Below are 72,089 nucleotides of genomic sequence, written 5' to 3'. Positions count from 1 at the left end.
ATATATATATATCTTGCAATTGATAATTTGTGCAATATGTGTGTATACACACACACACATATGCCTGCTTCCAAATGCTTTGAAGGTTTGCACTCTCTTTCTCTCTCCCCATAGATAGATCTTTCAATGCAGATCACAATTGTGTAGGCACTTGATCTTTCAGATATTTTAGAGGTGAGCCCACTGGAATTATATTACTTTTTAGTTTTCTTTGATTATTTTAATAGTATTTTGAGAGGGTCTAAGATAGACTCCTTACTTTCCAATATTTCCTGGTTGTAAAATTGAAAAAGTGACCCAAAAACTCAAATAGGGCAAATTATAATATTGGATTTATCACTGGTAACATAGGATTGTAGAGAGTGGGGAGGACCTTCTTTAAAGTCAAAACAGGACCTTCTTTTCTTTGAGGACCACAGCCCATAGAGTGGGGTGGACCCACCTCCTCACTGAGCATCAGAAGGGAAGACGAGACAGAGAAGAGGCCCTGATGGGCTGCAGAAAGTAGGTGCATTTTGTCTGCCCCTGGCATAGTGACTACAAAAGCAAGTTCCACTATGCTTGAGTTCTCGGAAGCCATAAGTAAGAGAAAGGCTATGTACGATCAGCATTGTTTCTGTAGAACTCACTGGTAATATGTGCCAATCATTAGTCACTCCCTTGGGAAAGAACAATTATTAGGATGAAGAAAAAACTGTCCACTTCTTTGTAAGAATGTAGAATTATTGGCACAAGTTTCCTTTTAGGGACCTCAGTAGGAATGCAGTAACATCATCACGCCAACAGTAGTTTGTGGAACCCATTCATCTTCCTACCAGACTCTAGGGGTGAAAGCATCAAGATTCCCAGAATGCAGAGGCAGAAATATAAAAAATGATATGGAATAGGCTCTATTATGAAATTTTCGGGGTGCAGTGGGCTTAAATGGGGTTCCTGGTGCTGGGATCTGCACAAGAGTGCTGTTGTGGAAAATGTTTCTTAAGGATTCTAATGTTCACGTTAGAAATTTGATCCAAACCTATGCAACCTATAAGGTTTCAAAATAACTTGAAATTAAAAGTAAAATTATCAAGTGCAAAGCATGACCTGAGCTATGTGAAAGATTCCTAACCCCTTGCTTACTATTGTTATCTGGAAACCAGCAAGTTCTATAGGTCCTCTGAATCTGGAGTCAGTGTTGAAGCCACATGCAGGCTTGCTATCTTGGAAACTACTGTAAATTGGCAAGGAATGAATGGAAACATAGGTCATCTTTCTCAGCTTCAGATCAGAAATAGTATTATTTAATGGTCGTCTCCTTATTTTCTTAGCGGATTTTATCTTGGGCTACATTATGGCATGCTGATGCCTGTATCCCACCCCTGACACGGACACATATATTTTTACAGTTCTTATGTGATTTGATATAGATTGGCTTCTAGCTTAAATAGAAAAAAAGAATTATAAACATTCCTAATGGTGATAAAGGAAGAAACTTCCTTGGTAAGTACAATTGTATCGGAGGTGCTTGATTCAAAAGGTAAACCTTCCCTGTTTAGGAAGTAACAGGTTATAAAAGGATTGACAGGACTCACGACTTACTGGGTGACAAGCCTGTTACAATTGACTATTTTCTGAAAGTGTCATTCATGCTTGTAGAGGAGATGTTCTATTGGGGCTGTACTCTCTTGTATGTTATGAACAGATACAGAAAGAAGTAGCCGCAATATCTCGGTCTTATATTGTTGACAATAATCTTATTGTATAAGAATATTGAGGCAGGGATGCTGTGAAGGATTTTAATATTTTGACTATAATATAAAACTATCTTTTAAATTGACACACAGATATTTAATAAAGGGAACAGTTTCACACTAATTTTTATGTTGCCATATAGTATTGTCTGTGATATTTATGCTGTTGTGAGTCATCCTTACAGACTCTAGCAAGCTGCTTTGGAGAGTGTGGCTGAGTGTAATTTGATGAGAAAAACAGAAGAACAGAGGATTTTTGATTCGGTTTCTATGTGAAAATAAGTTGAAAGAATATAACACGTAATGTTAGAGATAGAGGAGGACTCAAATCATTTTACTACATTCCCATTGCAGTCTCTAAAAGGAAACTGCTGCCATTAATTCTAGATTCTGAGGAAGAAGCGTCCACTTTTTTCTTCATCCTGTTAATTGTTCCTCCCCAAGAAAGTGACTAATGACTGGCTCACGTTACCAGTGAGACTTCTGTGGAAGCAATGCTGATTGTACCTATCCTCTCTCTTACTTGTGGCTTCCCAGAACTCAAGCATAGTGGAGCTGCTCTAGTAGTCACCACACCAGGGGCAGAAAAACGCACTTCCCCTCTGCGGCCCATCAAAGCCTCTTCTCTGCCTCACCTTCCCTTCTGATACTCAGTGAAGAGGTGGGTCCACCCAATTATTTTAGGGCTTGTGGCCCTAAAAGAGGAGGCCTTGTTTTGGCTTCAGGTCCACCCACTCTCTACCATCTAATGTTCCCATCTAATATAGTGATAAACCTATATTATAGTTTACACCATTTGACTTTTGGGGGTCTATTTTTCAATTTGTTACAGCTAAGAGGGATAGGAAAGGGAAGAATCTGTCTTAGGTCTTCTTCCACAAAATACTACTGAAAGTAACTAAATGAAACCAGAAAATAATTTACTTCCAAATAATATACATGTGTGTATATAAATATATGTGTGTATATATATACACACACACACATAAACTCTATAGATTTATATATATGTGTGTGTGTGTTTATATATTGTGTGTATATTAAGCTAGTTTATTAATTTAGCTTATTAATTGTTTAAATATATGATTATTCACTTTGGGAAATATTTGTTTTACAAACTCTAAAACCGCAAAAGTATCCCTAATATATTTATATTTTTCAAGAGCATAATGATTTTAGTGAAAAAAGCAAGAAAAAAAAAAGCTCCACTTTACAGTTTACATATAATCTAAAGCATATTATTTAGAAACCTGTATCCTTTGCCTCATCTGCAACAACAACAAAGTTATTAGCAAATGCCTTACCAAAGAAGAATTACAGCAAGATTTCACTGAATTGAAAATAATTAAATCCTCATATAAATTCAAAAGTTTATACAACTGGTAGTTTATTTATTTTCATTAATAATAAATAAAGGTTTAAAGTAAGGACCAGACTCTTTACCCCAGCGGTCCATGATTTTATCAATCATTGAGAAATGAGAGGGCAACTTAATAAACTTATCTAGAAAAGTAAATATTATTTAAAATGTTATATTTTTATAAAAAATTCAAAACCATCTACAAATATTTTAAACCTGTTGCTGAATAAATTACCTAATATGTGTTCACCTCAGCAAACAGAAAGGTTGTGTAGTTTTCACAGATAAAACAGTTTACATCTTATAACTGTTAAGTTCAAATCCCTTGTTAGCTGTGTGTCCTCACAGATGAATAACCAGAAGTGACTTAGTTTACTCATCTATAAAATAATACCTACCTCATTGGGTTGCTTGAAGGATTAAACATGACAAGCGTATTTTAATCATTGATATGGTTTGGCTCTGTGTCCCCACCCAAATTTTATGTTGAATTTTAATCCCCAACGTTGGGGGAAGGACCGAGTGAAAGGAAATTGGATCATGTGAGCAGATTTCCTCCTTGCTGTTCTCTTGATAGTGAGTGAGTTCTCACAAGATCTGGTTGTTTAAAAGCGTGTAGCACTTCTGCATTTGCTGTCTGTCTCCTGTCACCATGTGAAGATATGCTTGCTTCCCCTTCACTGTCCATCATGATTATGTTTCCTAAGGCCTTCCAGCCAGGCCTCCTGTACAGCCTGTAGAACTGTGAGTCAATTAAACCTCTTTTCTTTATAAATTACCCAGTCTCCAGAAGTTCTTTATAGCAATGTGTAAATGGACTAATACAATAATTTAATGCAGCACCTGGCACAGAATACACAGCTCTTATTGTTTGTTATTAATATTGCTTTTGTTTCATTCCAAATGATTATGAGTATGCTTAAAAATGTTAGTATCGCCATAATTTGCATTCTTTCTTAAATGTTTATTTCAAATCTAAGCTCAAATCATAATCACCCAATTAAAAATGTAATCATTCAAAAATTATAGACAAAATGGAAAACGGAAAAAAAAAATCAGCTAACCAATTATCTTACTCTTTATATCACCATGTAACCTAACTGACACTTTTCATCAACTTGTCATATTTAAATTTACATGACTAAATTGTATAGTTCTTTTGGCAGCTTATGAGCCAAACCTTTGATATTGCTGTGAGTGTCCAAATCACAAATCTATATATCAGTCCACTTGTGTCTTTATTTTAATCACATGCAGTAGATTTATAATCCCTTTGATGCAAAATAAGCACTTCTCAAAGTCCTAGAAGATCCAAGCAACTGTCTGTTCTGAAAATAATCACATTAGTGTGCTGATGAATAATAAGGGACTTAGGCCAAATTAGAAATATTGTATGGCAGAGACAGAGAGAAAGAAAGAGACCAACCTTATTGAGCCCCAAATCTCTTTCTTCTTCCCCCTCTTCTTAAGAAGAATGTTTATTGTCTTATCACAATGCACTGAGGATACACCAATTTCAATGTGTAGATTTTCCTAACAAAATTCTACCCAATGAGATAATATATATTGTCACCAAGATCTACAACACTATTTCAGTTTCCAAATTTATTCTCAGAAAGCTAAAATTGGCTTTAAAAGGTACTTCATTACCATTTGTAAGGTTCAAACCTTGGAAATATAACATGATGGGTGAGTTTATGAAACTTTTATTTTGGAATTCAGATTCAGTGATAAATGACTACAGTAAGGCCAAACCTAAAATACGACACACTTTCAGGTTCAACCAAAAAAAAAAAAAAACCTTGAAATATAAAAATCCTAAACTAATACAATTTTTTAAACCAAAGCAGACAAGTACTATACAATAATGTTGTTTTTACCTGCTGATCTACTAGGGCTGCAATGAAATATTACCACAGACTGGGTGGTTTAAACTATAGAAATTTATTTTCTCACAGCTCTGGAAGCTAGAAGTCCAAGATCAAGTTGTTAGCAAGTTTGGTTTCTCCTATGTCCTCTCTCCTTGGTTTGCAGATGACAACCTTCTTGCTATGATCTCACATGGCTTTACTCTGCTCTTACACACCCATGATGTCTCATCCTCTTGTTTTAAGGACAATAGTCTTATTGGAATAATGCCCCACCATTAGGAAAAACCAAATTTAACTTTAATTACCACTTGAACGGCCCTAGCTCCAATAATAGTCATATTGGGGGCCAGGGCTTCTGACTTGGGGAGGACACAATTCAGTCCAAAACCATTTCTTTTTTTCAGAGTAAAATGCAGATATATTACCAATAATCTCATTTTATTGTATCCTAATTTTTAAGCTTTAGAATGTCAGTGTTGATTTATACAAATAAGTCAGTAAAAATAATAAGTTCAGGATGTGTTAAGAATTACAAATATAGTTAAGAATGAAGATGTCAAAGCAGAAAATGAAAGTTCTAATTAATCAAGTATTTTTATCAGGTTATATGAAAGAGCCAATGAGTTAATAAAAATGTAAAAACCCATCATGTATTAAAAGTCACAAGATACAAACATAAAATATATAGTTAGTATTATGGTAGTAGATATATCAAGAAAAATGAAAATATTTGACATAAACTAATGCATAGAAATGCCATAATCTACATTCATAGCCTCTCAAAAAGAAAGTATTTCACATGTATGTAAAAATGCTTTTCTTTTTTCTTTACGTTTTTTTGTTTTGAGACGAAGTTTCAGCCTTGTTGCCCACGCTGGAGTGCAACGGTGCCATCTCGGCTCACTGAAACCTCTGCCTCTGAAGTTCAAGTGATTCTCCTGCCTCAGCTCCCCAATTAGCTGGGATTACGGGCATACACCATCATGCCCAGCTAATTTTTGTATTTCTATTAGAGACAGGGTTTCTCCATGTTGGCCAGGCTGATCTCAAACTCCCAACCTCAGGTGATCCACCTGCCTCGGCCTCCCAAAGTGCTGGGATTACAGGCATGAGCCGCTGCGCCCTGACATAAAAATGCTTTTCAAAGCATCCATGAAAGTATATAAAATGGCTTCATAATAACTGATTACATCCATATAACTTATTAATTCAAGTTAATAATATTCAGTCTAATTTAAATCCATTACTAAATGTATAGATTTTTGGCCCTTACTAGTTATTTTACAATAAATGATCTCTAAAATACAAGTAACAAGTTGCAGTTTGTGACTCCTGCAGATTTGCGCGCGCACACACACACACACACACACACACACACACAAGATAATATTTGACAACACTATAAACAATAAAATCAATTGGAGTTCAAAGACAAAATAAAACACCATGGACTAGACTTGTAAATGGCAATGTTTTAAAATGGTTGAATTTTAGGTTACTGAGGGATGGACTGGAGTATTGTAACACTTTTACAAAAGAAAGGAATTTATTAGAAATGAGAGCAGTGGCATAATTAAAAACAGTTATCTAGTTTATAAGGGGACTAATTATTAGACTAGTGTAATTAGACCAATGTTTCAGAAAGTAAAAATAATCAGGACCTTAAATACCTCATTTCAGAAGCCAAATTTTATCCTGAAGGAATGAATACATTGAAAATTTTAGCAGAAAAGTATCCACAATTACTTCCTTAAGGATTATATATTCATTCCCTCTTTTTCTAGTACCAATAGCCAACTTTTTCTAGGAAAACTACTATTACTGGACTCTTAGACCACTGGTCCAAGGTAAATGTGGGGTTCATCTAATCTTCCAGGATCCTGGTGTGGGCATCAGTCTCAATTAGTGCATTACAACCCCTTGGCCCACAATGAACTCTGGAGGCAGACAAGGTCGATACGCGAAAGTGCAGGGAAATTAATAGAGAATCTCATTCTGCTAGGTTTTCTAAGCTATGAAGATGAAAATTAACAGATTCCTAAGTCAGCGACACAACCTTCTTGAGAATGAGGACGACACAGATCAAAGCATAACTGAGACATGGGAAAAATGGCTTTCAGGTAACAGATTTTTGAGCACCTTGATACATCTGAGCCTGAATACAATTTTGTCACAGTTATATCAATAAATTCTCTTTTGGCTTTATGTCAGTTTTCAGAATGTCTTCTGATTCTTGCAACCAAAAAAGGTCTTATTAACTTACTAATAAAAAGAAAATGTAGGATTTTGTCAAACAAAATCTGTAACTATGGAAAGGGAACACCTTAAGTTACAAAGTGAGTGTTACTCCTGTGATTTACCACTAAAAAGAAAAGCACTTCCTCAGTGTGGTACTTTCCTGAGAGGGAATGAAGGGTGGAGTAGGAAAACCATGGAACAGAGGATTAGTTTAACAGACAGCAGTGGAAAGCAAAATAAATGACTTCAGAAAATTACCACTAAACATGGGGCCTGAGCCATGAGTCCAGGGAAAGTGGTCAGCCATAAATTTGTGGGGGAAACATGTAGTTTACTGTTAAAAATATAGTTTTTAAATGTAGCAAACATAATTAGAATCTAAAAGAAACCAAACAAACAAACATTTTGAATAAATCTAAGTGTTTGGGGAGTAGTTTTTTGCACACAAAATAGGAGCATGACATGTGGTTTAGAGCATGAAAGTGAGATGAAATGACTTCATAAAAATTGATTAAATCTGGAAAACTAGTGTTTTATGTCAAATATTTCTACTATCAATTCTATAAACCAAGTACATAGAACTCACTCTAAGCTCGGCTCTTAAAAGGATACCTTAAATGATAAATTTACATTGAAAAATTATTCTCAACGGAATTTTGAAAAAAAAAATTTGACCACCTAAACAGATTTTACGTATTTAACATGAAATATTTTAACAAGTTATCTTCCACTATGCTGCTGAAAACTTGTATTTTGTCTAGCACTAACCTAAGAAAGTAGTTAAGAACAATCCCATTTGGCCCCCAAAAAAGCATAATTTGTTAAAAGCAACGAGATTGCAAAGGAGAAGCAAACAAATGGAAAGACAAGAATATAAATGCCACCGAATCTCTAGTAGATAATTTGGTGCAATGTCAAAACTAGGCCAAACATATTTATATCTCTTAAACCTCTGGCTTAATTTAATTAGGACCAAAAAGAAAGAAGGATATGAATGGAAAAAATGGAGAAAAGAAGGAAAAACGGGAAGGACGGAAGAAAGGAAAAAACAGGGAGTGAGGAAGAAATGAAGGAAGGGAGGAAATCTCAATCCTTACTTTGGAAAACCAAATATATTTATTTATTTGCAAAACCTCTGAGTGAGGAAGGTGAGCTAAATTAAAAGGTAGTTGCATCTTTAAGGACACTATCCTTTCATCAGGCATAGTAGAAAGGTATTTACTAAACTAAGTTTTTCTCATTGCCTTCCACAGTACCCAATGTCAGAAGTTTCGTAAAAGTATACAAACGTATGAACTGAAGTGGGCTATGGAAACTTTTTGAAGTAAATTTAGCTCCCCTTAGGGCTCAACAAAACCTAAACTTTTTACATACATAATATGTATTTTTATATTTATATATAGATTCAGATGCATACATATAAAGATACATATTATATATGTAAAAATAGCTGTGTAATTATTCATATATACAGTTACATATTATGTATATGCAAATACATATAAATGTTATGTAGAAATACACATTTTATATATGTAAAAGCATAAATTTCTTGATTCATATATATACATATGCATACGTGCACCTATATTACACATGTTCATATACATATACATATATGTATATGTATACATTCATACATACACATAATATGTAGGTATATATGGATAAAAAATAATTATAGTGACTTATTCTGAAGGAAATAGAAACCGAAGATGAAAAACCCCAAATAAGGAAGTGCATCCAAAAATGGATATTCTTTGTAACATGAGAATTTTGAATGACTAAGACAGAGCGTCATGAAATCTTATGTATTGCTGAGGAATAAAGTTAGAATTTTGTTTGTTTTGTTTCCATTTTAACATTTGCTTTGGTTTCTTTTTTTTCCCTGCCAAATAAGGCAATGAGTTGGTGATGCCAGGAACAGGACAGCGAAAAGAAAGAGCCCCCTATTCCAATCCTATGCATTTAGTTTTGAGCAGTCAGGAGATACCAGTATTTTAAAAGAAGCTAAAAAAGTCATATCATTTGGGGTTTTAAAAGACAAAGATTTAGGAGAAAACAGAGCTGCTTTGGACCAAGTCAACGGAATAATTTAGAAGAGTGTTTTCCTTTCTGTTTTTGTGAAGCACATAGCTTGGCTTGAAGTGATTATATAAGAAAATGCACTTCTATGTATGACTTTGAAGCTTTTGTGCTTCAGAAGTTTCCAAAAAGCTGAAACCTACATACAAAAGAAGAATGCTTAGAAGGAAAAGACGCTCCCATGACAGGGATGAGTCATAACTCCCGCTAACAATCGTTTCTAGGAAGAGAAAAGAGGTCAGAGTGAAAGAATAAGGATGACCCTACTTGGTCACACTTTAGACATCATAGAGACTCCCAGGAATAATTAATTGGTCCTTGAGTGAAGACCTTACAAGGATGCAGATGGGGGCCACATAGCGGCAAAACGTGGATATTAGTGGCACAGCCAAAAGCCAGTGAATCTCAGAAAAAGTCTCCTTTTTTAACAGCCCTTAGTTAACAAATCACAGTAAAATGTATAGTTATGCTTTTCATAGGGGAAAAAAAAGTATTGATGGAATCAAATATCTTACACAAAGATTTTAACAAATGACAAACAACTAGAATATACTGGAAAAAACATTTATTTTGGTAACTCTCTCTCTCTCTATATATATATATATATATATATACACACACACACACACACACACACGCATATTATTTATCTATTGTAAATAACTGAAAAGTATAATCCATCCATGCTTGCTTAAATTTAGTCGTCAGTAGATAGAAAGTTTACTTTCCTGACAACTCTGCATTTAGAAAAAATTTGGCTTCATTCAAAACTGCTGACACTCTCTCAAACATCAACAATATATCTTCTGTAGATAGTTATGCCACAGACATAAATATAAATGTAGGCAAAAATAAAATGCCAACTCAGACATGTCTTGAGTTTTTTAGTATTTTTCTGATGTATTTCAATGTATTCATCTTCAGAGTAAATTTTCTTTCCATATTTTAACCTTCACAGTTAAAGTCGGGCTTCCAAAAATATTGGACTTGTGAAACAATTCGCTGTAAGTGTGAATCATTTCTTTATAATTTTTGATTAAACAGGAAATAAAACTTTAGGATTAAAATGGAATTATCCTGCACATTTGACTCCCACGTTCTCTCAACGGCAGCAGTCAACTGAAGACCTTCTTTATGTGTCAAGTCCAGCCAGAAATACAGATAGACAAAGCAGTAAGTAGCCAGGAGCTGTGTGAGCTTCAGAACTATTCTACAAGCACTGTGAAACTGCCCATTCAACAAGCTAGATAGAGTCACTACGGGAAAGTACTGTTGGCATCTTCTTATGTCCCCTTCAGTGTTAGAGCACTAGCCTCTAATATTCCTGATATTGGTTCAAATTTCAGATATCCAGGATAACTTATCTTTAGTTAATAGAAAATTTTTGTTAAAATTAGACATAATCTGGGTTAAAGGCATTTAAATAGCTCTTAAGTAATAAAGATATAGCTGACATTTTGTCTTTACTTTTACTAGATCTATAAAAAAGAAGAGGAAACATACATGGTCTAAGGAAGAAGAAGAAGAAACAAGCTAAAGAGGAAAAACAAAAATGACCATAGGAAGCCAGGCCACAGTAAGAAGAGCCTTTTATTTTTAATAGAGTATCTGTATATTCCAGAAATGTGTATAGTACCCATATGTCCCTTTTCAGATTGTTTTGGAGAAATTATTCCAACTAAATAAAAAAAAAATCAGAAATGGTTCTGTTTGCAGAATACGGAGTGAAAATTTTGGATAAGATGCCTGAGAATAACCAGAACATATGTTTACAAAGGCATTTTGGGATATGTTTGAGTTCATTGAAGAGTTATTATGAGAAATAATAAAAGACTTAAAATCAAGAGAGAAAGGTAACCTAGATCAAAAAACTCAGATTTCAGGGCCAGTTCTCCCAACACAGAACCTGGCAGCTCTAGCAGAGGTGTTTGAAAAGCAGAGCAATGCAGCAGCCAAATGATCCTGAAACTACTTAGATGAAGTAATTCCTCCACTCAAAAATATACAGCGCATTCCCATATCATTTAGAATAAAAACCGCAGTTCTTATAATAGTCCACAAAGTTTCACATAAGGCTGGTGTCTTAGACCTTTCAAGAGATCACAAGGCTAGGAAGATGGGAACTGGATTTGAGGGCGGGCTAAAGAAAGCTAGGATAAAACGTGTAGTCTTTGGGTTGAGACACAAAAGATCTACCCCAAGGAATAAGGAGTGAAAAGTAAGAAATAGGCTGATCCTGGGAATGATTGAAGATCGCTTAAAATTAAATCTTCATGACTAGTGATTACATCTGGGATGCTGGATTTCCTCACTGCCTTAGAGAGAAGTTGAGAATCAAAACAAGTGAGCTTCATTCTCTAGTTCTGGGAGTTGGATAATATATGTGTTAGTTCCATTTACTTCATTCCCTATGTTTCCTTATCTTCTGTATTTGCCTTTCTTTGATGTCTCAGTGTTTCACATAATAGTTTCTAACCTGCTATTTACCCATCCTTAATCTCTGTTGTTTTATTTTTCAGTTTTGAAATTCTAAAATATGAAGTTTTCAGTCCCCTCTCAAACTTCTCAAGCTTGTCATGTATCTTAGACACATATGAATATTTTTATTCTAAATTTTTGAGAACACCATTATCTGGATATATGATATGTTTATCTCTACGTTTTGTTTTGTCTTGATTTTCAAATATTATAAACAAAAAATCATGGAGATAAATTAAGGTATAGGCCTAACATGACCATTATCAAGCCAAAAATTTAATAAGCATTACAAACCACAAGTATGATAAATATAGCCTAGGCACATTATATTAAGACTAATAAAAACTAATGACAAAGAAAATCTTAGAGCCAGACCGACAAAAAAGAAAACAAAACATATATCATTTTAACCTTGTGTAAACCTAATAGTACAGTCTTTCATAAAACAAAACTTTACAGAGCTGAAAGACTAGGAAATTTTAATAGATCTCTCATTTGCTCATAAAGCCAGCAGGCATAAAAATCAGTAAGAATACAGACAACTTGAATAATATGATGAAACAATTAGATCTAATAATCATTGTCTATCACAATAGTCCACTGAAGTAGGTACTAGTATTTATATCCCCTTACATAGATGAGAAAAGTATGGCTTAGATACGTTAATGCACTAGATTGCTCAGCTAGTGAGTAGCAGAACTAAAACACAAACTTAAAGTTCATGCTCTTACATGCTGCACAACCCTGCCTCCCACAGAGACACATGTAAATGCAAGGATGTGGACTTATTTTATAATGCTTCATAATGAAGAAATGTGAGATTGCTTTCTTTTCTAAATACAACTTTGACTTTGGACTCCCTCAGAGTGTGAAAGCAAGATGCTGCTTTGTCAATTCCCACTTGTCCTTGGGATGCCCACATACAAGGTCCTTCACAGAATAGAAGAAAAGATTTTACTTGGGAAAGTAAAAGAATATTTCACTAATACGGCGAGGGTGGTGTCTTAGTCTGATTTCTGCTACTATAACAGAACACTACAGACTAGGTAATTTTTAAAGAAAAGTTCATTTGACTCATGGTTCTGAAATCTGAGAAGTCCAAAGGTATGACAAGGGCTTCTTGCAGGGGTTTTCATTCTGTATCATAACATGGCAGGAAAGCAAAAGAATTAGGGACCATAAGAGCAAGCTGCACTCACTGTTATAATATCCCTCTCTCGCAAAAAAATTAACTCCAATAATAAAGGCATTAATTCACTTATGAGTGTTCCACCCTGGTGACCCTATCACCAATTAAAGACCCAACCTCTTAATCATGTTATATTGGCAATTAAGTTTCCAACACTTGAACTTATGGGGGACACGTTCAAATCATAGTAGATGCATTAAATGTCTATTTTTTTAAAAGATATTGCAGGAACATAGAATTAGCAAACAAAAATCCAGAAGGCAGCAAAACCAGGCAGTGTGGCTAAATCATTAGACCAGGGAGAGGTAAGAAGAAACATACAAAGAAGGAAAAAAAAAGGGAAAAGCCTAGAAATATTAATTGAGGTCATATTGATAACATTTTGAGAAGTTTGAACATTTTTCTATAAACATTGGTTCCAAGATTATTAATAAATTAGGAACCCTTTTTTTTCCCACCAGAAATAATTGTGAGCTTAGTATGCCTGTGTTGTTTGCATAGCATCCTCTCCTTTGGGGAGCTAAGCTTTCCACTTTCCATTTAAAAAACCAAGTGGACTTCATTCCTCCCATCCCCATCTCCTAACCCTAACTCATTTCAATATATATTCCATGAGTAAATAAATAAAACAGACACTTTTCTAGACCTTTTCCTTTTCAATTTTTTTTTTAAGCTGGAGCAGTAGTTAGGAAAGATGCTCTCTTTCTCTTGAATCAGAAGCTATAAGGACAATGTAAGCTGGAACTCTTTGCAACCATATTCCCAACCACATAAAGTCTTCTACCCTAGGCCAGAGAAGTCTGAGAAGCAGAGCTCAAATAAGGTAGGAGAAAGGCCTACATACTAAATTTTAGTGTTTAAGCCTCTAAATTCAGCCATTATGTTGAAGTCCTTTCTTATCTGTATTTGTGACAAAGTTTGGAAAACATATTTCAGACATATTGTTTTTCTGGTGTAAAGACAATATTTGATTTCCTTCCAAATTTCTGACATCCTTAAAATAAAAGTATTATCCTTCCTGGCATCAGTAGTCCATGTTTTGGAATGGAAAAAAAAATGGAAATCTAACAAAATTATAGAGCACAGTTAAATAAAAATGGCTAGCTTTATTTCTAAGGCCAATATGGAACTTAGTAAAGTAATTATGGTCCTTTTATCTAAATTTAGTATTATATGACTTCACTTCTTTCCTCTCATTTTTTGTCAGAAAGATATTTTTATATTTAACTTATTTATTGGCACAGAGCTATAAGTGATGTTTAACATAGTTCTCAATTATCACGTCAAAAAAGAATTGATTTAGTTGAGCTGCATAGACAGTCATTTTAATACAACTATTTCCAGTATGTTAAAAATGGGGAATTTTTTTCAATAAATCTAAAATCTATAGGGATGTGGTTGTAATTCATCCAGACCATTACAAAATCAGTTTTGTGTCAGTGTTTCATCTCCCTGCTATTCTAAGCAATTTTTTAAATTCAAAGTCAACATTTTGTGAAATTATTTATTTTGAGAATCAAGTCATCCCTTGTCAAATGCTTGGTTTCTCGGGAAATGAAATGTTCAGGTTATTTGATTTTGTCATCTTTAATCTTCCAAAGTGGAGCAGATGTTCTCTGGATATAATAGATATGTGTCTAAGTGAATCTTTCCTTTCTAAGTATAAATTTCCAGAAGTATTTGTCTTTATGTGAAAAAAATACTTTTTGCCAGAATTGTTTTTCGTAAGTATGAGGATGAAACTTTGTCAACAAACAGTAATTTGTTTAAACAAGTATTTAAAGTGTTACTGTTGTTATGGTTGATGTTGTATTTGTGATTACTTTGAGCCTATGCCTTTACATAATTATCATTGTATCAAAGAGACGATGTTAATTTTCTTTTTTTTTTTCCCATTTATTTATTTTATTGCATTTTAGGTTTTGGGGTACATGTGAAGAACATGCAAAATTGTTGCATAGGTACACACGTGGCAGTGTGATTTGCTGCCTTCCTCCCCATCACCTACATCTGGCATTTCTCCCCTTGCTATCTCTCCCCAGCTCCCCACCCCCCACCATCCCTCCCCTATTTCCCCCCAACTGACCCCAGTGTGTAGTGCTCCCCTCCCTGTGTCCATGTGTTCTCATTGTTCAACACCCGCCTATGAGTGAGAACATGCGGTGTTTGATCTTCTGCTCTTCTGTAAGTTTGCTGAAAAAGATGGTTTCCAGGTTCATCCATGTCCCTACAAAGGACCCAAACTCATCGTTTCTGATGGCTGCATAATTTTCCATGGTGTATATGTGCCACATTTTCCCTATCCAGAAGCCCTTGAAGACAATAAGCAAGGTGATAAAAGATACAGGATCAAACCTCTGAGGGACCTGTTTGTTCAGCGATACCCATTTTGTCACCAACTGCTATCATTTATCTTTACATTATTCACAATTCCCCTTTCATATTTTGCTCCCTATCTAACGATTACTCCTGTAGGTTGTCAGACATTTTCTGTTTCACTATCATCACTGCCACAGCATCCTCATTGCCTCTTCTCAACTTGGTTCACTCTATACTAAATACCACAGTTAGATTCATCTTTCCCAACTATCGTTTTAATTAAAAAAACTTTGCCACCACACAACATATTTATAAAAGTACAAATTATTGGCTGGACACAGTGGCTCACACTTGTAATCCTAGCAATTTGGGAGGCCAAGGCAGGTGGATCACCTGAGGTCAGGATTTTGAGACCAGCCTTGGAGACCAGCCTGGCCAACATGTGAAACTCCATCTCTACCAAAAATCTGAAAAAAAAAATTAGCTGGGTGTGGTAACATGCGCCTGTAATTTCACCTACTCAGGAGGCTGAGGCAGGAGAATCACTTGAACTGTGGAGGTGGAAGTTGCAGCGAGCTTAGATTTCACCACTGCACTACAGCCTGGGCAACAGAGCAAGACTCTGTCTCAAAAAAATAAAACAAAACAAAACAAAACAAAAAACAAATTTCCTCCTACTCTCTTATTTGAAGACTTCCTCTAAATCATGTCAGTTTGTCACCTCTAAAAGATACATGTCCTTTTCCAGTGCTTTCTTCTTTCTTATTCCCTTCCTTTGCACCCAACTGCTATCATCTCCACATACTGCATATCCAGTTATACTTCAGGGTTTAGGAAATAATAACCTTTTGCAGGACATTTCATCCTATTCTCTCCAGTTTTTATTGGCCATAGCTTTCTCATTACAAACTTTAAAAAAATATTTTATAAATATTTGTGTAAATATCTCTTATTATATGGTAAACTTTAGACTAATTCATTATAATTTTCATGGTACTAACACTTGTGTTCTATAAATATATTGAATTATTGAAACATAAAAAATAGATGATTTTTTAACCTATGCATTAAGCTACTAGGAGAAAATAAGGTTTCTAAGCTAAATGTCACAAGTTAAACCTTAATTAGCTTCAAACTTTTGCTTTCAGTAATTTTCAGAAGGTACATGTGTAATTTATATTTTAAAAATATTATCAGAATGAATAGGTTTGGACAGATGTGCCAGACAAAATTCTTTTCATGGTCATAGACACATTTTTGAATATTTCATTCCATTTATATGTCCTCATTTCAACTATATGACTCAGAAAATTTGTTAAATCTATTTGCTATTTCTTCTTTTAGTTTAGATGTAAATTACCAGATATTTTACAAAGCCCTCAATAGCATTATCCAAATAATATAAAATGGGAAATTTGAGTTTCATATTCAAAATACTGTTGTTTAGACCCCAACTCTATTTTACCTCCTCTCACCTTGGCAATTTAGAATTCCAGGTTTCCATTATCCAAAGCTCCTTTAGTTTACCTCTCACTGCAGACTCTGTCAACTGGCTGCACTTAAGGAACATTGGTAACACTGACAAAAATGGTTTCCAACAGATAATACTAAAGACATGGTTTTTTAAAAATCCTTTTAAAGTCATTACAAAGGCAGCCTTAATCCTTCTGGTGCAAGGTAGGATATAAATGAAGTCATCTTATTTGTTTCCTTATGGAAGGAACATATGCAGATCATTTTCTAATAATTAGGAAAGCATATTACTTATTTATTTTCTCATAAAGGGCTTTATCTTTCTTTGAAATTTGTATTCCTTCCTACAAACAGTAAAATATGATTTGATATCACAATAGCATAAAAATAAAAATACGAATCAGTGCAATGACAAGGACTGTGAAATTCCTAGAGAGCTCCTCGGAGCCCTTGGGAGGCCCAAATTCAATTGATTGAACCCTTTTCCAACCCTTCACCAACTTTTTCTCCCATGAACTAATTACAATGACTGTGCAGCTGCATCCCTACAGAGTAGTCATGTCTAACAAAATGGATCCAGGCTACAATGCAGACAAAATCTTCTTAACTTTCTTCCATGTTACATGCAGAAAATTCTGTCTTCTTAGTCATTTTCTTCAATTAGAAGTAGAAAAGACATTTGCCTTTGGCTTAGGAGAGATTTACTCCAGAGTTCCTGAAGAGGATCATGTGTGAAATGAATATTTTTTAAAAAGACAAAAATTAAATTTGAGGAGTCTTAATAAATTTGATTGATATCTGAGACCTAATATCTTACAATCCAGCTGTCTGACAGGAACCAGTAACTATCCATTTATCTATTCAATAAACATTTATTAAATGCCTAAAATGTTTCAGACAATGTTCAGTGAATAAAGCAGAGGATGGCTCCTGCTGACGTATAATTCAGTATTTAGTGGGAAAGATATTTTCCCATATTAACACACAATCCCTTCTGTTTTCTGGGGCTGTTTCTCACATCGTGGATATTGAACTTTTTTTTTTTTTTTTTTTTTTTTTTTTTTTTTTTTTTTTACTGCTAGATGCCTGAGTTCATTACATATCTCCCACTTTTCTCCTACTCTTACACCTTCTTAATCAGCTTTTGTTGATCCTAACTCCTAAAGCTTCTGCTGTCTGTGCAAACGAATGACAATTGGGAGATTCCATGTACTCACATGAGATTGGTGGTACCTGGCAATAAATTTTAAAGCAATAGATAATCTGTTTTCTGATTACATACACACATTTTACCTTGAGCTCTTGTCAAGGCAGGGCAACATGAGTTTAACATTCAATAGACCTTGTGCCAATAGTTCTGTATTTTTCTTATTTCCTCCTTTTTTTTCTTTTTACTAAAGTCTCATTTATTTTCTATAAATGCCTCAACATTCTTTCCATTTTCCTTTGATTACAGAAGTCTTCTTTTCTCTGCCCTATCAACCACTCTATTTTATATAAAGAGAAGAAATAATTTCCAGATGGAAACTGTGACAGATTATGTTTGGTGCTTGTATGCCAATCACACCACTTTGGTAACTAAATATATCCAAAGCCTATTTCAGCTTTCCTGAAAATTTAAAGCTAAAGAAAATAGACTCAACTCTAAAGTGAGTTTGAGATTAAAAGCCTTCTACCTTGTCAATTATCGTTCCTATATTGCAGGACGAATTCTACAGAAATATACTTGCAACTTTTATTAGGACTATGTGAGATTAAAAAGTGGTGGAGAAGAAAAGTATGTAAACTGTATTGAAGAACTGTCAGCTCTTAGCCCAAGAACTCCCAAAAATATGGAGGGAAGCAGAGCTCACTAGAGGAAAACCTAAGAATGGCACAACTATTTACCAGGAAGTAGTCACTGATTTTTATTACACAATTACTTTATTGATTTGGTGTACCTGTGCATGCCAGGCACTGACAAAATAGAGGTAAAAAGTTCTTAGAGTTTTATGTTCTAGTCTGGAAAACAACTGATAAATGTGTAAACTTATACAAATGCCTATATTCTCTGACCCCAAATTTAAAGTGAATTCAGTTTTTAATTTTTAAATAACCTACAATATGTGTTTCCAGATAAGGACATAAAGAAAATTTTATCAATAAAAGGAGAAGGAGTTAACACTACATATCTTCCCTGTATCTACATTAAATGTTTCATTTAATCTTCCCATCAATAACAAAAATACCTGCTGATAAAAAATTGCCTATTGGTTCTTTGAACTTTATTGAAACTTATGTTAAGACCCAGAACCTGAACAATTTTTATAAACGTTTGTTTTCTATGTTGAGTTTAGCTAAATGTTTTTGTTTAATGATTTGTAGTATTGATAATATTGATAACCTATTTATTATATTATATACTTACAAATATATATTATGTAGAAAAATATATTTTAATGGTTGGTTCTTATAGGATGACCTATCAATGGGAATAATACATAAGAGTTATTAAACATAAAAGTAAATTGGGCCAGGCGCAGTGGCTCACGCCTGTAATCCCAGCACTTTGGGAGGCCAAGGCGGGTGGATCACAAGGTCAAGAGATCGAGACCATCCTGGTCAACATGGTGAAACCCCGTCTCTACTAAAAATACAAAAAATTTGCTGGGCATGGTGGCGCGTGCCTGTAATCCCAGCTACTCAGGAGGCTGAGGCAGGAGAATTGCCTGAACCCAGGAGGCAGAGGTTGCAGTGGGCCGAGACCGCCCCGTTGCACTCCAGCCTGGGTAACAAGAGTGAAACTCTGTCTCAGAAAAAAAAAAAAAAAAAGTAAATTGATCAGAGTCTCTCAGTTTTGTTAATACTTGTTTTGTATATTCTGTGATTATCCAGTAGGTTCACGTAAGTTTAGACTTTTCACATGTGATCTTGGTTAAGTGAATTTATTTCCTTTGTCTCAGTTTCCTCCCCTATACATTTGAGGTATTTGACTCTGCCAGGTGCCCAGGGCTACATCCTATATTCACTTAACATTTTCTATTGGAGGTAGCTGAGGTCATGTAAATTAAGACCCGAAATCCAAATAAATGCAGCCTTATCATGGTTACGAAATCTCAGAGTACACGTCTCTTCTACCTTCAACCCTGTTTCACCAGGACTAATGATCAGAGGTATATATCCTCATAGTCTCTTGCTCTGCTTTTTTTTTTTTTAAATCGGATTCACCCACTGAAGATATGATATTTGAATATTGTGGAAGTGTCTCCAATCTGTTTCCACTCGGCTCAGTTCCTAAGACTTTTTACTCTGTCCTCTTCCTGGGAGACTATTAGTAGACCATCTCTATGTCTCCTGATATTTGGAACTCATCAGCTCAGCTATTAAGGCTATTTACTTTTAATTGTGACATATTTCTATATATATATATATACACACATTCATATATATATAAATATATGAACTTATTTTTTATATTTCCTCAAAACTTCTTGGTGTGTGCTATACAAGGAGAGGTTTTTTTCTGAACAACTAGGCTTCTATTGCCAAAAATGGAAACTATTTTCCTTGGCGTCCTATCTTCTTACTCTTATCTGTTGCACTGTAGAAGTTGATTGATTAAAGTTAATGTAACTATAGCTAAGTAGCAATTTATAAATTAGAATCAAATGTGTTTCATTATAATTTTCATTGTCTTATTTTTTAACAAGTTATAGAATCTTTTCTGTAATATTTTCTTTGAAAATAAAACATGACTATTTGATTTTATTGGTATAGTATTTCCTTGACTTACATATGTTCCATTATAAAGTAAGCCTCTAACCAGATATTGTCGTTGACAAATACTTTTGGTTATGACATAAGTTTCCTAGTCACGTGTGTGTGTGTGTGTGTGTGCATGTGCGTGTACAAAGGACATATGTGGTGTAATGGGGGTGAAGAATTTGAGATTTGTAATCGATGGAATCTCTACATTCATTTACATGTATACATGCAGACACACAAACACACGTGCATGCATATATACATTGATGGTGATAATAATGAAGAAAATGATGGCAGCAACATTAGATGGAAATAATGAAAGTGAAGAAAAAAATTGTATTGCCCATAACACTTTGATAAGTCATTAAAAGAATTTTTCAAATGTCAACAGAACTTCCTAATGGAATAAGTAATAAATGTCCATTCTAGTTATTTGAGTCTTTCAGTAGTCCCATATAACTAAATACCAAAATGACCTCCAATAACTTTCATTAGAATAACTTATAATGAATTATACATTGTACAGTGAAATCCTCCATGTCTTTAAGGTTTGCATATTTAATTTCCTGGATATTTAATATCACCAGATTTGCATATATGTATATATATAGAAATATATGTGTATATTGTATTTAAGTACATATAAATACACATAAATACACATGCATATGCTTTAAAGTATATATTACTCTTTACATACATGTATCTTAATTGTTTTATCATTTCTCTTGTTGCCAGGTCATTGACAATCATTTTATTTTATTGATATGCCAGATCACAATCCTACGTATTTAATTAAGAACAACCAGAAAACCATGATTTTTAGAATTATAAATAAGCCAGAGTAAATAAGGTATTTAGTGAGAAAATGTGAGTTCTTTTTCAAGGGCAGTATCTGAGTTTTATTGCGTGGAATAGGTGAGCATCTCTTTGGTTATATGGACGCCTCTATTACTTAAATTTAGGTCTTGGAAAAATGTATATTGGATAATTTTATTTGACCCAAAAGTTTATTTGAATAGTAGTTTTAAAATCACTGTGTTTTCCTAAGCAGCAAATGGCACACAGGAAAAGAAACAGAACAGCAAAAACCTTTTAATCAGAAAAATGTTCTGTTTACTGATGTTTTCATTGCCAGAAATTAAAATGTCCTTTGAAGTTTAAGATAACAGTTTTACACTGATAGCAGTGGATAATGGAATTGTGTACTCTCATTACCATTGCACAAGCTGATAAATCTTTAGCCAAAATCAACAAAATGACTTTTTGGTCAATTGTTAAATTGTAATGAAGAAAAAATTCTGTAAGAATTGTGTAAGACATTCCTTGGAATGGGGACATTTTCCCATTTTTCATTTCAAGATGTCAAAGCAATTAATCATTATTTTTCCACAGCTGAGACAAGTTTTAATACATTTAAGAGTTTCCTGTAGCAACAATTGATTGAAAAGTACTGAGGATATAAATAAAATGTAATTAATTTGGCAAAAAAAAAATAGCCTGAAAATATTTGGAGATGTGACTTTTACCAGTTTAGAAGAACAGCATAATTCTGGAGAGCAGAATGTTTGCTTATGAATTCCAGGCTCTAACTTCTTACACATTTATATCCAAGAAAATGTCAAGAAGAGAAAGCCCAAGATTTATGTACATTTCATTTTTGATATCACAAATTTTATCCATTTTTATGAGGTATGCCTCATAAAGCTTATCTTTTCATAACATTTTAAGCTCTCAATATAACTTATCCTTAACTCATACAGATAAAATAAAATTATACTTAGAAATATTTCCTCCTTGCCTCACTCCAGAACACTGTGCTGGTGAGAGAGGAAAAGATTTTACAGATTTTCCAGGGATTGTGTTTAAATTCACACTGAAAGAAAACAAACCTATATTCCCTGCAACATTCTTCCAGGACATTCTAATTATTAAGGTATCTTATGCAATGTCACTAATAAATGAGGCTAACTGCTTAAAAGGCTAATTTTTAAACCTTCTCTTATACTAAGATTTAAGGCAATAAATTATACATCTTATTTCAGCTATAAACAAATGTTGAGTGGTACTAACTACATATACTTAAAAATTGCTATTAATACAAATTTTAAAGAAATTTTTCTGAAACAATTAGCTATATTTGATTATTCTGCACCATACCTTACCAGAAAGAAAATAGTAAATATACAAAGGCATTCACCTTAAAATCCTACATTTTATCCCATGAAGTGTTCAACTAATAGAGTTTTGAAAATACTTGATTAGCTGTGATAGTTAATATTGTGTCAACTTGATTGGATTGAAGGATGCAAAGTATTGTTTCTGGTTGTGTCTGTGAGGGTATTGCCAGAGGGGATTAACATTTGAGTCAGTGGACTGGAAGAGGCAGACCCATCCTCAATCTGGGTGGGCACCATTCAATCAGCTGTCAGCGCAGCTGGAAAAAGCAGGCAGAAGAAGGTGGAATGAGATGATTTGCTGAATCTTCTGGCTTTCATCTTTTCCCTGTGCTGGATGCTCCCTGCCCTTGAACATCAGACTCCAGGTTCTTTGGCTTTTGGACTCATGGACTTAAACCCGTAGTTTTTCAAGGGCTCTCAGGCTTTGGGCCACAGACTGGTGGCTGCTTCCCTACTTTTGAGGTTTTGGAACTCAGCCTGAGCCACTCCTGGCTTCCCTGCTCCTCAGCTTGCAGAGGGCCTATCACGAGACTTCACCTTGTGATCCTGTGAGCCAATTCTCCTTAATAAACTCCCTTTCATTTATACATATATCCTAATAGTTATGTCCCTCTAGAGAACCCTGACTAACACACTGACAAACTGCAAATTAACACTAGGACAATTGAGGCAAATATTTAAAGTAGTGTTACTTAAGAAATTCCTCATCTAGTAATTTCAGAGCTTGCAATTTAATCTAGAAGCACTAACTCAAAAACCCACAATTTGCCAGTCTACTATGATTCCATTTTAATTAGGTTAAAGAATAAAGAATCTCATTTTGCATACAGTATTTTTCACATTTTTATTTTTTGCTATATTGTCAATATTTTTATCAGCATGAAATTTTTAGAACAGATTATTAATCTGAGATAATTTTGTTAAAGCGTTTTAATTTCTACAACAAGCCAATTTAGGAAAGAACTATCAGGCCAACATTTTAATTTTTAGATAACTGAGGACTGACATGAGCAAGATTCAGAACGTGATTAAACTAATGCTTTCCTAAGTCACTTATAATACTCTTTTAGCATTTCCAAGTGTGCTCTAAAGCAAAGAATCCAAGAATACAGAAATTGCCCTGAATGTCAAGTAACTAAAACAAGGAGTCCTTTATCACTGAAGGGTGTTAGAGGAGAGAAATAAACAGACTGGATAAATCAGGAACATTCTTGAAGGTGATGAAGCTCTAGGAAAAAAAGGAATCAAATCAAATTAGGTGGACAAGGAGTATTCAGGACCATAATTCTGCATAGAACTCAACAGATGAAGAATTTGATGAGTAGAGCCCTGTGGGTCGGCTGGGTTAATCAAATTCTATCCCAGATCCCAGAATGACACTTTTCCATCTAATATATTCCCTGAGTATATGTCAGTGGCCTTATATTCACTGGTCTTGATAATTAAATAGTATCAAATATATTCCTATGAATTCTACCCTTAAATGAGGTAGAACCAGATAAAGCAGGGGTTCTACTTATTGTTTTTGAAAATTGCTTTTAGTCACAAATTTCACAAGCTCAAATCTACTGTTCTACCAAAATAATTATTATTGTCATCAACTAGAAATATTAATAATTTATTAGGTTCCTTCAAAAAATAAGTATGAAGAATTTAAAAAAGAAAAGATAATTGACTGACTTTGAAGAGGTTACTTTGTTTTATTTCTGAATCAATGTTAAAAATGTTCGCCTTTCATGTGTTTGTTGCCTTCATAAATGTCTATTGGTGAGAAGTGTCTGTTCATAGGCTTTGACCACTTTCTGATGGGGTTGTTTTTTTCTTGTAGATCTGTTCAAGTTCTTTGTAGATTCTGGATATTAGCCCTTTGTCAGGCGGGTAGATTGCAAAAATTTTGTCCCATTCTGTAGGCTTCCTGTTCATTCTAATGATAGTTTCTTTTGCTGTGCAGAAGCTCTTTAATTAGATCCCATTTGTCTATTTTGGCATTTGTTGCCATTGCTCTTGGTGTTTAATCATGAAGTCCTTGCCCATGCCTATGCCCTGAATGGTATTGCCTAGGTCTTCTAGAGTTTTTATGGTTTTCGGTCATTAGAGAAATGCAAATCAAAACCACAATGAGATGCCAGTTCACGCCAGTTAGAATGGTGATCATTAACAAGTCAGGAGAGAACAGATGCTGGAGAGGATGTGGAGAAATAAGGATGGTTTTACACTGTTGGTGGGAGTGTAAATTAGTTTAACCATTGTGGAAAACAGTGTGGCGATTCCTCAAGGATCTAGAACTAGAAATACCATATGACCCAGCAATCCTATTACTGGGTATATACACAAAGGATTATATATAATTATATTATAAAGGCACATGCACACGTGTTTATTGCAGCACCGTTCACAACAGCAAAGATTTGGAACCAACCAAAGTGTCCATCAATGATAGACTGAATAAAAAAATGTGGCACATATACACCATCAAATACTATGCAGCCATAAAAAAGGATGACATGTCCTTTGCGGGATGTAGATGAAGCTGGAAACCATTCTCAGCAAACACAAGAACAGAAATCCAAACACCGCATGTTTTTACTCAAAAGCGGGAGCTGAACAATGAGAACACATGGACACAGGGAGGGGAATGTCGCACATCAGGGCCTGTTTGGGCATGGGGGCTGGGGGAGGGATAGTATTAGGAGAAATAGCTAATGTAGATGACGGGGTGATGGATACAGCAAACCAGCATGACACATATGTAACTATGTAACAAACCTGCACATTCTGCACATGTATCCCAGAACTTAAAGTACATTTAAAAAAATGTTTTCCTAAGTAGGGAGGAAAATAACAGGGGGACTTGGGCATATAAATTGTTCATACATGCACTAATATTAACAAAACATATGAATTACATAAAAATAACAAAATATGAAGCAAACACTCATTTGTAAACCCCTCATACAACAAATATTTAATGAGCATCAACATCAACCATGTGTCAGGCACCATACTGAGCATCAGTGATAGAACAAGAGTAGTTTCAGCCCTCCTCTGTGACTAGAAGCTCAGAGTCTAGTTCTGTGAGACAGAACACATTTCTCATGCAAGTAATTAAAAATTCACGAACTGGCTAAAGCAAAAAATCACTAATGATGTCATACATCGAAAACTTCAAGATATACAGTTAAACCTTTGGTCTTGTGGTCCATCAGTTCATTGCTTTCACCAGCTTTTCCCTTATGCTCCACTACCCTAATGGCACTGGCTTTTGGATCTGATGAGACTTCTTAGCATATTGTTGGATGGCTGTTGCACAGGAATAGCATAAGCTAGCTTTTCTCATTCTCCAGAATCTTTTATTTGAAATCAAAATATTTTTCTTATTTGCATCTAGTTTCTTAAAAGGTGTCCTGTATTAGCACAGGGCAGTTGGGAATGCAAGTGCCTTAATAGGGAAGTGAGATGGAGATGACTGGCTTTAATCTATCATGATTACTCTCCTGGGACTGAGCAAAACATTTTGTTGACAAAATCCTGATTGTCTCAGAAAGGAAGAAAAAAGACAATGTTCATCTCCTACTCTACCTTAATACACTTCTTGAAGAAGAGAAATTTCACATTTTAATGGTAGAAATTCGTGGTGTTCTAAAATGGAGTGTTTCAATGCTTCCAGAAAGTTAAGGAGAATTGGGAAGCTGTAGCCTTATTTTACAATAATATTCATTATTCATTTTTAAAATGCATAAAACTAAGGATATATAAGAAAAAGATCTATCCCCCTTCTCAAAGTTTGAAAAGTACTTCATACAATACATTACACACTTGTGTTAATCTACCAAGCAAACCAATTGCAAAAAAAAAATCCCAAAGCAAGTTCCTCTTGCTTTATCAGGAGTACATTTTCATAGCTGATTAGCAAAAAAAGAGTCAGGCACCATGGCAATATGCAGAACACTCCCTATAAAACAAAAAATCCAAGAGAACAGAATAGAAATAACTGGTATCAAAAGCTATTTCATTTTAATCTGTGTGAATAAGTGGGTTAGCATTTGTCATTAAAAAATATGTATAAGGCCATGTGCAAGCATTCTTTAAGGATTTTCTAAAACTACATTCTAGTATATTACATTAAATGGGAGAATCTAATCATGCTAGGGTAAGAAACAATGCTAACGTCTCAGTAGTTTAGCAAAATAAAACTTTACTTCTCATGCATATGAATTCTGCATTAGGTCCAGGCAACTCTTCAGGGCTTTTGTGCTCTAAATGAATATTCACCATTAAAATCTATTTCAAGCTTATGGCATCTCTATTTGAACTCATGGTGCCCAGATGGTGGTGGCACAGGAAGATAACGTGAAAAAATGACCACCAGCACTTAAACACTTCTTCCCAGGAGTTTACAAACATCCAATTCATTGAAGCAAATCACATGGTTTTGCTTGATTTCAAAAGGTTATGTGCACAAAAAAAAATGGAGAACAGGGGAAAAAAAAAGCATGAAAAACACAAAATCTTCACGAACTTTAGTATTACCTAGAACATTTGATAAAAAATATTGTAAAATCCCATTTCTGAAGTTTCTACAACTTCTTTTTCCATATGACACTATTGAGTTGAACCCAACACATGCCATATTTTGATGTGAAGCTATGCATTAATTTAATTCAGTACACATTAATTGAATACTTTTTAAGGGCCAGCCAGTGGGAAATCATGTAGAGATTAACATCTCTGTAAAGTCTTATTGTCCCGTTTTCCTAAATGTTATTCATCTTTCAAGTTTCTTTTTGGATCCCATATACGTGAAGCACATAATAGCACAATAATAAAAGTACACATTCTGGATTCAGAAAAGCCTAGGTATGAATTCTAGAAGTACTTATTAACTTACTAACTGAATCATCTTTTAAAACCTCTAAATTTGCTGGACTTCAATGTGAAGAATTATGGTATCTACCTCACAATATTGTTCTCAGGATTGAACAACATAAATAGAACCTCAGAGACCATATTTATTTAACGTGTGCTTTCTTTCAGGCACTGTCTAAGAACAATGCTGTAAATACCAACAGTTGTTAGCTACTATTTTTAATATTATTTTTTATGATTTCCACTGCTGCTACTATGAGCCAAAATTGTTTTCTTTTCTCATTGTCAGAATTCCAGAAATTGAAAATATGAAAAAAATAAGCTTGATAGATTCTGTCCTCACTACTTTTGTCATTTATAAACTAAAATATTGTTTCAAGATTAAAATAAAATGTATGAAGCTTTTGTGAGACATCTAAAGTTAACCAGGTGACAAATGTTTGTACGCAAATGTATGGTGGACTTCATCTATACAATAGTAACAGTTTTTTAGATGCTTATTCATAAACTACCTTATGGTTTTCAAATGTGCTCATGTTTGTGGATATTGTCTTTAAAATTTAGATAAAATTACTGAAAGATGAGAATCCTGTTTTGTTTATTATGTATCTTTCAGCACCATATAATAGGTGCACAAATATTTGACTAAGGATTTAGTCTATGTACTAGTCAATAGCAGACTCTTCAGGGCTACTCTGTCAGTATGACCTCCCTACCATCAGTCTGTGCTGGCTTTGTAGGGCTATTCAATATCCTTAAAATCCCTATTTAGTAAAATAATTGATCTAGATAAGAATATTCCTTACAGCATTTCATTGGCTGATTCCAGCCAATTCTAGTTATCAATAAAGGGAGCCCCAAAGGCTGGGGAGAGTTCTGTGCCTCCAGAAATGGGAAGAAGGGGTATAATCTTCATCCTCCCAAGCTCAAAGAGGCCCCTGAACTAAACATGAACTGAAAAAACTTAACAACATCAAAAAAGGATATCAAACTACTTCAGGCTCTTTGTTTCTTGGATCTTGATTCAAATCTCAGAACAGAAGAAAAAAGGATATAGCCAGTGCTATTTGTACACGCTGTAGCCAGGGAAAGGGAAATACTTGTTTTATCCCAACAATCAATGATGATGAAGTGGTCAACTCATGGGGGAAAAGTGAGAGTGCTGTTTAAAAGGCCAAATGAATGTGAGGCACCAAAAACCAGGCAAAGTCTACCTTTGTCTGATGTGCTTTTAGATTTCTTCTTGTATAGCTATCAAACTAAAAGCATGTATAAGAGTTACCATTCTAACATAGTTGTTACTACTTTTAAAATAATTTTCCTATCTTTGCCTTGAACTCTCCAGAACTGCCATTATAGGTAAAATAACTACATTTATTACTATTTCAATATCTCTAGTCTGTCTATAGACTAGAGATATATTCATGTCACATAAATAACATTTTGGCCTTCATACACTAAGTCTGTGAGTAAGCTGTTTCTTGATGATCTGTTCAGACACTAAAATTCACACCGACTTATAATCCCCTGCCATTCATCAGGATTTGAAATGAACACAATACCTTTTCAGTCAACCTTTTCTTAACAGCAAGATCTAACTTCCTAATTTCAGAAGCATTTAAAAATTATACTAAAGGGGATGGAAATTTAAGTATGTGGAGAATGTGTGGATTCATTCAAATACAACAGGAATGTTTTCAAGCATATTTTAAACTTAATAAAGTTCCTATCCAAACTCAATAAAATCATTTATGACTATTAAGCTGAATGCTAACATTATGGCTTCCACAAATAAATCCAGTTCAATTTAGCAAAGAAACCTTACAGCAGGAGGGAAAAGGACTTATTGGGAAAATTTTAAATAGGTCAGTTTTACTGGAAAAATACTGAATAGAATAATCTGCTATTTCCCACTAGGAAAGAGAGCTTATAAATAGCCTAAATGGCTTTATGAAGGATAGAATATTCAGATTAATGTGTCTCCTTATACTTGCCCAAGAACTAGCAAATCTTCAGTATAAACAGACCCAACATAAAACATCTTTTACTGTCTCCGCAAACCACAGGCATGTAACTATTCACACTCGAAGCAGAGTCACTGAGAGCATTATTTCATATTTGTTTTACAACCAAAATGAGCTGTTTTAGTGGGCTTGTTCATAAACATTGTTCCTATTAAACACATACATATACACTTAATATTTGGCAAGGTTAGCTTGTCTAATATATAAATGCAAAGTTAATAAAGAGCAAAGTAACTTTAATTTGTACTTTGTTGTATATTTACTTATCTTTGCAAATTAAATATATCAAAAATTATTTTTGAAGACATAGGATACGGAACATTAACAACTGTTATACTGAATTGTCACCCCAAATCATACCGTGTAGTTAAATTCATTGCTTTTAATTCATTTGTCTCCAAATACTGGTGTAAAATTTATATAGCTATCTAGCAATTCAGATAAATAACGTTTTGACCTTCATACAAAATTACTTACTGAATCAGTGGATGTTTTGACTTTCACACCAATTTCTGGTTCCTGAGATTATTACTCTCTTCTTTCTTTTTTTCAGTAATTCCCCTAGTTATCTCCTCATCACTGGGACCTTCTTTGCCCCATCCTCTGTTCTCTTCTCAGTCTATGTAGATTCTGTGACAGCTCTCATGTTGACCCTATAGAATGGTGACCTTTACACCAGTCATTCTTATTTCCATATCTCAAGAGTCAGCTGCCTTGTAATGTTTCCATTTGGGTACCCCCCCAAACACCTCTGGTCTCCATACATCCACAAAGATGTCCTCATCTGCTTTCTCCACCCCACCCTCATTTGCCAGCAGCATCATCACCCAAACAGGAACTCAACTCATATTTTACCCCTTCCCTTTATTCGCACATTCAATTAATTCATAACAAAGTCCACCCAACTCTATCCTCCTAACATCTTTTGATCTCGTGTTCTACCCCATTTCCTTCCTCAAGACCTCCTTCATTTAGGCATCATTATTGTCACTTTGAATAAAATCAATAAACAGCTCCCCAAAGCCTTTTAAAACCATTTGTGTTACTACAGTTGGCTCACAAGTTTTCCTCAATATACACCCTACATGTACTTCTAGCCTACTTTCCAGAAGCAGCTCACTTCAGCTAATGCACATTGAGTCACTTTCTGATCCTCTACAAAGCAATTCTCTTTTATCTGTCTTCCTTCACTCATGCTGCCCTGTCTTCATGAAAGACCCTTCCCCCATCTTCTTTGCTAGACTAACTCTGACTCCTTCATTAAAAAGCAGGCTTATATTATATTAGATATCCTCCAATTATGCATTTGTCTCTCTTGTCTTACTATAATTTTATGCCTTTGCTCTCATACCTTTGTTTTCAGCCCTTACCACAGCAATTAGTACGTAGTAAATATGTTCTTTTAATGCTAAAAAATGCTACCTAACAAGTATGACTTGAGCAAATTGTTTCACGTAACGGTTTCTTTTCTGGTAAAATAAGGATATTTAATAATATCTGTCTTAAAGTGTCTTTGGGAGAAATAAACTCAGTTAATAGATATAAAGCATTTAGAAGCATACTTGGTACATAATAAATACATATTAAATATTATCAGATAATATTAATATTAAATCATTATTAATGGGTTAATGTTAAATCATTATTATTTCTTTGCTATTCCTATTCCGCCACTTCTGTGGAGTCGTTCACTGAACGTTTAGTGTGTTGTTTTCCTTGCAGCACCTCCAACACTCTATAAGAAAATATTTCTTCCTTACAGCCATACGAAGCAACCTTAGCCTTCAGCAGCATCCCATGCTCTTTTCTAGCACCACTAACCACTTTCAACTTCCCTTCTACTCTCATCATACCATTCATTTGAATAAACACTTCCACACTGTAGTATAGATGCTAAGAAAGCACCTTCTACAGCCAGACAGGTTGGGTCTGAGTTCTGGTTTCTCCATTTTTAACTTGTTAATTTTTAAAAAAGTTATTTAATTCCTCTATGCCACAACTTTGTTTATCGAATAAGGCTGAGAATAGTGTTTACTTCATAAGATCACCTTGGGATTAAATGAATTAGTAGTTTTTACTACTACAAAGTTTACTTAGAATGTTACAGGAGAATAGTATGCTCTTAATAAATCGTAGTAGCAATATATCCATTCAAGTGGCACAGCCCACTCTATTAGGAAACATTATTCATTGTCTTATATACCTTTAGAATATGGTCATTTATGCCAAGTTTTGCTTTCAAAACTACAGCTTCAATAGAATATATACTTTTTGTCAGAACACAAGAACTGCAAGGGATATGAGAAATCTAACTTCCAAGGCCTTGTTTGACAAAGAAATAAGGGCACATATTTATTAGTTAGTTTGTCTTCTTTAACTGAGTTATTTTATAAGCTTCTATGCCAATCCTCAATGTCTGATATCTGAAGAGTGTTGGCAAATTTTATTTTACACAGAGAGAACACTGGCCTCCTGGAACATACCAGACCATCATTGCACAAAGGAAAGTGCTAGCCTTCTGGCGGCCATCAAACAATCACAGGTAATGCTGGCCTTCTACTGGGCACCAGACCAATATAGCACAAAGGGAGAAAGGCCAATAGAGGGAAGTAGTTAAAAGCACAGAGACTGAAGCTGACTTCCTGAGTTCATGTCTAGGGTCTATCACTTCAGAGCCATCTGACCAGGGAAAACTTACCAAGTTCTCTGTGCTCCCATTTCTTCTTCAAACAGGATATTAGAAGGGTGAAACCAATAGCCTGTGGGAGTTAAAATAAATTAATATGAATAATAAATTAATACATATGAAGACTTTGAACAGCACTCTGCATGTAGTAGCAATATACGTTTTCTTTGCTATTATTGCAAACACATACAGCTACGTGAACACTACTAAAATTTATTTGTTATTACTTCAACATCAGCACTGTATATCTTGTACTAAAATTCAAAATACCTCCTACCTTTCTTGAAGAACCATAGGAAACTAGGAATCAATGCCCTTTCTAGTCTAAATAATTTTAAAATAAGTCTTATCATATTCATTCCTTATACAAAAATGAAGATTAGTTTTACGTAGGTAGTTCATTTGCCTTAAAATTCTGTAAGGCAGGAAGTCATCAAGGTAGTAGTACCAGAAATATAATCACCATGAAGATAATATAGCTTAAGTTTCTGAACCCTTCAATTTTACAGGGTCCTCTGAAATATGGGAGAGTTTAAAAATACATTGACTGAGTACCTTCTTTTTTAATTTCGAGAGTTGTATTTTATATTCCTTTTTTAAAAAATAAAATATACCAAATTATGTAAGATGCATATCCCAGAAAGCATGAATTTATTCTTAGATAATATTGACATCACTGGCATATCCATACACACGTGGGATAGGAAAAACTTCTATGGCAGTGATCCCCTTCACATTGGGAATATGAGAAGATTTTCATTTTTTGTTCTGAAGCCACAGCTACCATTTCAAGAAAATTCTTATCCCAGGACCTCAGATGGAACCTCATCACCCTGACATAATCACAAGCCTTGTATTTTGTGCATTGTTTTCCTGCAGCCTGTCAGTTTGGCAGACCAAGTGAAAATGTACTTTAGGACAACTGCATTGTAATTTTTTTGTGCATCCTGCCACCAATAGCCTACTATAGCTGCTACTTAATTATCTTGTTTTCATGAGGATTTTAGAGTCCTCAGATAAGTATTTGTCCTACAGGCATTTTCACAAGGCAGTATTAATCCTGAAGCCAAGAGTTACATTTTACACAAGCATGTGTAGACATACACATACACAGACAATTCACTGCATTTTCCATTGCCTTCCTTTGTATTTTTTGTACTATGTAGAAAAATATTCATCTACCTATTTGTATTACCATTTCTGACACTGACACTACAATCTTTGTACTGTTAATGGCACCCATCATGAAACATTCTATGCATTTGCAATGAAAAGTAAGAATTATTAGTCCACAAGATGTTATGTATTAAATTAGAGCTACACTTGTTTTCTTCTTGCTTGTACCAGGCAGTGGAAAACTCAGAACCAGATGCAGGCTACTATTGCATTATAAAACACTATTCTCTTCTGGTTATTATTACTCGGATACTGTTGGTCACGCCATTGAAACAATCTTGCATCTGCAAAATTTGCTCCAGGGAAACATCAGCAATTACATTACTGTGAAAGGTATTGGAAGATTGTTGTGGTTAGCTGCTGGCTCCTGTTCAGTTGGTTATGTACTCAGATTCTATAGGCCTCACAGAGAAAGTTTTTATTGCTGAATAAAAAAAACAGGGAATATGTCATAACATAAACAGAGGAGAAGGAAAATCGTCTTGACTGAAAAATCTGTTTCCTTAATGCTAGCCTATAGGCAATGTTATCATATGGAATCAGTCCCTGAAATTTCATCTTGTTCTTATGGAGCATTTCATCATTGTTGATCTGAATGCTGCCACATGGTTTCTCCAAACTCAAGTAGCCTCAAGTTAGGACACACATTACTATCAATGTACCAAGAACGATCTGTAAACTAATTTCTTCCATGGTTCTGCTTAATCTAAAGAATTGGAGTGAAGAAATATTTTTAGAATTAAATTTTCCCATATATTAATTTACATTGTAATGGTTATTTTTAAGTGTCAACTTGACTGAGCCAGAGCAAACCCAGATATTTGATCAAGCATTAATATCAGCATATTTGATGATGGTGTTTCTGGATGAGATTAACATTTGAATCAGTAGACTGAGCAAAACAGATTATCTTCCTTAATGTAAGCGGTCTTCATTCAGTCAGCTGAGGTCCTAAAGAGGCAAAAGGCTGACTTTCCCTCTGGTAAGAAGGAATTCCTCCTGCCTGATTGCCTTAAACTGGAACATCAGTTCTTGCCTGCCTTTGGACTCAAACTGTTGGCATTTGAACTGTAACTACACCATTGTCTCTCCTGGATCTCCAACTAGCTGAATGAGGATCTTGGGTCTTTTCAGCTTCCATAACTACATCAGCTGATTCCATGAAATAATTCCAGGAAATAAATACATATACATACACACACACACACCCACACACACACCCATTAATGAATTCTGTTTCTCTGGTGAACCCTAATACACTCATATTTTAATAATTATCAGACTTTACTAATTCTTTGTAACAAAAGAAATCTTCTAGACATAGAAAGAGAGAGACTAATGTGATAGAGCAGGATGATCAAGCTCATCTAATTTCCTTTTTATGTTCCCTCAGACTGCCTATTTTAGGTCTAAATATCTAGAAGCCTCACTGCTGCTATATGCATGCTCTAACATGGTGGCCCCTTGGGATTGCTAGGGATATATCTTTGTAACTTCAAAGAGCTGAGTACACCCTTAAGTTTGAGTATTTCTGATCTGGGGAGTCAGAGGTGTCCTTTACATATTAAAACACCATAAAATAGTGACTTGCCTTTAAAATTTTAATGAAGTTTTTCCTCTCATTTGAAGAACATTTTTACAATTAAAAAATTGTACCTCTACATAAGTCATATATGCCTGAGTATATGATGTACATATATATAATGCATATTTTACATATATATTTATTAAATATATATTACACTGATATATTTAAATACATTTATGACAGATAACATCAAATTTTGTTTATTTTATTTTTATTTTATTTTATTTTATTTATTTATTTTTTTTTTTGAGACGGAGTCTCGCTCTTGTTACCCAGGCTGGAGTGCAATGGCGCGATCTCGGCTCACCGCAACCTCCGCCTCCTGGGTTCAGGCAATTCTCCTGCCTCAGCCTCCTGAGTAGCTGGGATTACAGGCACACGCCACCATGCCCAGCTAATTTTTTGTATTTTTAGTAGAGACGGGGTTTCACCATGTTGACCAGGATGGTCTCGATCTCTTGACCTCGTGATCCACCCGCCTCGGCCTCCCAAAGTGCTGGGATTACAGGCTTGAGCCACCGCACCCGGCCAAATTTTGTTTATATGATACAATTCTATATTATATATTATTTGTAATATATAATGTATATTATTAACATATACTATGCAGTATATTTTATATTACTAATGTACTCTGTCAATATATGAATATGACCACTTTCCCCAGGGCCTGAGATTTGGGCAACCCAGCTGACACCATCACAACCAACACCCACCCACATTGGCCCATAGGTGGAGCTCCCTGCTTACAAGAAGCAATAGTGCTGCCATATTGAAGAACAAGGGAAATACAAAGCTACCCATAGTAGGCTGAGTGATGAGGTTCTGCCCTGAAAATATTCCCACAGAAAGTCACAAAATCATTCCCCATGGCTCTAAATCACATTGTAGTTTGGAGAGAGAATACAGTGTATGCCTGAACTAGAAATCATGAAACCCTGGAACAGGGATGAGATAGAGAAACATCATTTTCCTGCCTGTCTAGCATGAAGGGCCAGTGCAGCTCACCTTTACCTCTGCCCCTCCCCCTCCCCCACACACAGAACTTCATCAGGGCTGGTGCCTGCACTCACCATTGGGGTGATCCTTAAGGGAGTTATAAATATGGAAATGAAAGAATGACAACTACTTCTACAAAAACACTCTTAAGTACATAACCCACATACCCAGGAAAGCAACTATATAATCTAGACTATAAAACAACCAGCTAACAACATCGTGATGTGATCAGAATCCCACATATCAATATTAACCTTTAATATAAATGGTCTATAAAACCCACTTAATAGACACAGAATGGAAAGTTAAATAAAATAACTAACCATCTGCTGTATTCATGGGACCACTCTCACAATAAATGACACCCATAGGCTCAAATTAAGTGTTGGAGAAATATCTATCACACACAGTGAGAACAAAAGAGAGCAGGGGTCACCATCTGTATATCAGATAAGATGAACTTTAAACTGACAACAGTAAAAAAGGACAAAGGACATTATGTAATGATAAAGAATTCAATTCACAAGAAGATTTAACTATCCTAATACATACACCCAACATGAGAGCACCCAGAATCATAAAACAAAAAGACTTAAACAGTCATATAATAAAAGTAGAGAACTTTAACATATCACTAACAGTTTTAGCTAGATCATCAGGGCAGAAAGCCAACAAAGAAATTCTGGACTTAAAATTGACATTTGACCAATCAGACCTAAGAGACATCTATAGAACACCCTACCCAATAACCACAAAATATACATTCTTATCATCTGTACATGGAACATGCTCTACAATCAACCACATGCTCAGACACAAGGCAAGTCTCAGTAAATTTTAAAACACTGAAATTATACCAAGCATACTCTCAGATAATAGTGGAATAAAAACATCAGTTAATACCAAGAAAATCTCTCAAGTCCACACAATTACATGAAAATGAAGCAACTTGCTTTTGAAGGACTTTCGTATACACAATGAAATTGAGGCAACAATCAAAAAATTATTTGAAACAAATTAAACAAAGATACAACACACCAAAATAGCTGAGATGCAGCAAAAGCAGTGTTAAGAGGAAAGTTATAGCATTAAACGCCTAAAGAAGTTAAAAAGATCTGAGATTAGCAATATGGAATCATACCTAGAGGAACTAGAGACACAAGAAAAAGTGAACTTCAAAGCTAGAAGAAGAAAATAAATAACTAAAATCAGAGTAAAACTTAATATAACTGGCTGGGCACAGGGTCTCATGCCTATAATCCCAGCACTTTGTGGGGCTGAGGGTGGTAGATCACCTGTGGTCAGGAGTTTGAGACCAGCCTGGCTAACATGATGAAACTCCGTCTCTACTAAAAATAAAATTAGCTGGGTATGGTGGCACATGCCTGTAATCCCAGCTACTCAGGAGGCAGAGACAGGAGAATTGCTTGAACCTGGGAGAAGGAGGTTGCAATGAGCCGAGGTCCTGCCATTGCACTCCAGCCTGGGAGCGACAGAGGAGCAAAACTCCATCTCAAACAAACAAAAAACTAATATAATTGAGGCCCAAAATCCATACAAAGATCAACAAAACCAAAAGTTTGTGTTTTGAAAGGATAAATAAGATAAATAGACCACTGGTGAGATTAGTAAAGAAAAAAAAAAATTCAAATAAGGTCAATCAGAAAAGGAAAAGGTGACATTACAAGTGATATGACAAAAAATATAAAAGATCTTCAGAGACTGTGATGAACTCATCTATGTAAACAAACTAGAAAATCTCAATAAAAAGTATAAATTGCTGAAAACAGAATCACCCAAGGTTGATTTAAGAAGAAATTGAAATTCTGAATAGACCAATAATAAGTTCCAAAATGGAATCAATAATGAAAAACCTACCAACCAAAAACAATCAAACAAACAACAACAACAACAAAAGTCTTGGACCAAATGGATTAACAGCTGAATTCTGTCAAATGTATGAAGAAGAGCTAGTGCCAATGCTATTAAAACAATTCCAATAAATCAAAGAGGAGAGACTCTTAGTCCTAAGTCATTTTATGTATGAAGAACATAATATTCATTGTATGAAGAAGAGCTAATACCAATGCTATTAAAACAATTCCAATATTATGCAGCCATCAAAAATGATAAGTTCGTGTCCTTTGTAGGGACATGGATGAACCTGGAAACCATCATTCTCAGCAAACTGACACAAGAACAGAAAATCAAACACCACATGTTCTCACTCGTAGGCGGGTGTAGAACAATGAGAACACATGGACACAGGGAGGGGAGCATCACTCACTGGGGTCTGTTGGGGGGAAATAGGGGAGGAACAGCGGGGGGTGGGGAGTTGGGGAGAGATAGCATGGGGAGAAATGCCAGATATAGGTGAAGGGGAGGAAGGCAGCAAATCACACTGCCATGTGTGTACCTATGCAACAATCTTGCATGTTCTTCACATGTACCCCAAAACCTAAAATGCAATTAAAAAATAAATAAATAATATTTACTGAAATAAAAAATTATTTGTTTGAATGCAAATTAAGAATCAAGTAAGAATCTCTCTCTGGAATAGTACTGAAGCTGTTCTAACTAATATAAGCTACAATTATCAACTCAATTTGTTTGATGTCAAGTCCAGGAGACATTTTCATTCATATCCTTAAAAAAAAAAAAAAATTCCATCAAATCAAAGAGGAGGGACTCTTTCCTAAGTCCTTTTATGAAGCCAGCATCATGCTGATATCAAAAGCTGGCAAAGACACTAAAAAGAAAACTTCAGGCCAATACCTCTGGTGAACATAGATGCCAAAATCCTAACAACATGTAAGTAAACCAAATTTAATAGTATATTGGAAAGTTAATTCATCATGATCAAACAAACTTCATTCCTGAAATGAAGGTTGGTTCATAATATGAAAATCAGTAAGTATGATTCACCACATAAATAGAATTAAGAGCCAAAACCCATGATAATCCCAATAGATGCAGAAAAAGCTTCCAATAAAATTCAGTATCTCTTCATAATACAAACCCTCAACAAACCAGTCATCAAAGGAACAAATTCACACATCTATAGCCAACATCATACTGAATGGGAAAAGCTAGAAACATTCCCCTTGAAATATGGACAAGACAAAGTGCCCACTCTTACCACTCCCAATCAACATAGTAATAGAAGCTCTAGCCAGAGCAATCAGGAAAGGGAAAGAAAGGAAAGGCAACTAAACAGGAAGAGAAGACAAACTCTGTTTACTGATGACATAATTCTATATTTAGAAAGCCCCAAAGACTCCATCAAAGACCTCCTAGAGCTGATAAATGACTTCAGTAAAGTTTTAGAGTAAAATAATTAAATGTACAAAATTCAGTAGCTTTTTTTTTTTTTTTTTTTTTTTTAGATGGAGTCTTGCTCTGACACTCGGGCTGGAGTGCAGTGGCATGATCTCACTTCTCAGTCTACTGCAGCCTCTACCTCCCAGGTTCCAGCAATTCTCCTGGTTTAGCCTTCTGGATGGCTGGGATTATAGGCACGCACCACCAAATCCAGGTTTTTGTATTTTCAGTAGAGACAGGGTTTCACCATGTTGGCCAGGCTGGACTCGAACTCCTGACCTCAGGTAATCCACCCACGTTGGCCACCCAACGTTCTGGGATTAGACGTGTGAGCCACCATACCTGGTCAAAATTCAGAAGCATTTCTATATACCAATAATTTCCAAGTTGATAACCAAATCAAGAGCAAAATATCATTTGCAATAGCCATACATGAAAATAAAATACCCAGAGATACATGTAACCAAGATGATAAAACATCTCTACAGGAAGAGCTACAAAACTCTGCTGAAAAACATCTTCCATGGCACAAACAAATGGAAAAACATTCCATGCTCATGGATTGAAACAATCAATATTATTAAAATGGCCATATGACCCAATCTATAGATTTAATGCTATTCCTGTCAAACTACAAATGTTATTTTTTTTTTTGCAGAGTCAGAAAAAAACTCTTCTAAAGTTCATATGGAACCAAAGAAGAGCCTGAATAGCAAAACAATCCTAAGCAAATAAAAGAAAAAAAAAAAAAAACTAGAAGTATCACATTATCCAACTTCAAACACTATTACAAGGCTACAGTAACCAAAACATATTGTACTGGTATGAAAACAGACACATATACCAAAGAAACAGAATACAGAACTCAAAAGTAACTCCGTACCTCTATAACCATCTGATCTTCAACAAAGTCAACAAAAATAAACAATGGGGAAATTATTTGGTTTGGATGTATGTCCCCTCCAAATTGCATGTTCAAATGTGATCCTCTATGTGCAAGATGGGGCCTAGTGGGAGGTGTCGGATCATTCTCTTGGTGATTCCCCTGGTGATACATGAGTTATCGCTTTATTAGTTCATGCAAGATCTGGTTGTATAAAAGAAGCCTGGTACCTCATTCTCTCTTGCTTCCTCTCCCACGATGTGAAAGGCTGGCTTCCCTTCATCTTCCTCCATGATTGTAAGCTTCCTGAAGCCCTCACCAGAAGCAGGTACTATACTTTATGTACAGAATAAAGAATTATGAGCCAAATAAACCTTATTTCTTCATAAATTACCCAGCTTCAGGTACTCCTTTTTCTCAATGCAAACGGACTAATACAGGAAAGGACTCCCTATTCAATGAATGGCACTGGGATAGCTGGTTATCCAAACACAGAAAAATAAAACTGAAGCTCTACCTTTCATCATATGTAAAAACTAGCTCAAGATGGATTAAAGACTTAAGTGTTAGATGACAAACTGTAAAATTCCTAGAATAAAAGTTAGGAAATACCTTTCTTGACATCAGCCTTGGCAAAGAATTTATAATTAAATTATCAAAAGCAATGCAACAAGAAATTTTACAATTGGGACTGAATTAAAGTAAAGATATTCTACACAGCAAAGAAACTATCAATAGAGTAAATAGACAACCTACAGAATGGGAAAAAATATTTGCAAACTATGCATCCAATAGAGGTCTAATTTCCAGAATCTATAAGGAACTTAAACAAATCAACAGGCAACAACCAAATCACTTCGTTAAAAAGTGGACAAAGAATAGGAACAGATATTTCTCAATTAAGACATAAGCAGCTAACAAACTTAAGAAAAAATGCTCATCATCACTAATCACAGAAATGCAAATCAAAACCACAATGAGATACCATCTCACACCAAATTACTAAATTACTAAAATGTCAAAATATAACAAATGCCGGTAAGATTGTGGAGAAAAGGAAATGCTATACAATGTTGGCGAGAATGTAAATTAGTTGAGCCACTGTGGAAAGCAGTTTGGAGATTTCTTAAAAAACTAAAAATAGAACTACTACTCGACCCAGCAATCCCATTACTTGGTATATACCCAAAGGAAAATAAAGCATTTTACCAAAAAGACACATGAATTCCTATGTTCATCCCAGTACTATTTACAATAGCAAAGACATGGAATCAGCTTAGGCGCCCATCAATGGCGGATTGGAGAAAGAAAATTTGCTACATATACACTGTGGAATACTATTCAGCCATAAAAAAGAATGAAATCATGTACCTGGCAGCAACATGGATGGAGCTGGAGGCCATTATCCTAAGCAAATTAATATAGAAACAGAAAACCCAAATAGTACATGTTCTCACTTATATGTGGGAGCTAAACATTAGGTATTTGTGGACATAAAACAATAGATACAAACAACCATGTCTATGAAAAAAACAGACACTGGGGACTACAAGAGTAGGGAGGGAGAAAAGGGTCCAAAAACTAACTGCTGAGTATTATGCACACTACCCAGGTGGCAAGATACCTTTATAACAAACATACTCTTGTATCCCGAATTCAAAATAAAAGTTGAAGAAAAACAGAAAATTCTTTTTAAAATCCCAATATATTAATATGTAAAATATTATTATATATTTGGTATATGATTTATATTGAAAACTTTAAATTATATTATATATTATACATATTTTATTATATCAAATATAGTTTATATATTTAATTACATATAATACATATTATTAAATATTATATCAATATATTTATATAAAATAATATATACGCCATAGTATAATGTTTATGAGAAAACACTGAAACCTTGAAAATAAGCAATTATCTCTGTTGCATGCCATCTTAGTGAGCAGGAGGCCTTGTACCAACTTAAAAGTTAAAGGTCTAGCTGGGGTATTATCATGAGGATCTGTGAGATGAAAAAAGAAGGAAGCTGTGTCTATGGGCCTCGTTCCTGGTTATAAATCTGGAAAAAGACAGAAAAGCTATTTCTTCTTATTTCCTATCTTTCTTTCCCTTTACTCTATCTGAATTAGTCCCACTAGACACTTGTTTCTGTCTGTCATTATATTTTGTTTTCTTCTTTCTATCACTATCTAATCTACTACATACTTTTTGTTCATTCTTTGTCTGCCTGTCTGTTCTTTTTCCTTGGAGAATAAGCACTCTGAGAACAGTGACTTCATTTTATTTACTGCTGAATCTGCAGTGCCTTGCAGGGTATTAGGCACAGGTGCTCAATGAATTAATTAATTAATGAAATCCCTTACTCAGCTTGACCCAGCTGTAGCTTTCTTCCTGCTTGGTTTTAGGTCCTGTGTTTGAAGAAATTGTGGTACACGTCCCAAAAGACAAACATGAAATCTTCTAAACTCTCTTATTCTACTGATAGATCAACAGTGTAAACTTCCCTCAGGTTTACCCTTTATGTCACCTTTGGAACATTTGATTATTGGTGCTGGATCTGATATACAAAATGATGTTATTGCCTTAGGAAGCTTTTCAAGGAAGTACTGAATCACTAGGTATTTATTTGATTTTAGGCTAATCACTTAGCTTAGGTATTTGCTTCAGATATTTCAAGGCAGCACAAAATGGATTAAGACACCTGCTACTGTCCTTAAAATTCTTAACACAATTATTTTAGAGAATTTGGCCCTGTGGCTTAGACATTTCCCCTCAAACCATGTCACTATGACAGCAAAACAGTGAAAAACACACTAGTCTCTCTGTCAAAGGAAAAGGAAAGTACTATTTACTTTGTAAATGCTTAATTACAGAAGCCTTGAGCCAGTCAAATAATGTTGGTTTCTATATTAAACATACCCCTCTTTGTCTTTTTCATTTATAAAGTAAAGATGCATTAGAATTTGCAAATATAGAAAGATTTGCAAGTCATTTTTTTTTACTAATGTCATGATAAAAATTAATTTTTAAAGGCTAAGAATAAGCACTCTTTCATTTACTTTTAACTTTACTCTGCTAGAAGTTTGACTTTATCATAAACTACTTAATAATATTATTTTCATTTGGGGTTTTTACTAAAGACAGGTCAATGTATTTAGCTACCTAGACCTCAACCAGCCTTTTAAGGAAACCCTGACATGCTCTATTATAGGCAATGTCACCTGCTTTGCAACAAATAATTGACTATGACTGTTAATGGCTACAACAGGGTATGGTCATGCAGGCTGAGAATTCTCAAGATCTATAGTTGGTGGGCTAAAGTCCCCAGAAAGCCAATGGTTTAGTTTCTGAGTCCAAATGCCTACAACCAAGAGACCAGATAGTGCTGGTCCAGTTTGTGTTCAAGTCCAAAGGCAGGAGGAGACCAATGTCATACCTCAAAGACAGGCAAAAGGAGAGAATTATCTCTTAGTCTTTGTATTCAGGCCTTAATGAACTGAATGAGGCCCATCCATGTTGGGGAGAGCAATCTGTTTTACTCAGTCTACTCATTCAAATGTTAATCTCATATAGAAATACCTTCAGAGACACAGCCAGAATAATGTTTAACCAAATATCTAGGCATCCCATGGCACAGTAAAGTTGACATAAAACTAACCATCACAACATCTAATATTTTGAACAAAGATTATGACTAGGTGACAGAGCAGAAGCACCATTATTTTGGACAAATATCACTATTTTAGTTTTAGCTTTTTTTTAGCCTTATGCATTTTAAGAAAATTATTTTTTTAACTATAAGCAGCCAGAAAAAAGCATACAGTAAAACACAAATAAAACAGCTTGGGCACAAAGAAGGTAGTGGAAACATTTTTTGGGTAACTGCCAAACTTTACTGTTATACTATGGGCACCAGTAAAACAGTGGGTCTTAATAAATACATTCCTTTCCCTTCAGGTACACTAAGTCAGGAAAGCTAAAAGCAAACTCAGGGGGGTATGCGTGCAGCTGGAGGAAAATGTACGGGAACGAAAACACAACTCTCCCTCCCAAATAAGCACACCCAAAAAAAGCCACAAAAGTAGTCCAAGCCTCTAATGAACTCTCCCACCTTAAAACCTTAAAAATTCTTAGTATCTAAAAAAGTGTGCCTCTAACCTAACTTGGACAAAAGCTCCTCTCAGGTTTGTTTTCTCTAAAATAAACCTGTCTTAACCAGCAAGCCACCTTTCGTATTTCTTTCCTCTTTCTTTAATTCTTACACTAGATACCTGCCATCCTTGCTGGGCCATTCTGTGTTCCATGTGTCTTGGTTGAGTGTCTGGGTTAAATTGTTAACCTTATTTTCTATCTATTTATTAATTCAACTAATGTCTACCAAGAAAATACTACATGCCATGTATCTTTTGGATGATGCAATAGTGATCAATAAAGTAAGTTCTCTACCCATATAAATTTGAGTGAAGTGAAGGAAATATTGAAACAAGAAATAATCTTTTAAATTGCCATATTAGGGGAAATAAAATACTTCTGAGATAATATTATCCAAGAAGATCTAGGTAAGGGTCCTTTATTAAGGAAGTTGCTTATACTTTTTATACTACATTTCCTATTAACTTTTTAAAAAAATTGTACATTTTATTTTAGTGTGGAAAAGTTTACCTTTTAGGTGAGTGTGTGAGTACAGTTTGTATCTGTGGGTTTCAGATTTGTAGATTCAACCAACCATGAATTAAAAATATTTTTTAGGAATGCTGATTGGATCTGCACTAAACATGTACAGACACTTTTTCTTGTCATTATTCCTAAGCAATACAGTGTAACAACTATTTTACACAGCATTTTCATTGTATTAGGTGTTATAAGTAAACTAGAGATGATTTAAAGTATAATGGAAAATGTGCATATGTTATAAGGAAAAGCACTTTGTAAGTGGTACTACACCATTTTATATGAGGCACTTAACTTGAGCATCCATGGATTTTGGTATCCACTGGAGCTCCTCTAATCAATTCCCCCATGGATACCAAGAGACAAACATATATATATATATATATATACACACACACACACACACACACACACAGTTATATATTTATTCAGTTATATACATTCACATATGTGTGTGTGTGTAATTCCAAATCATCAAAGTTTTTGTTAGTACATAAACCATCACATGATGGGAATTTGAAAATTAGAGAGGAAATATTGTTACTCAAGAACTGTATTTTAGATTCAACCTATAAAGGAATGGAGCACAAATATGCAGCTACTGTAAGTAGAAGGACTACCTCTCAGACTAGAATATTTCTATAGCCTAATCGAACTTACTGATCATTCATAGCAAGGTTGTTTCCCATAGAAGTATGGTCAGCAATAAAGGAGTGGAAAAGCTGAGCATATTAGTTTTCTATTGCTCCCATAACAAATAAATTAAAAACCTTGTAGCTTAAAACACACATTTATTGTCTTCCGGTTTAGATGTCCAGGATAGGTCCTCAACAGGCCAAATCTAACATGTTAGCCACCTTTGTTCTATTCTAGAGGTTCTAAGAATCATTTTTTTTTCTCTTATTCAGGTTGTTGGCAGAATTTAGAATGCAGTTCCCTGTGGTTGTAGGACAGAGGTCCCCGTTTTTGTACTGGCTGTCAGCTGAGAATCCTTCCCAGTTTCTAGAAGCCACCTACATTCCTCAGCTCATGGGCCCCTTCCTCCATCTTCGTATCTAGCAACAGCAGATTAAGCTTTTCTCATGTCATACTTGTATGAGCTACACTCTGCCTACCTTTTCCACTTTTACGAGGCCGTATGATTAGGCCCATCCAGAAAATCCAGGATAATGTTCGCATCACAGGGTCAGCCGATTAACAGCCTTAATTTCATCTGAAATCTGATCTCCCTTTTTCCATGTAACATACATATTCACAGCCATAACACCAAGAGGCAAAGACCATGGGAGCACAAATCCTGCCTACCACATGAGAGAGAAAGTTCTTGGCAGGTCTGTTAGACAGCTTCCTGGAAGTGACATCTTTACCAGAAAAAGTCACATATTATGATTTTTCTGACAGGGCTATATTTCAGTGGATGAGAATGATGCAGCCTCCTTTTCTGAGAAGCACTTTGTAAAATAAATTGACCTCTTCTGTTCCAATTCTGACTTATCAAGCTGCCTTCCAATAGGTCAGATCCCTGTAATTTTCCATACTACAAAGGCATTTGCTGACCCTGATATATTGATTTTCCTCTGTAGTCTTGTATTTTTCATTGTGAATTAATAAATTGTCATGTACTTAGGTGAGCAAGTCTATCCTCTGAGATATAAAGTCTTACCATACTGACCAATGAAGAGTGAGATTACAAATAATACAATGCTTAACATTCATTAACCTCTAGAGAAGAACTTCTCAAGCTTTAAATGTATACAGATGTCACCATACACTGCTACTGCCGCTTCTCCATAAGCCATCCAAAACTTGAGAGACTCTTGACAAAGTGCAATCTTCAGTCTAGTAGCATCATCTGAAAGCTTGTTAGAAATGCAGAACCTTAGCCCTTACTCCAGATTGAATGATCAGTACAGCTGTAAGTGATAAGCGTTGTTCTAAGATAAGTAATTCTTGAAGGACCAGCAGCATTGACATCATCTGGGAACTTGTTAGAAATGCAAATTCTTAAACTCCACTCCAGATCTATTGAATCAGAATCTCTGGATACAGGGTTCTGTGATCTGTGTTGTCACACCCCTACAAATGGTGCTCATGCAGGCTAAGTCAAGGAACTGCTGGTCAAGAGCAGTGGTTCTCAAACTTTGCTGCACATTAGAATCAGGGTAGTTTTTAAAATTTCTGATAGCCATATCATGTCCTACAAATTAATTCAAAATGCCTGAAGGAAGAAGACAGACATGAGTACTTTTAAAAGGTCCCAGGTGTTTTCAAAGAGCAGTCAAGTTTTGGAACCAATACTTACACTACAATAAATTCACCAATATACATGGCAACTCTGGCAGCTGTTCTCTGTGCTGTTTTCTGTTATCCGCATGTCAGAATCACCTAGTTGATGCCATAATCCCATTTCCAGAGATGCTGATTAAATAATTCTGGGTATCAAAATTACTTTTTTTTTTACTTCACAAAAAGAAACACTATTTTTGACACATTGTTATATGGGTCTTCATAAATACATCAGGCCCTGTTTCCACTTCCAGAGTCATGATGAAAAGAAGTTCCATCATTCACAAAACTTTCTCCTCACAAAACCTTTTTAGGTTAACCTTTCTCCCACCATCAGCACATGCAACCCCTAATTTTTCTTTTTATTCGTCATTTAGAATAATTTATATTGATTTATTGTCTAATTAACAGATTATTTCCCCATTCGATGTTTTGGGTCCACTGAAAAGCCAAAGGCATTATTTATCTGTTACTCTCCTATCTAGTGCTTCCAATTTGTTTGCTTTTTATACTTCCTATTTCTCTGCTGAAAGTTCACATCTCATATTGCATGTCATCCAAATTTAATATATACACTGTTATTCTAGATTCTGTGTCAGATAGTTTCAGTGTCTGTGGCATACCTAACAATCACTGTGTTGACTGTTTTATTTCTTGGCACTGTGTTTATTCTTCTTGCATTCTGTACTGTGAAGGTAAGTAATTCAAAATTTAAGCCGATTGGAAATTTAAAATATTTTGAGCCTAAACGGTACCAGGGAAGACCTCTTTTCTCTTCCCTATTGATTTTCATTATAGATTAACTTTCTCACCTTTCTCACAAAAACGGCTTCATGATTATCACATTGTCTATAGTGGAATGTTAAAAACATTCATTTAAATTGGAAAGGAAATGAAAATAAGCTGTAAAGAAAACAAGCTGAAGAGAAAAGAAAACAAGTTCTCATTAATTAAATTGTAACTCATCCACTGGCCTTGCATAGAATTTCCTTTTTTCTGCCCATAGAAGCAAGACTTTAATTTTTAATTTCAGAGCAGTAACTTACTTCTCTCAAGTCCATGTTTCCAGGATGGCCATAACCAGAATAAACTCTTTAAAACTGGATTCTGATCCTTTTGAATATTTTAGTTAGGCAATATGCATCACTTTTTGTTTAAAATGGCCGGCTGTGTATTATAGTGTAAGTGTAACCAGGGGAGCGTGTGCAACTCACCGTTCCAAAGAGGTTCTTAGTCTCGCTAACTCCGCAGAATGGGGAAAGGGGTCCCAGAGGCGAGGAGAGGTTGCCATTGGAATAAATATCGTGGACCCAGAGTTTTGCAGAAAAGGGATTTATTTGAGAGAGAAAGACAGCACCTACGCTATTGTTGCAGGAGGCCTAGAGAAGGAATCCGTCCAGGTAAGGAGCCGCTGAATTTTAACCTTTGAGTTAGTCCTGCCCATTCATGTTCTTGTCCAATGAGAGGAGTTCTTTCTACTGCCTCTGGAGTGATTGATCTTTGACTCTGATACCGGATTAGCTACTTGGTCCACAACTCAGAGTTACAGAGCCCCCTCCTCCCAGAGCTTTCCACGGGTTTCTTGGGACAATAGAGCCCACCTGGCTTTTCCCAGCTAGCCGACAAGTGGAGAAACCCAGACGAAGAACTTTAGATTTGAAACCGCTCTGGTTCCTGGATGAAGACGTGGAGGCTGGGAAACTCCTGCCTTTGAAACCAAGCCTCTTGGACCCAGGAAGAGTCTGGTTCCCGGATGGAGGCGTGGAGCCAGGGAGACGTCCCTGTAGGCACAATAGACCCTTGAACAACATGGGTTTGAACATCCTGGGTTCGCTTATACTCAGATTTTTCTCTGCCTCTGCTACCTCTGAGACAATAAGACCAATCCCTCCTCTTCTTCCTCCTCAGTTTCTTCAACATGAAGATGACAAAGATGAAGACCTTTATGATGATTCATTACCACTTAATGAATGGTAAATATATTTTCTCTTTATGATTTGCTTAATAACATTGTTTTTCCCTAGCATACTTTATTATAAGAATACACTATATAATGCATATGAAATATATGTATTAGTCCATTGTTTATGTTATCAGTAAGTCTTGCTGACAACAGTGGGCTATTAGTTTAGTCTTGGTGAGTCAGTGTTCAAGGATCAACTTTACAGGCTCAGGTATATAAGTTTTACACCTGGAAATGAGCACTCTTCCTTCTGTTAGGCATTTAGTGTGGAGATTATGTTAGTCTAGTCAGAGGTTAGTCTGAGTTTAAGGTTTGTTTTAGGTATGGTTACAACCCTCAGTGAACCTGTGACATTGTAATTTATATTACAAAATATGTATTCGATGTTTGTTCTTGTCTCCTGGCATACAGCTCCCAAGGCACTTGGAATCTTCAAAGTGATGACTAGTGCCTGTGGGTTTCTGGATAGCCCCAAGAGTGGGGGGATTGGTTGCCATGAGAACCAAGCCTGTGATTACAAAGTTGTAATTTTCATCCCCACCCCTTGATCTCCAGAGAGGGGAGAGGAACTAAAGGTTGAGTAAATCATCAGTAGTCAGTGATTCTCTCAATCATGTCTACAAAAAAAAGCCTCCATTAAAAAAAAAAAAGGACAGAGTTTAGAGAGCTTCTAGGTTGTTGAACACATGGAGGTCCTGAAAGGATGGTGCATCCAGAGAAGACACGGACGCTCCACACCTGTTTTCTCATTACTTACCAATCTAGCAAATTACCCTGGGGGTACAGGTGTCCCTGATTTATGAACAGTTAGAAGAATAGGTCAGATTACCTCTGCCAATCTAGCAAATTAACCTGGGGAGGGGGTGCAGGTGTCCCTGATTTATGGACAGTTAGAAGAACAGGTCACAACCTGGGACTTGTTACTGGCATCTAAAGTGTGAGCAGTCTTACAGGACTTAGTTATGTGAGATCTGACACTATCCAAGTAGATCAGGTCAGAATTGAGTTAATTGCAAGGTGCTATCTGTTAGAGAATTGCTGGGATTTGAGGAAAAAATTTCCACACATACAGTGTTAAAAGCGTTCTGAAAGTATTGAGAATGTTGAGTGGTATGTGACAATGGAAAAAACACTTTTATTTTCCTATTCTCAAAGAACCATATACTTTAAATTTTTCTAGCAGTAACTTGAGAGTAAGAACTGGTTTCCTAGAGGGTTTTCTCAGGCTTCTCCACCATCAGCTTCAAGTCTTCTCTTTATATGCCTTGGAGAGGCTGTGTTTTCAAATTCTTGTCTGACTCCCAGCAGTATTTCAGTCTTATGTGTTAGATGATCTTGTTAATCTGATTGTGCAGGACTTGTAGAGGGTGTTTCATTTTGTTCTAATTAAGAACAAAATCAAATGTCTTAGAACAGCACCGTGTCCCTGGGTTTTGGGGGTGGCGTCTTCTCAATGCTCCCACCTCATTCCCAGCTGTGATTTAGGGCCAAGTTGGTATTCCTGCCTCCTTACGGTGGCAGCATGTTTTTTTCTATTCTTCAACGGGTTATCACCAATGTATCTGAGTAGATTAAACTCTTGTTCTATGAAGGATATGGGGGGCAAGAGTCCTGTTGAAATTTTGCGCCATCACATAGTGGCTTTGTTGCTCCCTTCCTCTGGGCTTGCACTGTTAGAGATGCTTTATCAGAACTCTTGCCAGCCTTTTTTGGCACCTGCTGGGATCCCTGGAGAAGAACATGCAAGGGAACAAGATTTTTCCTCTATCTGTGACTCCCAGGGGCTTCATAATATCTTACCAGCCCACACTTGTGCTCCACAAATTTATTATCTGTTTTAGCTGAATTATTCTTTCTGGTATCTTCTTATAACATCTACCCCAAGAAAGTAGATGCTGTATACCTGCAGATGCCTGACTCTTTTAATATTTTATTCTTGTTAGCTGCCCTACAGACTCAGCTCTCTAATGGGTTCAAGAAAAGCCATGAACATTTGTTTTTGCTCTAAAAGGTGTGTGTGACACCATTTGCAGCTCTCTACATTCCAAAGCAGAAAGTGGAAGTCTGGGAATTGGATTTTTAAAAGCATTTCAGGAGATTTTAATGTGCATCCAAGGTTGAAAACCCTTGCCTTTTAATGTACTTCCAAGGTTGAAAACCCTTGCCTAATTCAAAGATTATTCCTCAAGTCAGAAAATGCGTGTCTTGCCTTTTGCTGCTTGTGTTGTACCACTCAAAATACAAATGGGGGATCCTACCTTCAGTAGGTTAATTAATGGCACTAAGTTAATCTGCTTCTCAGGGTCTTCTTTCCATCTTATCTGTTTGGTCTGGGACTTTTTATGTGATTTTATCACATTGACATTCCTGGATTTATTGCCAAACTAAGTGTATAGGTTTCTAGCTCCAGAATAAACAAACACACAAAAGACAAAGAAAGGGAAAGACAAAGAAAAGATAATAACTTCACAAATAAATGTACTTGTATATTTTTTCAAGCCAGAGACTGATCAAACAAAAAACATTAGTGGAAAGTGAGGAAAAAAAATGAGAAAGGAATGAGTCGCACATATATTCAGTAATCAGTTTGTTACATGCACATTTGAAGAAGGAACATGTCAGGTATGTATTTTTACAAGTCAAAATACTTGGGATAAAATGAGAAATGGTCAACTCCATAAAATTACACATTTTTTTTCCATTGTAAGAACAAGAATAGAAAACCAAACACAGCATGTTTTCACTCATAGGCGGGTGACAAACATTGAGAACACTTAGGCACAGGGAAGGGAACAAAAGTCACTGGGGTAAGGTGGGGGGTAGAGGGGAGGGAAGAGGAGGGACAGCAAGGGGCAGGGAGGTTGGGGAGGTATAACGCCGGGAGAAATGCCTGATGTAGGCGATGAAGGGGATGGAGACAGCAAACTGCCATGGCATGTATGTACCTATGCAACAATCCTGCAGGATGCAGGATGGCACATGTACCCTAGATCCCAAAGTACAATTTAAAACAAACAAAAAAGAATACTGAAATAAACATTAAAAGCTAGTCAGAATTTCCTTATTTGAAAAAATAAAAGCAGAGACTCGAATGATTACTTAAAATATTCCTTACATTGTTCTGCACTGTTTCACAAATAGAACTTCCAATGTTATTCTTGTTTCGTTAATAATTGAGACCTAGGCTGGGCATGGTGACTCATGCCTGTAATCCCAACACTTTGAGAGGCCAAGGTGGGCAGATCACTTGAGGTCAGGAGTTCAAGGCCAGCCTGACCAACATGGTGAAACCCTGTCTCTATTAAAAATACAAAAAATTAGTGGGCATGGTAGCACGTGCCTGTAATCCCAGCTACTTGGGAGGCTAAGGCAGGAGAATCACTTGAACCCAGGAGGCAGACATTGCAGTGAGCCAAGATCACACCATTGCACTCCAGCCTGAGTGACAGAGCAAGACTCCATCTCAGAAGAAAAAAAGAAAATTGAGACCTTTTAGTTAATTTCCTATAGAAATTATTTTTGAGAAATTACTAAAATTGCCCTTATTATTCTCCCTTCAGTATTTATGTTACTATATTATAGGTACTATTTCTTAATATACTAACATTCTCAGTTTTAGAAACTTCCCAGATTCTTCAAGCTTCACATATCTAATGTGAACTCAGAAAAGACAATTATCTGACAAATGTCTAACCAGTATTATAGGAGCATATAAAGACACTAAAGAAGAATTGCAAAACAAAAATCATTAGTATTGTTCTGACTTTTTTATTTATTTTGCTTCTATCACTGTCCCTCTTCACTCTAACACCAAAACACACACACACACACACACACACACACACACACACACAGATGGCTACACACATATATTTACAGATAACTGATTTATATCCCTGGAAATATTTAAAAGTGAATGTAACCTCTAATTTTACATACAGTGCAATTTTTTCCTCCTGGATACTATTCTATTTCACATTCCAGGTACACACCTAATTATGTATGTATATGGAAAATTCATAACAAAGAGGAAGTATTAAATTCTGAAACGTTTTCTTTAGTTCCAATTTCAACAAACCTCCATTTTCACCTTGCTGTCTATTCATATGCATACTATTTCAAAATTTGGCAATTGCTATAAAGCGTAATCTAGGCCAGCTTAATATCAGTAGTCATTGATGTTGTAAACACAGCTGAAAATAACCTCCCAAATTAACAACATCACTTGAATTACATTCGTTAAAAGCAGTACCTTTGATAGGCTCATGCTTTAACTGATACCAACAATTGCCCGAGAACGTGGAAGTCAATGAACCAAAAAAGGAGTATCACCAATTAGTGCTTTTACAATCTGTGAGCAATTTGGAAACAGGTTTCCAAATGTACACAAGAACAGTAAAAACATGCGAGAAACTGCTGACGAACAAACCCTGGGGCATGTAGCTACAGTTGGGAATTTACCATCATCGTCTGGTCACACTGGGTCCTCTCAGCCACAGAGAACTGATGTATCATGTGAAAAGGTATACATTTTATTTTTGTTGATTAAAATTTTACTAGTTTGTATTAAGGTGAATTTATTAGGCGAAAACGAATAAAAATATATTTACCCAAAAGATACATACATGAACACACATAGTTCTTTTTCTTTGTGCAAGCCAGTCAGTTGCATCTGGATGACTGCATTCTAGAGATCAGAGTCAATCCAAAAGTTCACAGGCCTTTACAGAAGTGTGGGTAAAAAAAGGCAATCCAATCTAGCTTCAAGTTGGCAGAGTCAGATCAGTCCAAAGTTTTCTCAGAGATCCACATAAGTAAGAGATTGTAATAAGATTGAGCTCTGAACAAAGATAGTAAGAATACAGAGAATAATTTTCTGTAGCCCACTCATACTGGTTCCAAATAACCATTGTGTACTTCTTCCTGACTGTATTGGGAGTCAGCTATTAAAGGAGACTTTAGAACATGAAAAATCAGCTACGAAATCAGCTACAAAAGGAGAATTTAGAAGATGAAAAATAACATATCAGGTTTGTTTATTTGTTTCTCCCAGAGAGCTAGTTTATTAGCATGCTTTTAGAATGTAAGTTTACAATAAAAAACAACATGAATGACAGTCAATACAACTTTTAGATCCATGTTATGCATTTGTGTTCAAATTCTGGAGAAGCTTATATATTAAAAACTCAAGCCCCTTGCTGAAGTAGAAATACATTACAAGGTCTATTTATGTCCACAGACCAAAGCTTATTCTTATTTGCTCAATATAACACAGTTCCTATGGATGAAGGTGCTCTATAAAATAGCTATATTTGCTAATTAGCATGTTGGTAACAATTTAGAATAAGAAATAGAAAAGTACCTGAAATGATAGTGAAATTGAGTCCTTTTTAATTATCTTTTTTCTACATCCTGAAGCACATTTTCTCCTTTATAAAGAAATGTGCTGCTCTTTTCCTGGAAGTACCAAACTATAAACCTGAAGGCCAGAAAATGTGTGGTTCAGATGAGAAAGTCTGGAAAAGCTGCCTAAGTGAACACTGTGTATTTTCTTTGCATGCAATGATAGAAACTTCATGTTTATCCTCAGATTTTCACTTTCTAGGCCAACACAATCTTGCAGCCTCTATTTTTCTTGATTCTTGTCCTCAGTTAACCTCAAGGTGACTAAATAAATCTTGGACTCTTCTAATTGAAGGTATATATAATGTTCAGAACTAGGAAATATTCTGGTAACATTTGTGAAAGTTACCCTGAGTTCAGGCTTTCCACTAACGTATCAGATGGGATACTGGAAAATGAACTCAGCCAATACAAAAACCTGCTGGAAAAAGTCAACTTTAATCTTACAGAAAATCACTAGTGTTTAAACCAAGCAGCAGTTGAAGTTAAAAGTGCACTGGAAGTAAGAAACACCAGAGTTTCTTTTCAAGGACTCTGGAAAAGTTTCCAAATTTTTAATATTTAAAATGCTAAAATTAATCAAGATTAAATTTGATGATTTCAGTTTAGTAAGTCTGTAAACAAATTAAAATCATCATAAAAAAAGAAAGCTTTTGGAAGTTTAAAGTTTTTTCTTAAGGTATAATTAACAATGTTATTTATTAAATATTGTGGCACAATTTTTCAAAGCAAATCATTCAGAATATTATTTTACATATTCTAAATCTTTGCTATACCCAGTTATTATACAAAAACACACTCTCTAATAACACTTGCATAAGCCATAAAAATGACATTTTAGATAAATCATAAAGTGATAGATTCCACTTTTGACTCCCACTGTTAAACACATACCTTACAGTACTAGAAATGAAATAAATTGTTAGTTTTAGAAATGCATGTAAAGTTTTTAGTTTTTAGAATTTTTATAAAATATAATATTCAAATCAGTTACTAGACTTCAGCATGCTGTATATAGCAGGAGTAGAGAAAGACAAAGGTGCCATCATATACCCACAATGTACAATATCGTACATCTCTTATTCCTTAGAATCCCCATTTGTTGATGCCCAAATTTGGAAATAATCCATGCAAAGTTTTTTTTCCTTTCTTTTTTATTTTTAATTTAATAAACTTAACTAGGGAAACAACATCCCCTCTGAACCATTCTAGATGTCCACATGCCTAGTTCTTGTAAACATACCTGAGTCCAGAAATGCTAGAAGCCGTAAGAATTCTAGTCCAGGTATTGATAAAGAAAACACTGCAAAATATATTGTGGATTGACACTGGAAAATGGAAGATTTATAATTTCTTTGAAAACAGTCATTAAGATACTCTTCCCTAGGGGCTACATTTGAATCAGCTTAGCCACAGACAAAGCTCTAAGTTCCGCTTTCAGCTTTTTCATATTGATTTCTGGATTAGAGATAGTGAAAACTTATATAATTTATTTTAGAGAAACAAAATCAGCAAAATTGGTGGAGTAAGACCTCTAAAAATTCTCTCCTTTGTGAAAGCTTTGAGCAACTGGCAAAAATTAGCTTTGTCAGAAATCTGGACATCAACCAAAGACTTGCAGTAATCTGGAGAGCATTTGTTGAGAAATAAATTTAATCTCATTAAAAAGAACAAGCTTTGTGACATTTTACTTTGCCCTATTTTCATCCCACTCTTCAGTTCCATGGTTGATTTCAAAATCAATAGCCCACAATTGCAATGAATACCAGCAGTCAGGAACCCCAGAAGAGGCAGAATGGGATTGGAGCTCTGTCAAACCCTCATTCTCAAAGGACTGTGATAGCTTGGAAGATCTGATATGCAAAGTTGTCTTTATTTGATCTGTCTATAAACTCAGTCAAAAAAAGACAAAAATAGCATTGATTTCAAATCTAAAGTCATTAAACCATACTACTATGAATCTATCTAAAGTGGTAAAATTCATAGAAAGTAGTCAAATTCATAGAAACAAGGTATAATAGAGGCCATTGAGGGCTGGTGGCATGAGGAAAAGGGAAGTTGCTTAATTGATATAGAATTTCAGATTTACAAGATGACAAGTTCTGAAGACTTGTTTTATAACAATGTGAGTACCCTTAACACTATTGAAACATATACTTAAAATGGTTAACATGGTAAGTTGTATGTAATGTGTTTTTTCCCAGATTAAGAAAAAGATATATAGGAAAAATTAATTCCAGCTGGCTTTTTTTGGAGAAATTAACAAATCGATCCTCAAGAAAATGTGAAATAACAAGAGACTCCAAAAAATTGAAACAATATTGATAAAGAACAAAGAGAACATACATATCCTAATTTCAAAACTTACTGTAAGACTTTTGTAATAAAGTCAGTGTGATACTGGCATAAAGATGACATATACATCAATCAAAGAGAAATGAGGGTCCAGAAATGAACCGCTTTTTTTTTTTCTTTGATTGATGTATGAGATGGAGTTTTGCTCTTGTTTCCCTGACTGGAGTGCAATGGTGTGATCTCCGCTCACCGCAACATCTGCCTTCCAGGTTCAAGTGATTCTCCTGCCTCAGCCTCCCAAGTAGCTGGGATTACAGGCATGCATGACCACGCCCAGCTAATTTTGTATTTTTAGTAGAGATGAGGTTTCTCCATGTTGGTCAATCCCTACTTTTATTGGCAACTGACTTCAAAAGTAGCGCTAAGACAATTCAGTGTAGAAGGAACGGTTTTCAATAACTACTACTGAGGCAATGGGATATTCACATGCCAAAGATTAAAGTTGTATATCATTCTCAACCCTGTATAAAAGTTAACTCAAAATGAATTAATGAATGAAAAAATTCTAAAACTATAAAAATCTTAAAACAGATATGTAAATCTTTGTGACCCATTAGCTAATAGTATTTTAGATATGACACTCAAAGCACAGAAACAAAAGAAGAAAGACAAATTGGACTTCATCAAAACTAAAAACTTTAAGCATAAAAGGACACTATTGAGAAATTGAAAAGACAATCCACAGAATGAGGAAAAACACTTGCAAATATATATATTTGCAAATATATATATACATTTGTAAATATATATATATACACATATATATTTCGTGTTATTCATTTTTTCTCTCCCCACTTGAGAAATATTCTTTAAAATTTTTGATCATTTTATTGACTATATGTCAATGTGAATAATACATCAATTAAAATGTTTATATTAAAAAATTCACAGAAGAAAGGACGGAGTTCATATATTTCATATACTATGAAATCTACCCATTTAAAACATGTAACACAATGATTTTTTAGCATATTTGCAGAACTGTGGAACCATAACACCTCTAATTTCAGAAAATTTTCATTTTTCCTAAAAGAAACACTTATATCCATTATGTCATTCCCCAACTGCCCACCCTACTTTCCCAAGCCTACTACTCTACTTTTTGTGTTTTTTCTGAATATATATATGACAAGAATTTGAATGAATGAAATATATTTGAATGAATATATATATATATACATATATATATATATATATGACAGGAGTTTAGTATACAGAATATATAAATGACTTATAAATCATCAATAAAAAAATCCAATTTTAAAATGAGTAAATGCTTTGAACAGACATTTCTACAAAGAAATATACAAAAGGGCAATAAGCACATGAAATACATTCAACATCATTAGTCCTTAGGGAAATGCAAATCCACACCACCATGAAATACGAGTTCACCCTCACTAGGATGGCTGCAATTTTTAAAAAAGAAAAACAAGAAGTTTTGTTAGAGACATGGAGAAATTAGGACTCTTCTACATTGCTGGTTCCCACAACATTGGAAAACTGAGGCAGTTGCTTTGGAAAACAGTTTGGCAGTTCCTCGGAAAGTTAAACACAGTTATCATATGATCCAGCAATTCCACCTTAAGGTATTTACCCGAGAACTGAAAACATATGTGCACACAAAAAATATATGCAAATGTTCACAGTAGCATTATTCGTAAAAGCCTGAAAGTGGAAACAACCCAAATGTCCATCAACTGATAAATGGATAAATAAAATACGGTATATTCATACAATAGAATAATGGCCACAGAAAGAATGAAGTACTGACATGCTACAACATGAATGAATGTTGAAAATTTCAAGTAAGTGAAAGGAGCCCATCACAAAAGGCCATGTAGTATATTAATCCATTTATATAAAATATCCAGAATAGAGGAATCAGGAAAAAAGATATAAAGTGATTAATATACTACAGGTCATTTGGGTGGGGAGTTGGGGAATGACTGATAATGGATACAAGTGCTTCTTTTAGGAAAAATGAAAATTTTCTAAAATTAGAGTTTTGTTATGGTTCCACAATTCTGTGAATATATTAAAAGTCAACAAGTTGTATGCTTTAAATGGGTGAATATCATAGCATATGAAATATATTAACTCCTTCCTTTCTTCCATGAGTTAATTGTTTTGATAGAACCATTTTATTAACATTTATATTAAAATATAGTCAACAAAAATGATCAAAAATAGTAAAGAAGGAATTAATATTTCTCAAGTAGGGAGAGGAAAAACATGAATAAGAAATAAAAAAGAAGAATTTGTTAGAAAGAATTACAAAACTTAGCCTAAAGAAGAATAAGAATGAGAATTCATAGCTCACCTTAATATTTTGATTGAACAACGTATTTAAGGTCAGATATGAATCTCTCACTATTTTCGGGAGATAAATTTAGCTTGTGCAATCCCTTTTCTAAAAATTGATTCTGCAGTTTATCAATATTACTCTCCTTTGGCAGCCTGGAGTGAAGAACATGGAAAATCAGGAGACCTGTTCAATCATATACCAAAAGGTACTGCCAGACTGTGATAGTTAAAATACTATGGTTTTGGTCAACATATTGATCAATAAAAATAATAGAAAGAATGGACCTATGCATTTATGCTATTCCAAATCATGATAAAAACTATAAGTATATTAATTAATAAAAGATAAACTATTTTATAAAGAGATTAGGACAATTGGCTCTTCATTAAAAGAGAAAGTATGCTTGATTTCTACCTTAGAGAAGCACAAAAGTAATTTTAGTTGGCTTAATAATAAAAATTTGTGTTTGTTTTTTTTTTTTAAAAAAACTTGTTAAATTTAAATGTGTTTGCCTATTTCTGTAATCGTTCTGAGAAGTATCTCTTGGAAGAAAGTAATCAGAAGATTTATGAAGATTTCCTTCTACTCCATACTTTTTCCATAGGCCCTGAAATACACATTTATAGTGAAGACTTACATGAATAAATAGAAGATTTCAAAATTTACAAGTTAAAATATATAATATGCTAGTTAGAGTGTTTCTTACAGTACTTAATATATGTCTTAATCAGTAATTTAATATTTTAGACTTTTTGAAAAAATAGTCTTTCTTTACGAGGGATTTAACTCCTGAGTTTTGGCATAAGCATCAATCTACATGGCATTTTTTAAACTTTTATGTTCAGGGGTACAGGAGCAGGTTTGTTATATAGGTAAGTTGCAAATCACGAGAGTTTAGTGTACAAGTTATTTCATCAGCAAGGTAATTAGCATAATAATTAATAGGGAGTTTGATATGATTTAGCTCTGTGTCCCCATCCAATTGTAATTCCTGCAGGTTGAGGGAGGGACCTGGTGGCAGGTGATTGGCTCTTGGGGGCAGTTTCCCCCATGCTGTTCTCATGATAGTTGTAGGGGTGTGGCTTTATTCTGGACATGGGAATGGGCAAAGATTTTATGATGAAGACATCAAAAGCAATTGCAACAAAAGCAAAAATTGACAAATGGGATTTAATTACATTAAAGAGCTTCTTCACAGCAAGAGAAACTATCATCAGAGTGAACAGACAACCAATAGAATGGGAGAAAAATTTTGCAATCTATTCATCTGACAAAGGTCTATCCAGAGTCTATAAGGAGCTTAAACAACTCTACAAGAAAAAAAAAAAAAAAAAAAAAAAAAAAATAAAAAATGTGGGCAAAGGACATGAACAGACACTTCTCAAAAGAAGACATTCATTTGGCCAATAAACATTTAAAGAAAAGCTCAAAATCACTGATTATTAGAGACATGCAAATCAAAACCACAATGAGATACCATCTCATGCCAATCAGAATGATGATTATTAAAAAGTCAAGAAACACCAGATACTGGCGAGGCTGAGAAGAAACATGAATGCTTTGACAATATTGGTGGCAGTATAAATTAGTTCAATCATTGCAGAAGACAGTATGGTGATTTCACAAAGATCTAGAGGCAAAAATAACATTTGACCCAGCAATCTCATTACTGGGTATATACTCAAAGGAATATGAATTATTCTACTATAAAAACACATGTGCATGTATGTTCATTGCAGCAATATTCACAATAGCAAAGACATGAAATCAACCTAAATTCCCATCAACGGTAGACTCGATAAATAAAATGTGGCACATATACATCACAGAATGCTATTCAGCCATAAAAAAAGAATAAGATCACTTCCTGTGCAGCCACATGGATGGAACTGGAGGCCATTATTCTTAGCAAACTATTGCACTAATAAAAAACCAAATCCCAAATGTTCTTACTTATAAGTGAGAGCTAAATGATGAGAACACATGGACACAAGGACAAGAACAAGAGACACTGGGGTCTGTCAGATATTGGAGATTGGGAGGAGGGAGACGATCAGGAAAAATAACTAATAGGTACTAGGCTTAATATTTGGGTGATGAAATAATCTGTACAGTAAACTCCTATGACACACATTTACCTATATAACAGACCAGCACATGCATCCCTGAACTTAAAAGTTAAATACATTTTAAAGTTCTATTTTTATTGATATATAATTCACATACTATAAAATTCACTATTTTAAACTGTACAAATATGTGCATTTTATTATATTTATAATATTGTGCAACCATCAACACCATTAATTCTGGAACATTTCCACAAGCAAATAAAGGAACTTCATACCAGTCAGCAGTCACTCAACTATCTCCTCACCCTACCCACAACACATAACAACCACTTTCTGTCTCTACAGATTTTTCTATTCTGGATGTTTCATATGAATGGAATCATAAGCTATGGGATATTTTGTGTCTGGCTTTTTTCACATAGTGTATATTTTCAGCGTTCATCTATGTTTTAGCATGTGTCCATACTTCATTTCTTATTCTGGATCACCAATAATTCATCATAATGAATATGCCGCATTTTGTTCATTCATTTATCAGTTTGTGGACTTTTGAGTTATTTTTACTTTTTGGCTTTTATAAAAACTGTTCCTTTGGACAATTGCATAGAAGTTCTTGTTTGAATTTATGTTTACAATTCTTTGGATATATGCCTAAGTGGGATTTTCTGGGCCATATAGTAACTCCATGTTTAACATTTTGAGGAGCTGCCAAACTGTTTTTCAAAGCAACAGTAATCATTTCATGTTTCCACTAGCAATATATGAAGATTCCAATTTCTCCACATCCTCTTTAGAACTTGTTATTTTCCTTTTTCTTTTTAATAGATATTACTGAGTGTAAAGTGTTATAACATGGTTTCGGTTTGCATTTTCCTAATTATTAGTGGCACTGATCATCATAATATGATCTTAACGTATTTTCAATATTTATGTGATCTGCAATGATATTATTTCATATCTCAAATAGGTAGCTTATGGTTTTTCTTCCACTTTTCCATTATCAGTCTTGCTAGAGTGTTATCAAGTTTTAAATCTTTTTGAAGTACACACTTTTAGCTTTCTCAAATTTCTGCTATGCATATTATACATATTGCTTTAACTTTCATTATTTATTGCATTATCTCATTTCTTTCAGTTCAATATATTATTTTTATAGCTTCTTAAAATGTAAGCCTAGGCCATTTATTTTCAAATTTTCCTCCTATATTCTAATACATGCATTATAGCTATAATTTCCCCCAAAACACTGCTTCCACTGCATCTTCTGCTGCAACTGATATATTGTATTTTTATTAGCATTCAGTCAAAAATATTTTTTTATTTCCATTTCAATTTATTTTGACCCATGGGCTATCTGGAAGTCCACTGCTTAAACTAAATGTGTAGAGATTATAATATTTTTCTGTTGTTTATTTCTAGAACATTTTTACTGTAGTCAGAAAACATACTGTGTATGATTTAAATATTTGGAGATTTGTTGAGACTTAAAGTAAGTGCAAATATGATAAATAGGTCTGCAAAAGATCTAGAAATAATCACACCTTTCCATTTCAAGGGTTGGACTTGAGGAATATTCTATTTTTTTATTGTTCTTCACTGTTTTCATATATATTTTAATGAAAAATATTGCTTAAAAATATAACCTTAATGAAAACTGTTTATGAACTCTATGTAAAAGAACATGTATGTTACCATTACATAACAGGTACTATAAATTATTTCATATCTCAAATAGGTAACATGTTTTTCTTCCACTTTTCCATTATCAGTCTTGCTTGACTGTTATCAAATTTTAAATCTTTTCAAAGTACACACTTTTAGCTTTCTCAAATTTCTGTTATGCATATTATAAATATTGCATAGAAGTTCTTGTTTGAATTTATGTTTACAATTCTTTGGGTATATGCCTAAGTGATATGATTTAAATATTTGGAGATTTGGGAAATATTTATATCACTTGGGAAAAATGAATAATTGAAAACATGAAGGCCAGTTATGCTCATTCAGCAAAGTGATGAACATATTTGACTTTTGGCAGGTAAGTGGAAATTTTTCCCCTGTGATCTAGCACAGCTTCAGATTCTGTCTCTGGGTTTCCTAGAGTTAAACATTGATGATGAATTGGGATATGGACTTCTTATTTGTACTTTGAAATTTCCTTATATTTATAACTATTTCCTGCCATCTCTTCACTCACAAACTGTGTCTTCAGGCCCTATGAAGCTCTGACTTGTCCATCTTGTGAACAGTTTTTTACTTCTTGATAACATACCACAACTCCAAATAACACAGGGCAATAAAGGGGTACAAGTAAAAGACAAAGCCATCCACACTCACTGGTTTTTATGACTCTGAGCAAGTTAACAACACTCTAAACTTCAGATTCCTCATTTGAATGATGAAATTTTACATTGCAAGGACATCAAGTCTTCAAAGGAATAACTTAAGTATTTAATAGATTGTATTTCACATGAGTAGTGCTTACAAAACCTAAATTATGTTCTTTCAATACATTCTAACATGTCTCATATGTTAAACTGGGTTCATTCATAGCTAAAGTGTACCCTAATGGGTCAAGCAATATTTAAAACAGACTTCCACATTTCACATTAGGTTAGGTTCTGCTGCGATAACAAATGACACCAAAATCTCAAAGCCTTGAGATGATAAAGGTTATTTTTCTCTCTCACTACATGTTCAGCACAGATTTGCAGGGGAGATTTTGCTTAATGTATTTGCTCACATCTAAGCTGATGGATATATGCTTCTAAATTTACACTGGCAATAGAAAAGAAATGTGATGAATCACACGGGGGTTTTAAATTTCTTCTCAGAAATGACACACATCATTTGTACCAACATTTTATTGCTGAAGTAAGTCACATGGCCACATCCAATATCAGAGACACAGAAAAGCACACTCCTATAATGTGTCCAAAGGAGAAGAGATCTAAAATATCTGTGGCTGGCTAATAACCAGCAGAGCATCTCTCAGAGCCTAAATTTCAGCTCTCTTGAAAGTATTCAAGAGCACACCACTGTAAAGCCACAAGTATGTTTAAAATAGAAAAGACAAACAACATCAAATGTTGGAGAGGATTTGAAACAATGAGAATTCTCCTTTGCTGTGTGTATGGGGTAAAAAAATGTCACAACCACTTTGAAAAGCTGTTTGACAATTGCTTAAGATGTTGAATACCCATCTACCCTTTGACTCTGTCATTTTGTTCCAAGATCATTGGAAACATATATCCACAAAAATGCTGTTTAACAATGTTCAACTAGATTTATTCATAATGGCCAAAATCAGCCTACATATCCATCAACAGGAAAATAGATAAATATGCTACCATATATTTATAAGATGAAAACTATTCACAATAAAAAGGAACAAACTACTATTATATCCAACAGTGTGGAGGACTATCAAAACATTGTGCTGAATTAAAGAAATCATGAAACAAACATTCTGTATAATTCATTTATATACAGGTTTAGAATGGACAAAACGAACACTTATACAAATAGTTCTAGCATCAAGAGTGATATACATTTATATTATGTATATAAATATGTATATGTACACATATTTGTCAAAACTGATTGAACCATTCAGTCAATATTTGAGCATTTTATCTATAGTAGTATCTTGATCTTTTAAACTGAAAAATAATTTGGAGGGCATTTCAGTCATATAATTTTTTTTGGACTTTATATGACTAACACTATTGATTAACCATTTCAGGACATTCAGGACTTTTTTTAATCTTTAAGAATTTTAATTTTTTTAAAAAAATTTAAATATGCTAAAAAATTAAAATATGCTAAAAAGGAATTAGATCCAGTTATTTGCAATAATATGGATGGAACCGGAGATCATTATGTTAAGTGAAATGAGCCAGGTACAGAAAGATAAACATTGCATGACATTCAGATTTTTAAAGTAATGTTTTACTTTACTCAAGAAGCTTTGGAACACAAGTATACTGTAATAAACTAAATATTATCAAAAATATAAATGTTACTTTGATACTTTTCCAAGACAGTCACATCTCTGTGACTGTCATATTTTATATGTCATATTTTAAAATCTGTAAAACTCAATGAATTTTAAGACTTTTGATAAGTTTGGTCAAATTTTAAAAATAAAGAAACTATGTTGAAGAAAGAGCATTGAATCACCTAGATCCTGCCAGCTGGTGGGCATTTCCATCCTGAATTTCATCAGTTACACAACTATTTAACTATTTACCGGTATCACTTAAGACAAAGCTTGAGCTTGAGAAGATAGGTCTGGGTTCTTACCTGAATATGCCATCTAACTGAGGAACAAAACACAAAATTACCTTCAGCCTTTTTCTCACTTGCTAAACAATAATAAAAGCATCTAGAATAGTGCCTAACACATGATATAAAGTTAGTAAACGTCAGTTTCATTCTTGTATACAGAGAGCGGTGAATACATGTGTTTTATTTCCCCTCGTTCCTCTCTTCCCTCTCTTCTTCCTCCCTCTATTCTCATCCTCTCTACCTCCCTCCCTTCCCTGTCCTCACTCTACTTCTCTTCCTCTCTCCTCTGTCTCCTTCTTTACCTCCTCCTCCCTCTCCTTTCTCCCCTCTTCTTTTCTCCCTCTATTCCTTCACCTCTTCCTTTCTGTCCCTGCTTCCTTATATTTCTTCTCCCTCTCCTCTATTTTATCTCTCTCCTTCTCTCTCCCTATCTCTTCTGTCTCTCCTTCTTTACCCCTCATTCTCTCTCCTTCACTCCCCCTTTCGTCCCTGTCCTCTGTTTCCTTCTTCCTCTCTCCCTCTCCATCTTCTCCTTTCCTTCTTCCTCCTCTGTCTCTTCGCCTCCTCTTACTCTCCCACTTATCTTGCTTCCCTTTGCTCTTCTCTTGTTTCTGCTTCTGCTCCCTCTTTTCTTCTTATTTTTTGGCCCTTTTTAAATACATGCCCATGACAAGTAGTAGGGATATGAGAGGAAGGTATATATATAAGACTTTCAAGACTGTCTTTTCTGATGTCTTTAAATCTATTGCCTATGGTATTTGGTATTAAAAATAGCAACAAAAAATGTGAAAATCATGAAAAATATATTTCTATTACATAAATCAATTCTAAATAAATTTTGATCATTTAAATTTAAACCCAGAATGCTTATTCAGATAGAGTTTGAATATTTTCTCTAAATATGCAAGAATCTCAGATATTAACTTCTTGACTGGAGAAGAAACAAGAATCTCTGGACAGCAGCAAACACTACCATGGGGAAAATCTATCATCTCCAGCCCACTGAATCTAATCTGACATATGCACTTGCTCTTTTCCTCATAGCAACTCAAGTAAATTTCCATTACAACTATCTTCTCTTTTCAGTATTCTTTCAAGCTGTTTCATCTGAAGAAAATTATAACTGGGACCTAATTAGTTCTATGTATTTTTTCATATACCTCATTTTGGTTTTTTTCGGATGTTGCCTCATAAGGAGAGCAAGGTTATATATTTTGGGGAGCAATTTCACAAAAAGATGCTATGTTCTCATAATTCTTTTAGCACATACATGACTTTGAATTTTCCCATTATTGGAGTTCTTAACTTTGATCATTTGATTCAAGAGGGTTTCTGCCAGGAAGTTTTACTCACTGGTAGTTCTTTTGTCCTTTATCAGTATTTGTGAGGAGATACTTTGAAACTTGTAACTATTTTTTACTCATTAAATATGCCCCCAGTGTTAGTATCCACTGATGTTTTTGGCTGAATTTATTATTGTTACAATTGCTATTTAATTGTGGTTTTCCTACTTCTATTATTCTTCCACATTTGTTGACATTATATGAAGGAAAACTATCTCTTCTTTGTTTCTTTCTTTATGTTAGTATGGACAGATGGATTATTTTATTTCATTTCTTAAAATTTATTATTATAAATCTTTCAGGAAATTGTCCCAAATTTGGTCAGTGGGAATTTCTTCAAGCTTGTTTTTGTGTCCTTTTGACATGAACCTATTATTCTTTGATACCTCCATACTTTCTGATACAAAACAATGGTCCCAGGTGCTTTCACTTCTCCAGTCTTGGAAGCAGCCATTTATTTCCTCAAGGAGCCCTACTTCCTTTAATGAAGAATGTTGGAGAGAAGCCAGCATCTGCATGTTAGGCATGCTCATTTTTATTTAAGAATTGTTATTCTCAGACAGTGTTGGGGAATATGTATTGTGTATGTACACAAATTTTAACTACATTTTCACATTGAAAATTGCCAGTTTGGATACAACTGAAATCCAGTACCATAGGTTTTCTGTTTTGTTTTGTTTTGTTTTTGTTTTGGTGTTTTGCTTTGTTTTGTTTTGTTTTTTTGCGATGGAGTCTCACACTGGAGTGCAGTAGTGAGATCTCAGCTCACTGCAACCTCTGCCTCCTGGGTTCAAGCCAGCCTTGAACCTGCCTCAGCCTCCTTAGTAGCTAAGATTACAAGCGCCCACCACCATGCCCGGCTTATTTTTGTATTTTTAGTAGAGACGGGGTTTCACCATGTTGGCCAGGCTGGTCTCGAACTCCTGACCTCAGGTGATCCACCCGCCTCAGCCTCCCAAAGTGCTGGGTTTACAGGTATGAGCCACCACACCTGGCCTCAAGTTTTACATAATAGTTTCTCTTTCTATATTTGTAAGTTCTACCTGAGAGAGTGAGAATTACAGCTGTCATTATCCTAAATTAATTTTTTGGTTCAGTCCTCTCAAATGCTATGAATCTACCATTGTCACCACTGACCCTCTTTCCCAATGTCCCTCTTCTCCCATGTTGAACCATTGTAAACACCACTTCCCTACTCTCCTAGTGCTCTTCTCACCCTGCTCTGTCTCCAGTTCCCTGCACCAGGCTGAGGCCACCAGCACCCACAGCACACCCTCCTCACACTGTTCCACACCCTGCTCTGTCAAGATAACATTCTCATTCAAAAAAAAAAAAAAAAAAAAAAAAAAAAGCCAAGGGATTCTAAATCACTTTTATGGGCTCAGGTTCCCCAAGAAGCAGGTGATGAGAGTGGATAAATATAAAAGGATTTTATTCAAGGAAATGTTCATATGAAACAAAATAGGGAAAGAACCAGACGAGCCTGGGGAAACTGTCTGAGTACAAACAAACCTAACTCCAAGTGGAAAAAAAGAAGACAAGAGAGGTTGCATAGAAAGAAAGTTTGACAAGAGTTCAGCGGTCCTCAAATTAAAGCAGGCTACCTGAAGTGTCTCATGACTCCCACAAATGTTTCTGCTTCGGTATCCATCCCTGTCATCCTCAATCATTGGGTGGAACAGCTTGTGGGAAGCATGGGATGACTGCAAAAGAGTACAAAGCAGGTGAGGCCTCTCAGCAATTACATTCCCTGTAGTTGGAGGAGTGTCATCGACATTCCTGTAGCTGTCCATCACTAATATTATTTTTCCCTGATTACAGGTGCTTAATATTATAACTCAGAATAAAGTCAGTGCCACATTAAAATAAACCTTATGTAAATAACACTTGAGAGTATAACAAATAAGAAATGACTTGCCAAACCACTGGCCCTTTATTTTTTCATCACAACTCAGAAACAAAGACGGCACTATATTAAATTAAACCCTTTTCACATAAAGATTTTTATTTATCAAATCGCTAGACTGCTGGTCTGATGTTACAAGATGATGCTGAACATAGTAAATGTGCAGGTGTTTCTAAAATGATCTTTTGGGGGCAAGTGTATCTCTTATTTGTGGCCCACAGCATTTGAGAAACTTGATTTTTTACCTAGCATGTTTGTGCTGCTTTATGATGTATCCAGCTTTCTCAAATAAACAGATATACAGAACAGGCAGATTGTTCACATTTTGGGAAACGCTAGATAAAAGTGTGGAAGTCATAGCAAGAGAGAGCTTTATTACATTACAGAGCTTTATTGAGCAGTTGTAGACATAACTCCTGCCCTTAGAGCTACAATTCAGCATTTTATACTCTCCTGGATATTACCTTTGAATTTAATTCTAACATTTTAGCATCAATTTGAATGGAGGCCATATGTTTAAGCTTCATAAACTCAGCTTAAATTTGGCATAATTCTGAAAAGCCCTGTGGCCTCTAAATACACAAAAATGTTGTACATTGAATATAGCAAGAAATTTTAAATATAGATGTAAAACTAGACACCTGCAGCAAATAGATAAATATATGAAAAAATAAGACACTTGTAATGGTTTTTTGAGGGAAGTTTTGAAATCTAATTTTCACAAATATCTCTGAAATTTAGGTTAGATCTAAAGAAATGGGAGAAATACACAAGAGGAAAGAATTAGAGAAGAAACTAAAAATTTTATACCAAGCACTTTTGGTATAATAAAGGAGTTCAACTCTTTATAAAACATTTATGGTTTATCAGGAGCTGTGGTGGCTCAAGCCAGTTGTCCAGGTGCTTAAGGAGGCGAGGCTATGTGTTTAAAGCCAGCCTGGGCAACATTAAAAACCTCTCATCCATTAAAAAAAAAAAAGAAAAAAGAAAAAAAAGAAAACATTTATGGTTTACAACAATAAATTATAAAAAAGCCCAGGGATTCCAAATCACTTATATGAGCTCAGGTCCTCCTATAATTATTTATATTTAACATTTGACACATAATGTTGAAGGCCTACTATGTGGCAGACACATTCTTTACATGTGCTGTTCAGAATGGTAACCTCTAGTAAGATGTGTCTAGGAAATACTTGAAATATGACTGGTTCACACAAGGATGTACTGTAAGTGTGAAATACACACCCAACTTCAAAAACATAGAATGAAAAAATTCTTACTAATAATTTACCCTCATATTTTAAAAATGATAACATTTTGGATATAATTGGGTTAAATAAAATATATAATGGATATTAATTTAACCTACTTCTTTGTGCTTTCCTAATGTGGACACTAGATAATTTGAAACAACATAAAAATACATTTTATTATATTTCCATTGGGAAAAATTGTGAAAAGTACTATTGTAGTAGATATTCATGATTTTGGTCAAATACATCTATCTTTTCATCTTCCTTGGCACTTGGTAGGATAGCACAGCCTCACTCACTTTGAAGTAAAATGTGGCCACCAGGCTTCCTTTAACCAAAGAAGTATGAGGAGAAGTGCTACTTCCCTATAAAAGAGCTTTAAAAACCAGTGTGCTATTTACTGTTAGCTGCTGTTACCACCGAAACAGATGTTGCAAAGAGGCCACCATCTTTCTGGCTGCCAAGTGACTAACATTAGAGCCCTTACATTTGCATTGTGGATATGTAGCTTGAGGCAGATATAAAGTTTTAATGAAAATTTCTCCAAAAATGTCCAACAGAAAACAATTAGCCACGTACAAGCAAAAAGTAATTATTTAAAAATGATTGTACACCTTGTGCCAAGATCATGGTCTCTCATGCCATTCTCCAATTTCTCTTTGAAGAAATGACTGATTCTACGGTTGGTGCAGAATCCAGCTCATCTTGTAGTGCCAGAAAGTAAGGAAGTGTGCAAAAGACAAAACAGCAATATGTGTCAAAAGGACACAGAAGCCAATTGAAAGAGCTCTGAATGGCCAAATTTGGAACAATTGGAGCAAAAGATAGAATAAAATAACATAACATTTCCAATCTAGGAAATTCTGATAGCACTTCATTGTATTTCTAAATATAAATATCCATGTGTGTATACTGATAAAAATCAATTATTGAATATATAAATAAATTGGAGATGAAAGACAGATTTCCTCAACAGAAAAATTTTAAATCATTTATGTAGACACTAGTCTCTACCTGAGGAGGTGAAACTTAACTGCCCATCCCTTAAGTGTGGCCTTAGTGACTCGTTTCCAAATAGCACAGTAGGGAGAGGCAAGTGGTGGGAACAGGTGACTCACAGTGGAGAAGCCTGGCAAATACTACCTTTTCCAGGTGACCAATTTTAAAATCATCAGTGACAAGTCATGTAGATCACATGTACCATTGATATATAATGTTGAGAGTGGCACAAAAATCTCTGTAGTTTTCCTCCCAAAACCATAACCCACTGATATGGTTTGGCTGTGTCCACACTCAAATCTCATCTCATTATACTATTATCTTATTTAAAAAAAAAAAAAAAAAAACTTGGCATCACAAAGTTAAGGCATGCAGGTTTGAAATAGTACATTCTATAATGATGTTTATCATTGGAACACTTAACAACTCCCATCCACCTATATCTACCTAAAAGCATCACATTAAACAAAAGATACTGAGGAAATATTCAAATGTATGGCTCAGCTCTCTTAGTCTTTGATGCACTCCACTTTTAATCTTGAAGTGGTGATGAGAAGCAAGACCCCTGGAGTTTGCCTGGTTCTGTCTCATAGGAAGTTTTGTGAGCTCAGACACATTATTTAAACTTAAACTCACTCTCAAGTGCATTTCATCATCTAGAAAATTATGTTAACAATAGCATTTATACTACTGTTGTGAAGTTTAAAATAAATCAATTAGATTATAGTGGTTGGGATATAGTAAGCCTCTAATAAACATTAGCTATTATTATTACTGACCCAGTCGTTAACTGCTTCCTTGGACTCAGGAACCAACCCTGACATCAGATTACATCATGCTCCTACAGCGAGATGTGCCTTAGTACAGCAACAAGCAAACCTTTGTCACTATGTTCTGGTAAATAGAGATATAGATGTTCAGAGGAAGGATAAATTACTTTTCCAATCTAGGAAATTCTGATATCTTCACAGCACTACAGAATTTGCTACTTTCTAAGAAAACACATAATTAT

General features: G+C 34.9%; 1 long non-coding RNA gene across 1 annotated transcript; it reads right to left on the bottom strand.

Moving 5' to 3' along the window:
• Positions 1-25,271: 25,271 nt before the first annotated feature.
• LOC116540606 lies at positions 25,272-48,553 on the bottom strand. The gene is made up of 3 exons (XR_004264515.1): positions 48,400-48,553; positions 32,259-32,319; positions 25,272-30,213 (listed from the first exon to the last, which is right to left on the bottom strand). It is a non-coding gene; the product is annotated as an uncharacterized LOC116540606 (long non-coding RNA).
• Positions 48,554-72,089: the final 23,536 nt, after the last annotated feature.

Source organism: Sapajus apella, unplaced genomic scaffold (genome assembly GCF_009761245.1).
Source record: "Sapajus apella isolate SASKATOON/1434 unplaced genomic scaffold, GSC_monkey_1.0 scaffold4, whole genome shotgun sequence".
In the NCBI taxonomy this organism is placed as follows: domain Eukaryota; kingdom Metazoa; phylum Chordata; class Mammalia; order Primates; family Cebidae; genus Sapajus; species Sapajus apella.
The sequence above is the reverse complement of the archived record's forward strand: the minus strand, read 5'-3'. Positions and strand labels throughout refer to the sequence as shown.